General features: G+C 50.4%; 2 protein-coding genes across 11 annotated transcripts; one reads left to right on the forward strand and one right to left on the reverse strand.

The window, feature by feature from the left end:
• The first annotated feature begins 20131 nt into the window (after window positions 1-20131).
• Window positions 20132-37301, forward strand: TEX261 (testis expressed 261). 10 transcript variants are annotated; one of them, XM_050943462.1, is made up of 6 exons: window positions 20132-20299; window positions 27507-27586; window positions 29257-29410; window positions 33810-33877; window positions 34766-34868; window positions 35690-37301. In XM_050943462.1, exons 1-6 carry the CDS (start codon window positions 20230-20232, stop codon window positions 35803-35805), a joined length of 591 nt encoding a protein of 196 aa, XP_050799419.1. In that variant the 5' UTR covers window positions 20132-20229; the 3' UTR covers window positions 35806-37301. The 10 variants fall into 10 exon arrangements, with proteins under 10 accessions (XP_050799419.1, XP_050799420.1, XP_050799421.1 ...); XM_050943463.1 differs by lacking the exon at window positions 20132-20299 and adding an exon at window positions 21176-21181; XM_050943464.1 differs by lacking the exon at window positions 20132-20299 and adding an exon at window positions 21615-21620.
• A 474-nt stretch (window positions 37302-37775) lies between these two features.
• Window positions 37776-58113, reverse strand: ANKRD53 (ankyrin repeat domain 53). Its single transcript, XM_050945529.1, has 6 exons — window positions 58033-58113; window positions 53147-53346; window positions 51516-51680; window positions 46950-47090; window positions 46411-46426; window positions 37776-41192 (listed from the first exon to the last, which is right to left on the reverse strand). The coding sequence occupies exons 1-6, from the start codon at window positions 58111-58113 to the stop codon at window positions 40488-40490; spliced, it is 1308 nt and encodes a 435-aa protein (XP_050801486.1). The 3' UTR covers window positions 37776-40487.
• Window positions 58114-60948: the final 2835 nt, after the last annotated feature.

Below are 60948 nucleotides of genomic sequence, written 5' to 3' on the forward strand. Positions count from 1 at the left end.
TCAGGACACCGCGGAAAAGAAGGATCCTGCAATCAGCCGAGCCCACCAGGGGATGCAGAGTGCAGTTACCCAGACTGGAGCCTGAAAGTCCCTTGGTATCTTTAATAGCCCCAGGGCCTCAGTTCTGAGCCTCACCTATGAGTGTCTCCAGAAGCACAGCTACACCCACTAATAAAACAAAGTCCTTATATATAGCTCTGAAAGCACAGTACAGGGGGTTGGCGTCAATACCTGCATTCTCCAGCTGGGGAAACTGAGGCACAGAGCAGCTGAGTGACTTGCCCTGGGTCACCCAGGGAGTCAGTGCAGAGTTGAGATAGCAGTGGCCTCAGGACACGGATTCCCAGCCCCGTCCTATGCGCCGGGCACTGCCTAGGCCTCTCCCTTGCCAAGCTTAAGATACTGTTCAGTGCTGCCACACTGGAACAGCACCCCCTGCTGGATCACCGGCACCTCTTGCCATTAGGCACTCTAGCACAGTCCTGTCACTCAGCCTTGGGGTGTGGAGACACAGCTCATAGAAGAGAAGGGGCTTTGTCCTTGCTGTGACCCTGCCAGCCCCTGTGCGGTGTGCCAGGCAGTGCCACCCCATGCAGGGGTACAAGTGGGTGCCGGTAAAGTTAAGTGCTAGGAGGGACCCCCCCCCCCATCACCCTTAGTGTCAAGCTCCTTGCTTCCTTATAGGAGAGCGGTGTAATAAAGGGGCGGGGCATGGGTGGAGAGTGGGTGTGTCTCATTTGAACATGGTCCTCATCATGCTAAAGTAAGGAGGTGCTTAGTTCCCCATGTTGGCCTCCCTCCTGCTAGCTGGCAGCAGGTCTGGGTGGTAGGGTGATCAAACAGCAAGTATGAAAAATTGGGACAGAGTGTGGAGAGTAACAGGGGCCCATATAAGAAAAAGCCCCGAATATTGGGACTGTCCCTATAAAATCAAGACATCTGGTCACCGTACTGGGTGGTGCACAGCAATCTCGTTAACGCAGGATCAGGCCCCTCTGTGCACTCCTCTCTGCTCAGCCCAGTTCGTCTTGTCTCTATGTGCACAGGACCCAGCTCCAGTGCTAGTCAGGATCCAACCCCTTCTGGGCCTCGGTTTGAAAAGGTACCTTGCTGTGTGCACCTGCGAAGAGCTGGGAGGGAATTCGGGGGCGGGGGGCATGACTGGGAAACCAGCTACCTGAACAAGACCTACTGCTTTTCATAGACACCAAGGCCAGAAGGGACCATTCTGATCATCTAGTCCGACCTCCTGCACGGCCCACCAAGGGACCGGCCCTGAAATAATCCCTAGAAAACCAGCCCATCTTGATTGAAAACTAGCCATTGTGGGAGAATCCACCATGCCCCTGGGTAAGTCGTTCCAATGGTTAATTATCCCCTGTTGTTACAAATGTATCCTTATTTCCAGTCTGACTTTGTCTAGCTTCAACTTCCAGCCATTGGACTGTATCAGACCTTTCTCTGCTAGACTGAAGAGCCCATTGTTAAATATCTGTTCCTCATGTAGGTACTTACAGACTGTGATCAAGTCACCCCTTACCCTTCTCTTTGTTAAGCTACATAGACTGGGTTCCTTGAGTCTCTTACTACAGGGCAGTTTTCTGATCCTTTCATCATTCTCATGGCTCTTCTCTGAACCTTTCCAATTTATCCATCTTGTTTGAGAATTGTGGACAGCAGAACTGGACACAGGATTTCAGCAGCGGTCACACTAGTGCTGGATACAGACATCAAATAGCTTCTACCCCTACTTGAGATTCCCGATTATGCATTCCAGGATCGCATTAGCTGTTTTGGACACAGGGTTCATGTTTAGAGCCCTGCATGGATACAAAATTTGTATCCGCATCTGATCCAAGATCCGCAAATATGGTCTGCGGATATCAACAGATTTGCAGGGCACTACTCGTGTTCAGCTGATTCTCCACAACAACCCCCAAATCTTTTTCAGCATCTCTGCTTCCCAGGATAGAGCCTCCCATCCTCTAAGCATGGCCTGTATTCTTTGCTCCTAGATGTTTACTTTTAGCTGTATTAAAACCCATATTGTTTGCTTGCACCCAGTTTACCAAGCAATCCAGATCGCTCTGGGTCACTGACTGGTCCTCTTCACTATTTACCACTCCCTCAATTGTTGTATCCTCTGCAAACTTTACCAGAGATGATTTTTTAATTTCTTCCAGGTCACTGACACAAATGTTAAATAGTGCAGGGCTAAGAACTGATCCCTGTGGGACCCCGCTAGAAACAGCCCAGTTCGATGGGGGCTGGTATGGCCTTCAGGTCCCTTTGGATTTCACGTGGGCTCTGATTCTTCGGATAAGGGGCTGCGAAGGAGGCTTGGGGAGAGCTCTGTCCCAATGGCGGCAGTCCCTGTACTACCCTAGAGCGATGGGACGGGTGGAGATAGACAGACAGAGGGGTGCAGCTAGCTAGATAAGGAGGCAGCCAGGACAGATCGATGGGTGATCCTGCCTTGCTGGGCCTTTCACATGTGTGATGGTAACTATCAATAATTAATAACAGCCTCAGACAGCCGTGGCCTTACTCACAGGGAATTGCCGGAGGCTTTTGGGAGAAGAGAGGGGTCTGAAGGCTCAGACACTCCCTCTATTCTGGCGGCTTGTTTGGGGGGGGGACCCAGCTAGTTCCATTGCCTGGGGCCCCCCCAAATCATGAAGTTGTTCCAGGGCCGGCCGGGGGGAAGGGGGCAAGTGGGGCAATTTGTCCCAGGCCCCGCAGGGGCCCCGCGAGCCCTGGCCCGGCAGCGGTCTGGGTCTTCGGTGGCATTTCGGCAGTGAGGGGCCCTTCAGTTGCTCCATGTCTTCGGCAGCACTAAAGGGCCCCTCGGCATCGAAATGCCGCCGAAGACCCAGACCGCCACCAGGTGAGTACAAACGCCTTTGCTCCAGGCCCTCTGAATCCTCTGGGCAGCCCTGAGTTGTCCTGGGCCCCCAAGCTGCCCAGCAGTGATCATGGCTGGGGCTCTAGGATGAAGGCCTGGCTAGGGGCCGGCAGGCCAGGCAGGGGATGGAGTTGCACACCCTGCTGCACAAAGTGGGTCCAGGGGAATGGGCCGCACCAGACAGCCCCTGCCTGCGTGACTGGGGCTCTCACATGGTTTGACTTCAGGACTAGCACAGCAGCATTCCACTTGTTTAAACTCCCAGAAGCGATGGTATTGGGACTTCCCGGGGCACTGCTGAGCAGCAACCCTACAATAACAAACCAGCGTACACAGCCCTCTGCTCCTGAGCAACCCTACAGTAACAAACCAGCGTACGCAGCTCCGTGCTCACAAGCAGCCCTACAGTAACAAACCAGTGAGCACACCTCGGTCCAGGAGCAACCCCACAGTAACAAACTATTGTGCACAAAAGCACATCCTATTTTTTTGTCACCTCATCTCCCCTATGCCACTTCCCAACCTGTTTGTTTGTTTCATCCACCTCTTGCATCTTGTTTTTTTGAGTGTGCTGGGGCTGCATTCACGATGCTAGTGCCTCCTGCTGGTCATCGTAGGGATCGGCTGTTACAGACATGCAACCACTTCTGAGGTGGACCACAGACAGTATTTAACAGCGCATGGCAACAGCACTCAACAGTTTGGGACAGGAAGTAAAGAAAGATTCCAGATCCATTTGAAACCTTAGGGGACATCTGGGGAAGGTTTGAGGAAGCAGAATGGAACAACCCCACACTGGAATTTGCCCTGGATTAAATATAAATGGAGGGCGTGCTCACTTGGTGTCCAGGGCTTTACAGTCAGGACCGACTCAGAGGGGAGAAAGCCCCTGGCAGGAGACGGTACATCTGCAGCCCCTCTAGTGTACACTAGAGCGCGCTCTGCTGCATAGGGGACTGGAGCTCTCCTTTAGTGCTGCTTGCGGTTAGCTGGCGTTTCCTGTGTTTTCTTCCCACTTTGGAACTAAACTTTCTCCTTCTCCCTACTGATCTGTGCAATGCACAGGCACTTTCTGTCCAGGAGCATTAGCAAGAGCTGAGCAGTGCAGTACTCTGTTCAGATCAGACAGGGCCAATTTTAAAGCGGGGTCAGAGGAGGTCAGTGAATTGGGCAGGTGCCCTATTGCATTATCCTCTCCGACAGGAACAAGCCGAGTTTCAGTCAAAACCTTGTCATGCTCTTCAGCTCCCCCCTCCCTGCATTGGTGGTTATTACTGTCAAAGTTAGACTCAGGACTCACAGTTTGTCAGACCACTCTGTTTTATTAGCACAGCGCTCTGCTAATAACACCCAGATAGTGTGAGCACCATGCAAGACACAAACTATCTTATTTATACAGATAAAAGGGTGAGAACTTAACAAGATAACAAAGGAAGCAGAATCTGATAAGTTTACCTGAGCTAGGCATGCATATCTTATTTCCTTACTAACTATTACTGATCTTCTGTTAATGTTTCGCCATTAGCACCCTTGTTTATGCCTAATGTTTCTTTTCCTGGCACCTGTATTTCAGCATTTCTTATTTCTGCTTAAAGGTACATACAACATTTCTTTAATCCATTCTTATTTTTACAATATAATTCATTCTACTTTCACAATCCCTCCTTTTGGTCAAGCTCACGCCATGACCAACATTTTACTGGGTTCCACATATTAACCGTTCTTTATCTCTTTGTTCATCAGCAGTATTCAAAATCATCATATTAGCACTCTGTTTTGGGGCAGTCACCTGGGTGGCATGCCTTGCACAATTTTGGATACAACAGGAGACTAACTGAAAACATACAAAATTATTAAGATTCCAAACAGGATAGTCAGGGCTCCCTGAAACAACCAGTTTCCTATGCCAGAGAAATTGAACAGGTTACTTAGCCACTTCCATAAAGAACTCGGCTCTTCATGGGGAAGATATGAGATTTGTTCTAAGTGACTGCAGCGATCTATTACCTCATTGGTATCGTCAGGTATAAACACACAACATTGTTTTCCAGTGAGATCACAGGTCCCCTCTTTGGCCGCCAGCACTATGTCCAATGCCTGACGGTTTTGGAGGGCCACCTGTCGGATCGCCCCTGTTTCTTTGGCCAGGGCTCTTAAACTTTCTCCAGTTTTATTTGCCATTATTTTGACTACTGCTAGTAACCTCAGGAGCCTTTTTGCCTGGTGTATTAATCCCCCAAGTGGGATAAAGGAACCGCCAATAGCCTCTTCCCAGGTGTCATTACTGTTTCATATTGTGTTAAACGGACAAGGTCCTCCAGTGAGGTCTGGGGAATTGAGTGGGATAGCCAGGACAGGAACACCAGTTTGAGAGTGGGTTGGGATGTGGCTGCAGACCCAGCATTTAGAAATATTAGGGGTCTGAGCTATCCACACTTGCTGCTGGATAAAAGAATTGTCATTGTGGATTCCCCAGACCTTAAGACACCAGCAGCTGAGGAACAGGCACCACCAGAGGCGCATGTTGGAGGCAGGGCCCTTCTGGTTCTGACAACCTCAACTGAGGAAACTGCAGTCACGGTTTTATGTCCACCAGGCAGCAGGCGCTAGGCTCACTACTGCTTCTTCTTAGGCCTTGCTTTAGGTTGTCGTCTGCTTCTGGCAACCCTTATGAGAACGTAGATTGTAAGGTATTGCAGGCTGTTCCTCTACGTCTTCTTCTGGGGTCACAATTACTCTGCGTGGTCCTGAGGTGATGATTGGTTCGCTGGGGGTGGTGCATTCTTACACTGCGAAGCATGTATCCACTCTGAGATGCCAGACAGTTTAACAGCCGTCGGGGTAGTAAGCAGTGCCTGATGATTCTTTGATGTTCTTTAAGTCTCTTTACTACTTCTTCCTTGACTCTGGCTATAACAATGGCCTTCACACGTTATTTTTTCCTGATGTGTACATTCCTCATTCACACAAACAGATTGAGAATACAAACAGATTGAGAATACAAACAGTAGCATTGCAAATTAAACCTTTACAATTAATAACCAAAACAAATTACATTGAGACCCAGGCCTTCAATGTTTCTCAATTTACTTAACATAGACACAATAGAGAATCCTGTCTCTTACTACCTAAATCTTAAAACAAAGAGTTAAAGAGGACCCAATTTGTAATGCATATGGGAAAACAGAATCTTATAGTCTCAGAGGGTCATTTCCTTCTGCTATTTAAAAAGGGTAGCTGACAGGATGAAATCAAATCATACTTTAATTCTTATGGGACATTATAAAATCCTGCTTCTACATATCCCCCTTTTGACACTAAGATTATTAATCGCCAGTGTCACTTCTTATTTAGTCCACATAATAGAAAATATTGGGAGGTGATTTGGGCCTGTGGCTTTAGCTTTGCATACATTTGTTTTATCCACTAGCACATTTTAAACATTTCAATTAAACACATACAATTTTAAACCAAAAACAATTAGGGGTAGTAACATTAGCATGCCAGTAGTTGTGGGAGACCATTCAGAAAATATGTTATACCAATGGTAAGCTGTTATAATTTTCTGCAGTGGCAATTCTTAACATGTCCCCATTTGTGTGTATAATATGAATGGTTCTAAGTATCAGAGGGTAGCCGTGTTAGTCTGGATCTGTAAAAGCAGCAATGGTTCTGTTTCCTACATTGGTGTTTTTTTTCTAGGAACTATGTTATCTTTTTACCTTTTAACAGATGATTGGTAACTGTTTGCCATTCAATGCCAAGACTGATAGAGAACTCAGCTGAATCAGTGCTTACAGTAAACTGAGACTTTTTGTTGTTGTTGTGGCAAATAGTAAATGTGATTATTGGTAAACACAGTACTTACATTACATTTACATTTGTCTTCTGGTGGGTTACTAGCACTTTTAAAACACTTTTCCCCAAGAATTAACACATACACATAGCCCATTATACAGTACTTTGGTCTCATTATTAATTTTATTTCACATACAGGATTCTAGTGAGATGTCTTTACTACAGGGCGTTGGAGCAACACGCATGGATAAGCACACCCACTTTTGAGGAGTCCACTTGGTACAACCTCTGGTGTCCAATAGTTTCCCTTTCTCCGCAGCCCACTGGCTTGAGGTCCAGGGCAGTCAGAAAGATCCCAGGTGCAATCTGGGCAGTGGGCTAACCTTCCATATCTTTGCTTCCAAAGCCTGTTGGTGTGCGATTTTAACAACAATTTCTTCACTTAACAAATTTTGTCTCACCGTACTGGAGACATACTGCATTTATTTATATTGATAGGTATCAAACAAAGATTTTTCCTTTGCTTTAACAGATGCATCAAAACCTTAATATTTTCTGATATTACCCAAAACATCTTATGTTCTAAATATCTGCATTTCAGTACATTCCATAGCTATTGCAGTATGTTTTTTTTTTTACTTTCATTTGTTTTTGTAATAAGTTGTTCTGTAGCTGGTATTAGATTTTTCTGATTTTCTGAAAGACAAAAATAACATTTTTCTGCCCCTTTCTTTATCAGTTAGGTAATTTGCATCAACACAGGCTTGGCTTTTGGATTCAAAGCCATCAGCAGAGCTCAGAGACTCTGTCTTAAAAGGGAAACAATCAACAGGTCCAGAGACGCGCTACTAGGATGATCCGAGGAATGGAAAACCTGCCTTATGAAAGCAGACTCAAAGAGCTTGGCTTGTTTAGCCTGGCCAAAAGAAGGCTGCGGGGGGATATGCTTGCTCTATATAAATATATCAGGGGGGTTAACGTTAGGGAGGGAGAGGAATTATTTAAGTTTAGTACTAATGTAGGCACGAGGACGAATGGGTACAAACTGGATATAAGGAAGTTTAGACTTGAAATTAGACGAAGGTTTCTAACCATTAGGGGAGTGAAGTTCTGGAACAGCCTTCCGAGGGAAGTAGTGGGGGCAAAAGACATTTCTGGCTTTAAGACTAAGCTTGATAAGTATATGGAGGGGATGTTATGATAGGATAGTTTAATTTGGGCAATTGATCTTGGATTATCATCAGATAAGTCTGCTCAATGGTCTGCGGGGAGATGTTGGATGGGATGGGAACTGAGTTACTGCAGAGAATTCCTTCTTGGGTGCTGGCTGGTGAGTCTTGCCCACATGCTCAGGGTTTAGCTGATCGCCATATTTGGGGTCAGGAAGGAATTTTCCTCCAGGGCGGATTGGCAGGGGCCCTGGAGGTTTTTCGCCTTCCCCTGCAGCGTGGGGCATGGGTCGCTTGCTGGTGGATTCTCTGCAGCTTGAGGTCTTCAAACCAATTTTGAGGATTTCAATAACTCAGTCCTGGGTTAAGGGTTGTTACAAAAGTGGATGGATAGGGTTCTGTGGCCTGCGTTGTGCAGGAGGTCAGACTAGATGATCATATTGGTCCCTTCTGACCTATGAGTCTATGAGTCTATAACTTCCACCAGAGTTTTGATTTCTTTCCACTTTCAACTCCCACTTACAAAACACACAGAGATCTGAAAAAGAAAACACAGTCTACTGCGGCTCTTTTTGGAGCCCTAATAGGATTTTAATTCAGTAGCACGTTTCATTTGTATTTCTTTTACCCCCTTCTACAATATACACTGCACATGTCCTAGGGAAAATGCACATTCCTTCTATACTACAACTTTTTTTTAAACATTAGCCATATCAATTTTTACATAAGGTGTAACTGTTTCTTTTGTTCTTACAGAATTTTCATGTACCCTTACCAAAGAATTTTCATGTACCTCTGATTACACAGAGCCATTTTAAGGCTCAGTGTTTTAACGTTTGCTTCTTCTTGTTTTGTGCACCTCACCTCTGCTGTTGCTTCAGAGGGTCACTGTTAATTTCTTATTCTTTCACTACAGCTCTTATCTGCTATCGTTACCAAAAAAAACCCAAACAAACAAATAAAAAGACTTCAGAAGCTCTCCCTATTCTCCTGATTTTGACTGCCCTGTTGCAGCCATGACTTAGTCTTATTTAAAAACATTTTAAATTTTCTAAAGAATCAAGTTACCCCTTAAGGGTTAAATGCTAAATCCCAATGCCAAACAACACTAATTACCTGTGTCTTGCAAAAAGGTCAGTCAGTTTTGCAACTTTGAATTAAAGAGTCAAATGAATTTTTAGTGGCATTAAAAACAAAAACAAAACCAATTTATCTCACACCTAGAAAAACAGGAGTTTTACAAACCAGATGTGTTGGTTTAGATTCTTAGAACTTTACATATTTTCACAGACAAATAGATACATACACATTTTTTTTCCTTAACATTCCTTTACACTGCTTTGTGTTTACATAGCTGTATATTATTTGGATTATTTACAGGCACTCTTTTGGAAAAGGGCCCATTTTTCCTTCAGAATGGCTGCAAAGAAGCCAAGAATTCTCTCTCTTTAACATGGTCCCTTTTAACATTTTCACAAAGTTTAACTGCTTAATTCTCTCCAGCCTCTGTAGAGTTAACTTTTCACTCTCTTTCCTTAAATCACTTGTTTATCTCCCAAAATGACACCTTCATGAAACCAAATGTAACTATTTTAAGTATTGCTCCAGGGATTCATGACTGCGCTTACTGCTTTTCTAACTCCTGACACAATGCCCTTAGGGTTTCCAACCTGTTTTTCAGTTTTTTTTTGTTTTATCTGTTGCTTGCCTGCTTTCCTGGCCCCGATCCTGCTATTTCCAATGAACCGTTTATGAGTGATATTGTAGTCATTTCACAATTTTTTTGAAAGAAATGTTTAAGGAAAGGCACCAGGAAGGGTGGGGGCTAGTTGAGGAGCCCACCCTCCTTTCTGAATTGGTAGTTGAACACTGAAGAATTAGTTTTTGAGGCAGATAACAAAGGGGAACAGAACAAGGGGCTTTTTGTCCTTTTTACAATGAGATGGGAGTATTAAGGGGGTTGGATCGATCCAGGGTGGGTTTGTTTTTTTTTGAGAACAAGATAAAGGGGAGCGCTCAGTCTGGTGGTGGGAGAGGAGGCTTTTAATAAAGCTTTTAACTTATTATTTGAATATTTGAGAGAGGCGAGTTTTGATTCTGTCCACCTATGATTTGCCTCTTCCCACCACTGCATGAAACAATTAACCTCTCTTTTAGCCAATTTAGTTTTAGGTTGGCCGAGTTTGTCCTTTAAGATGTCCACTTGGTCTTTGTTCCAAGATTTTAACAGTGGCCACTGAGTTTTGGGATCCCCCTGAGTTAGCCTAGACCATTCTTCCAGAAATTTAAGGGAGTCTGGACCCTTTTTACAGGAGTCCAGACCCATCCTAAATACATAAAATGAGCCGGCGTTCATTTAGGAAACTGTCCCGACGTAGACGTCTGGTTACCCATACAGGAGGACTTCACACACCAATCACACAAGAAGGAAATTCGGGTTCGTCAGAGCGATGCCTGGTGCAGCACACAAAAGGAGGCTACTGCCTCAATTGCCCTTGCTTTCACATCAGGGGTTTTACCCAAAGTGTGGTGCGGCTGCGATTGTGCAGATTCCACTCACTCAGACCGCGGGGACAGGAACCCGTTGGTCGGCCGATCCCCGGACGGAGATGGCACCCAGACTCAAACACTCCACAAGAGGACGGATAGACACAGAGACAGGACAGTCCTCAGTCCGGACAAAACACAGAAATAATTACCTGACCAGATTCCTGATGTCAGATCCTGGGATCCCTACCAGAACAGAGTGGGAACCAACAGGTTCAATGGCGTAGACTTCACTGTGGCTGTGCGCCTTTCCGCTCTAGTGGAGGACCGCTCGGGCCAAATGCCCAGGTGCCGGCTGCCACGGTTGTCCTACAAAAACGGTCAGGAATCACACAGCCCTAGTGAAGACGGTTGCCATCTCGGTGGGACCTCCAAATTGTCAAAGTTAGACTCAGGACTCACAGTTTGTCAGACCACTCTGTTTTATTAGCACAGCGCTCTGCTAATAACACCCCGATAATGTGAGCACCATGCAAGACACAAACGATCTTATTTATACAGATAAAAGGACAAGTACTTAACAAGATAACAAAGGAAGCAGAATCTGATAAGTTTACCTGAGCTAGGCATGCATATCTTATTTCCTTACTAACTATTATCAATCTTCTGTTAATGTTTCACCATTAGCACCCTTGTTTATGCCTAATGTTTCTTTTCCTGGCACTTGTATTTCAACATTTCTTATTTCTGCTTAAAGGTACATACAACATTTCTTTAATCCATTCTTATTTTTACAATATAATTCATTCTACTTTCACATTACGTAAAATAAGCTCCAGGTGCAAAGCGTACAGTACCCTCTGGGAAGTGACTAACCATCTGGCTTGGCAGGATAGGAGCTCTGTGTGAGGGATTGCACCGGAAGAGAAACAGCAAGGGGAAAACAGGTAAATTAGACCCTATGCTGAACAGCTCTGCCAGGTGCAAGTAAATTGCAACTAAAGGGAAGGGCTAGGGAGTTCTGCTATTGGAAAAGTACTGCCCTGGCAGGCAGACAAGGGATAATAATGTTGTAATGAACTGACTCTGTGCGTGTGCATCACTGCTGTATAATGAATAGAGTCAGAGTGGCTCAGATGTGTGTCATAAGCCCTATACTGCTTTAATTGAAAGGAGAGTATCCTTTAGCTTAAGTAGCCTTGGCTTTATTGCAGCAGTAGGGTCTGAGTTCTAATCCTACTCTCACTGTGACACTGTAGGTCGGGGGTGGGCAAACCTTTTGGCCCGAGGGCCACATCTGGGTGGGGAAATTGCATGCAGGGCCATGAATGTAGGGCTAGGGCAGGGGGTTGGGGTGCGGGAGGGAGTGTGTGGTGTGGGAAGGGGCTCAGAGAAGGTGGTTGGGGTGCAGGAGGGAGTGTGGAGTGCGTGATGGGGCTCAGGGCAGGGGTGCAGGGAGGAGGCTTAGGGCAGAAGTGCAGGGAGGAGTGCAGGAAGGATGTGGCAGGGGGTTGGGGTGCAGGAAGGGTGCAGGGTGCAGCAGGGAGTTGGGATGCAGGAGGGATATGGCGGGGCTCAGGGCAGGGAGTTGAGGTGTGGGGTGCAGGAGGGGTTCAGGGTGCAGGCTCTGGCCAGGCACCGCGTACCTGGAGCAGCGCCGGGGTGGCAGCAGCGGGCACCAGGGCCAGGGCAGGTTCCCTGGCTGCCTGCCCTGGCCCCGTGCCGCTCCCAGAAGCAGCTGGCACCACGTCCCTGCAGCCCCTGGGGGATGAGGAGGACAAAGGGCTCCGCGCTCTGCCCTCGCCTGCAGGCACCTCCCCTGAAGCTCCCATTGGCCGCGGTTCCCCGTTCCCAGCCAATGGGAGCTGCGAGGGGAGGTGCCTGCAGGCGAGGGCAGTGTGTGGAGCCCTCTTTACTCCTCCTCCCCCGGGGGCCACAGGGACATGGTGCCGGCTGCTTCCAGGGGCGGTGTAAGGCCCGCGGTGCCACAGGGGTGGCAATCATAGAATCATAGACTATTAGGGTTGGAAGGGACCTCAGGAGGTCATCTAGTCCAACCCCCTGCTCCAAGCAGGACCAATCCCCAGATTTTTACCCCAGTTCCCTTAATGGCCCCCTCAAGGATTGAACTCACAACCCTGGGTTTAGTAGGCCAATGCGTAGTTTGCACACCCCTGCTCTAGGTGGTTGTGGTGTCCAGCAAAGTGACAAAAACCAGTGTTATTGTTTATTCCTTATATAGCACCAGAGCTGTGCAAGGAGCGTTACAAACAGGGCAAGATGGATTCCCTGCCTTGAGACGACAAACACGCGTGGTTGCCTGGGAAGCGGGTGTCTGTGCATTGCACGGGACCGGCTAACCTACCTACACCCAATTCCCCACGACGGGATGGGGTGTGTGTGTGTGTTCGCTGAGCCTCGGTGCTCTCTGCTGGGCAAGCGGAACTGTGTGCACGTGTGGGTGGGCATGTGCATGGCCACACGTGGGGGGGGTGTGCACATGAGTGTGTGCAGGTGTACGCCGCTGCCCTCTGCTGGCTGAGCTCCGTCCTGCTCTTGTGTGTGCATGGGCGGAGGTGTAGCTCAGTGGTTTGAGCAGTGGCCTGCTAAACCCAGGGTTGTGAGCTCAATCCTTGAGGGAGCCATTTAGGGATATGGGGCAAAAATCTGTCCGGGGATTGGCCCTGCTTTGAGCAGGAGGTTGAACTAGATGATCTCCTGAGGTCCCTTCCAACCCTGGTATTCTATGTGTCCCAATGTCCAAATGGATCACATTTCTCAGAAGCCCTAGTGCTGCTACAGCCCAAGGAGACTCCCTAGTTCTAGCAGACAAAGCATTTGCTTTTGGAGCACAAGGAACTGGGTGCTAACCCTGACTGTGTCTGGGATATCCTAGGTGGCCACGGGTCAATCTCAGGATGTCAGTGGGGTGGGAATTCCCAAATCAAAGGCCCTGGCAGAGAAGTCCCTTCGCTCTTGAGTTGCACTGGGATGCCAGTAGGTCTTGGCTAGCATCCCAAGTGGGAGGTAGCGCAGTATCTTCTGCTAAAAAGCCATATGAATTAGAGACACGTCCTACGACATCTCTTTTGTTCCCTTCCGGGCAGGGCTGCACCTCACCACAACAGCGGTGGCTGTAAAGTCAGCATGTACTGCAGCAACGTGGGACGCGAGAGACCCCAGTTATCTCCTCTCCTAGCTATCGGGATTATTGCAATGTCTCCGACCCTGCCGTGGGAGATTTGCACCATGCTGGGTGTGCAGATGCTCACACGAAAAGCACACTACCATTCACACGCCATAGAGCTTGGGACACTCCTGGAGGTCTGGTTCCTTAACAGTACCGATTGGTGACTTTGATTTGTTGTTTTCCCTCTAGATTTATCCTGCATGCCGGCCCCTCCTGCTATGGCAAAATAAAGATGCAACGAGAGCCCTGCTGGGACAGTGACTGCTCACCTAGCACCAGCTGCGATAGACGCCCCGCTCCCCAAATACTCCCCCAGGCCCTAGATCCCACTGTTCCCTCCTGCCATTTTCCGGAAAACCCCACCCCTTACAGTGCTCCAGCTTTGCAGCGGATCCAGCTCACTGACAAATCCGGCCTCTGGCAGAACAGGGCAGGGAGTCCTTAGAGGGAGGTGCTCAAAGGGGATTTTGGGCCCCTAACTAATTACTGAGACTTTATGCCTTTCTCCTCTCCAGCACTTCCCCTTGGAGGGTCTCTCAGCCCTCCTCAAACATTCATGCCCCTCTCCCCCACAATGTGGTGGGTGTTAGTATCCCATTTTCACAGCTGGAGAAACCGAGTCACAGAGATGAAATGACTCACACCAGTGCTGGGGATTAGGAGTTCCTGGTGCTCAGACTTGTGGTCAGCTCGAGACCTCAGCACTCAACACGTTAGCCGAGGCAGCTCAGCCACTCCCCCCCACTAGGCCGCAGCCCCGGTGAATGGGGCTATAGAAGCGTTGGGGCTTTGGCATTCTCCCTCTGGGGCCGCAGCCAGGCCGTTCAGACATGGCTGTGGGAGCCAGTGTGGGGTTAAGGCCCCTATGCAATCAGGGGTGTGCGCAGACATTTAACTTTGACCCCTTTTGGGAGGGCACGTTCTGTGCCTCCCCCCCGCCCAAGGAACTCGCTCTTCTCTCCCCTCCCCTGCTCCAGTAGGGGCTTGCTATTCCCTCCCGCCCTCCCCCCGCATGGCCTGGGGCCAGGAGGAGCTCGCTATCTGCTTCCACCGGCCCCGGGCTGGGGGCTGGAGGAGTTCGGTGTCCCTGACAATTACTGAGGGGGCGCTCCCTGCTTCCCCCCCTTCTGCACACATCTGTGTGCATGCAGAGGAGCGTACCTATCGAGCGGACGAACACTCACACGCCAGGCTCTAACTGGGTCCCTGGCTCAACTCTTGGCCTGCCACTGGGTAAAGCCCCCGGGATGGGAATGGCTCGGAGCAGAGCCTGGGAAGGCTTGACGCAGGCAGGATCCTGGGCACAGACGGGAAGAGCGATCGAACAGCAGTGAGCACAGGAGCGTTTCCAAGAGGAAGATAAACAAGGACAGGCCTGACATTTTGCCCGTTGCACGTAGCTCATTAAGCACATTTCATGCTCCCTTACCTTTCCTCAATGGCATTTCCTTGGGTTCTCTCGTGCTCTCGGCTCCGGCTCGCGTTTCCTGGAGGGCAGTGCACCAAGTGCCACAGTTCAGACGGGGGAGTTCATGTGGTTCACAGGACGAACCGCGGCTGCCTCGGGGACATTTCTAGAACACAGCCAAAGCCCACTGGCTGGGCTGCGCACTCTGCTGCCCAGCCGGGCGCCCTGGTACTCAGACAATGGGTCAGGCCGAGCGGAGAGACAGGCAGGGGGACTGATCGGCCCAGACTGACAGACAGATGGGTGGCTGGATTGATGGGCACAGCGTGACAGCCAGGCTGGACTGAAGTTCAGACTCCCTTTCCCTCCCACCGCCCTGCTCCCAGAAGCACCCACAAACCTTCCTGCTAGTTTCTGCCCTCAGCTGCAGCTGGGGCTTTTCACCGCTAGCCGTGGGGCTCTCCTGCCCCCTCCGTGTGATGTGGGGCGCTGGCAGGTGCCCTCTATTGTCAAGGCTTGGGGCGTCTTTGGGCAGCCCCCCTGGCTCTGCGAAAGCCCCTAACTCTGCCCATGGCTTCAGCAGCATGACTGGGACGGGGAGGGCTGCTTCTGAGGAGGGATGATGCTCCGGGTGGGTTTCCCTGTGGCTCAGAGGGGCATTTGGCCGTGCTCTGCCAGCTGCCCTGGGCGAGCCTGGGGCAGTTAACTCCATCACTGCAGGCACATTTTTCCCATCCCCCACCCTCTGCCTGGGCTTCTCGCCACCCCCTCTGGCTTTGCACGAGCTGTCGTGCTGGGGACAGACTCCCACCCACTTAAATACCAGGATCCTCTGCTTCCATCTCCCGCAAAGAGGTGGAATCCACTGCTCCCCACACACATGGCAGCCGCCGCTTGGAACGGCTCAGTGGGTTGCAGGGATTGACGCCGGGACCCCTGGATTGACAAGTTCTCCAGCGTCCAACAGCAGCAGCGGACTCATAAACCCGCAATGCATGGACTGGCCAGCAGAAGGGGGACAAAATGCTATGCTGTGTCAGTGTGCGTTACCCGCCAGGCTCCTTTTCCTAAGTGTGCCTGGCTGCCAGCCAGCCCTGGCCACCGGCTGGCCTGAGTAGCCCCTGGCCACCGGCTGGCCCCAGGTGATAGTTGGGGAGATGTGCTGAAGCAGGGCTGGTGGGGCTGGTTGATATATGTGTGTGTGTATGGGAGGAAGAGGGTGTCGGCTGGCTTGGTATGCAGATTGCAGGACATGATATGGGTGACTGCTTAAATTACTATTAACTCCTACCAACAACGTCTCTCTTCCGGTTCAGAGAACTAGGACCTTCCATGGCAAAAGCTGATGTTAACGCAGAATTAAGCTTGCTTGATGGCAGGTGTCCCCTTGCCCAATGTTGAGGTGAGCAAAACTCAACCGGCTGAAAACCAGCAAACGCACCATTAAGGCTGCCCATGCGCACCCCTTCAGTCGGAGCGAGGCACCCAAACACCTTCGGAATTGAAATCCAGAGGAGTTAGGCGCCTAAGCACCTTCGAGGATCTGGGCCTAAGAATCTCCAAGCACCTTTGAAACATTTCCTGCGAGGGATTAATCCTCACAACACCCTGGAGAAGGAGAGAAGCCTCATTATGTCCAGCAGACAGTGGCCCAGAGTGGGGGAGTCACTCCCCTATAGTAACAGTGGCAAGTTCAGAACAGACCCCAGGAATCCTAAAATACAGAGTCTTACATGGAGACTAGGAGCTACTGAAGCACTGATCACTTCTTTAAGCCATGTTTGTCTCCTTAGCCCAGCATCCAGAAATATGGAGCTCTGCGTATCCTTCGCTAGCAAAGATATTACCATTAAATATGATTTTAAGCTAACATAAATGGGCTCATTGACTGTTTTTTCCTGGTGGTGGGCCAAATTCATGCTTGCTGTAACTGCACAGAAATCAGAGGAAATGCCCCAGAGCTGAGTGGGGCCCAAGAAGCATCCTTAAACCTAAGGGGATGAGTTTAGGGACATGTCCCAGAAAATGGACCTTGGCAGGCCTAGAAGGTGCCTCACTCCCCATCTATCCCAGAGCACTGTCCAGAGGTGTATCATTTGCTCTGTTTCACAGCCAGGGTAGTGACGTGTCCACAGTCCCACTGCCACTCAGTGGCAGAGATAGAAAGAGAACCCAGCAGTCCTGAGTCCCAGTCCTGTGCCCCATCCACTGGGGCAATAGGAGCAAGTCATATAAGGTTTATTCAGGGGCTGTTGCAATCACTCTCTGGACCACCAGGTGGCATACTCTGCTCAGCGCTGTTAATAATGAGCAAGGATCCTAGTTTTCAGAGATAAAACTCCCAAAATTCTCTGATAAAAAAAAATTAAAGTCCATGTTTTTATGCAGTTAAAATGAAGCCCTGAATGTTAGTCTCCCTAGCCACAATACACATAAGTATCAATTGCACACAATGTTTTATTGGTATATCTACAAAAGCAAGTTTGACGTTTACCAATTGTTATAATAAAATACAATTAATAGAATTGCAGTTTGTATTTCTTACTTATACTAAATACTTCTATGCCTGTATTCTGGACAGTAAGACCCTGTTTATCTGAGCCTCCATTATCCAGCTCTTCGTATTAACCGAACCACCAGCCACCTGGGGCTGACCGTGGCTGGGCTCAGGTGCTCGGCTCTGGGTGACTGGGGCTCCAGTGGTCAGACCTTGCCACGCGGGGCTGACCACCCAAGTCTGGGCCCTCCATCTTAAAATAAGGGCTAGAAAGCTCTTTGCCAATTCCCCTGATTATCCCCATTTTTGACGATCTGACCTGGCCCTGGTTCCAAACAGATCCGATAAACGGTTTTCCACTGTCTGGTTTTATTTTTTCACAAAATGTAAAAAACAAAAGATTCTCTGTGAAAACACAAATTCTGCATTTTTCCGTGGCAAACGGATTTCTGGGATCCCTGATAATGAGCCAACTTCCAAAGCCCGTTCTCACTGTTTCCTAAATGCTTCATTTGGGCAAAACTCCTATTGAAATGCATGAACCAAAAAGACTAATATTCTGGAGTTTGTTAATAGGAGTGTTGTATGTAAAACAATGCAGGTAACTGTCCTGCTCCACTCGACGCTGGGGAGACCTCAGCTGGAGTATAGTATCCAGCTCTGTGTGCCACTCTTTATGAAAATTGTGGCCAAATTGGAGAGAGTCCAGAGAAGAGCAACCAAAATGAGAAAAGATTTAGAAAACCTCACCTGGGAGGAAAGGTTAAAAAAAACTGGATGTGTCGTCTTGAGAAAAGAAGACAGAGGGGGGACTAGATAAAAGTCTTCCAAGTCTTGAGAGCCGTTATAAAGAGGACGTTGATCAATTCCTCTCCATGTCCACGGAAGGCAGGACAAGAAGTCATGGGTGTGATCTGCAGCAAGGGAGATGTAGGTTAGATAGTAGGAAAAGCTTTGTAACTCTAGGGGTAGATGAGCTCTGGAACAAGCATCCAAAGGAGGTTGTGGAATCCCCATCAGGAGGTTTTTAAGGGTGGACAAACACCTGTCAGCGATGGTCAGGTTTACTTGCTCCTGCCTCAAGGCAGGGGCGTGGACTAGATTACCCCTGGAGGTCCCTTCCAGCCCGACATTTCTGCTTCTGTTATGTCAGTGCCTTCACCACCACAACATTCATCTTCTCTGGGAATGGCTGCTGGAGCCGGGGAGTCAGAATGGGAGGAGGGGCCTCTGAAAGCAGCAGCTGGAATTGAGGGTTGGGTGAGATGGCTGGAATTGGGCCATTGGCGTTGGGATGGGAGTGCCAGGTGGGAGATGGGTGGTTGGATGGGGAGGCCGGTTGGTGGCTGTATGGTGGAGAGTGGCATTGGCACCAGGAGCTGGGCAATTGCAGACTGAGGTGAGGTTTGAAGGAAGTGTGGTGGTGGCAGCAGGAACCCCCTGAGGAGAGGAGAGCCAGGCAGGGCTTGAGCAGGGCAGGGGCTGGGACAGGACAGTGCCAGCGACCCAGGAAAGGAGGAGCCCAGCGAGCAAATAGCAGCCAGAGATGGCACCAGAATGGGGGTGCTGCCCAGACTGCCTGGAAACCCAATCCCTGGCCCAGTCCCAGGGCTGCACCAGACACAGAGCCAGTGCCCTGGCCTGCAACGGGGAGCTCCCAAGGGTGGAGAACAAGCCTGGGTGCTCCCCAGAAAACCAGCCTGACAAGGGTCCCCAGCCCCACATCACTGACAAGGCAGGGGGCAGTAGGATCATCCTGTGCAGGGCCTGCCCCAGTTTGGGGGTTAGTGTGAGAGGACTCTGCCTCAGGAGATATTGGGGTGTTGGGGGGCCCTGCCCAGGGGTATCAGGGTGAGGGGCTGCACCCTGCCTGGGGGTCTCAGGGTGTTGAGGGGCTGGGCCCTGTCCAGGTAGGTATCTGGGTGTTGGGGGTGCCTGCCAAGGGGTATCAGGGTGGGGGGCTGTGCCCTGCCTGGGGGTATTGGGATGTTGGGGAACCCAGCTGTGGGGGATCAGGGTGGGGGCTGGACCCAGGGGGATCGAGGTGTTGGGGAGCCTGGCCATGGGGGGATCAGGGGCTGGGGGGAGCCCAGCAATGGGGGGGATCAGGGGTAGGCCGTGCCTGGGGGTATCGGGGTGTTGGGGGCCTGGCTGTAGGGATATCGGGGAGTGAGCGGGAGCCGAGCCTTGGGAGGTATCGAGGTGTTGGGGAGCCCAGCTGTGGGGGGTATCAGGGCGGGGGTCCCCACCCGGGGGTATAAGGCTGAGGGGCTGGGCCCTGGCCGGGGGTATTGGGGGCTGGGAGGAGCCCGGCCGTGGGGGGGATTGGGACGGAGGGACCCGGCAATGGGGGGAGCCTGACCAAGGGGGAAATCGGGGGGCAGCCCGGCCGTGGAGGTTTCAGGGAGGGGGGCAGCCAGGGCAAGGGGGGGGATCGGGGCGGGGGGGAGCCCGGCCGTGGGGGGGATCTGGGGGGAGCCCGGCCGTGGGGGTTTCGGGGCAGGGGGCAGCCGGGCCAAGGGGGGGATCAGGGCGGGGGCTGGGCCAAGGGGCGGGTCGGGGGGATCGGGGCGGGCGCCGGGCCGGGCCGCTCTCTCTCCTGCGCTGTCTCCCCCGGGCCTGCGGGGGCCGCTGTGGGCCGGGCCGGGCCGCTCCATCGCCGCGTTGGCCGCCCCGCCCCGCCCCTCCCCGCAGCGGCCGCCGGCGGACGGGAAGCGGCGGCCTGGGCCCGGGAGCGGCGGAGCGAGGGGCCTCGATCGCTGCCCGCCCGGCGCCATGTGGTTCATCTACGCGCTGAGCTGGTTCTCGCTGCTCATCCAGGTGGCGCTGGTCACCCTGGCCATCGGTGAGAGCCCGGCCCCCCCGAACCCCCCTGGGGCCCCCCCGCCACCGGTCCGCCCCCCCGAACCCCCCTGGGGCCCCCCCGCCACCGGTCCGCCCCCCCCGAACCCCCCCTGGGGCCCCCCCGCCACCGGTCCGCCCCCCCTAGAACCCCCCTGGCCATCGGTGAGAGCCCGGCCCCCCCGGAACCCCCCTGGGGCCCCCCCGCCACCGGTCCGCCCCCCCAGAACCCCGCTGGCCATCGGTGAGAGCCCGGCCCCCCCGAACCCCCCGGGGGCCCCCCGCCACCGGTCCGCCCCCCCCCCCGAACCCCCCTGGGGCCCCCCGCCACCGGTCCGCCCCCCCCAGAACCCCCCTGGCCGTCGGTGAGAGCCCGGCCCCCCCGAACCCCCCTGGGGCCCCCCCGCCACCGGTCCGCCCCCCCCCAGAACCCCCCTGGCCGTCGGTGAGAGCCCGGCCCCCCCAGGGCCCCCCCGCCACCGGTCCGCCCCCCCCCGGAACCCCCCTGGGGCCCCCCCGCCACCGGTCCGCCCCCCCCCGAACCCCCCTGGCCATCGGTGAGAGCCCGGCCCCCCCGGAACCCCCCTGGGGCCCCCCCCGCCACTAGTCCGCCCCCCCAGAACCCCGCTGGCCATCGGTGAGAGCCCGGCCCCCCGAACCCCCCTGGGGCCCCCCCGCCACCGGTCCGCCCCCCCCAGAACCCCCCTGGCCGTCGGTGAGAGCCCGGCCCCCCCGGAAACCCCCCTGGGGCCCCCCCGCCACCGGTCCGCCCCCCCCGAACCCCCCTGGGGCCCCCCCGCCACCGGTCCGCCCCCCCTAGAACCCCCCCTGGCCATCGGTGAGAGACTGAGCCCCCGGGGCCCCCCCAGCCCCTCCCTGGCCATCGGTGAGAGCCCGGCCCCCCCAGGGCCCCCCCGCCACCGGTCCGCCCCCCCCGGAACCCCCCTGGGGCCCCCCCCGCCACCGGTCCGCCCCCCCCGAACCCCCCTGGCCATCGGTGAGAGCCCGGCCCCCCCGGAACCCCCCTGGGGCCCCCCCGCCACTAGTCCGCCCCCCCAGAACCCCGCTGGCCATCGGTGAGAGCCCGGCCCCCCGAACCCCCCTGGGGCCCCCCCCGCCACCGGTCCGCCCCCCCAGAACCCCCCTGGCCGTCGGTGAGAGCCCGGCCCCCCCGGAACCCCCCCTGGGGCCCCCCCGCCACCGGTCCCGCCCCCCCCGAACCCCCCTGGGGCCCCCCCGCCACCGGTCCGCCCCCCCTAGAACCCCCCTGGCCATCGGTGAGAGACTGAGCCCCCGGGGCCCCCCCAGCCCCTCCCTGGCCATCGGTGAGAGCCCGGCCCCCCCAGGGCCCCCCCGCCACCGGTCCGCCCCCCCGGAACCCCCCTGGGGCCCCCCCGCCACCGGTCCGCCCCCCTCGAACCCCCCTGGCCATCGGTGAGAGCCCGGCCCCCCCGGAACCCCCCTGGGGCCCCCCCGCCACTAGTCCGCCCCCCCAGAACCCCGCTGGCCATCGGTGAGAGCCCGGCCCCCCGAACCCCCCCCCCGGGGCCCCCCCGCCACCGGTCCGCCCCCCCCGAACCCCCCCTGGCCATCGGTGAGAGCCCGGCCCCCCCGGAACCCCCCTGGGGCCCCCCCGCCACCGGTCCGCCCCCCCCAGAACCCCCCTGGCCATCGGTGAGAGCCCGGCCCCCCCGGAACCCCCCTGGGCCCCCCCCCGCCACCGGTCCGCCCCCCCCAGAACCCCCCTGGCCATCAGTGAGAGCCAGGCCCCCCCGGGCCCCCCCCCGCCACCGGTCCGCGCCCCCGAACCCCCCTGGCCATCGGTGAGAGCCCGGCCCCCCCGGAACCCCCCTGGGGCCCCCCCGCCACCGGTCCGCCCCCCCCCGGCCCCTCCCTGGCCATCGGTGAGAGCCCGCCCCCCGGAACCCCCTGGGGCCCCCCCGCCACCGGTCCGCCCCCCCCCAGAACCCCCCTGGCCATCGGTGAGAGCCCGGCCCCCTGGAACCCCCCTGGGGCCCCCCCGCCACCGGTCCGCCCCCCCCGGCCCCTCCTTGGCCATCGGTGAGAGCCCGCCCCCCCGGGGCCCCCCCGCCACCGGTCCGCCCCCCCAGAACCCCGCTGGCCATCGGTGAGAGCCCGGCCCCCCCGGAACCCCCCTGGGGCCCCCCCGCCACCGGTCCGCCCCCCCCGGCCCCTCCCTGGCCATCGGTGAGAGCCCGCCCCCCCGGAACCCCCCTGGGGCCCCCCCGCCACCGGTCCGCCCCCCCCAGAACCCCCCGGCCATCGGTGAGAGCCCGGCCCCCTGGAACCCCCCTGGGGCCCCCCCGCCACCGGTCCGCCCCCCCCAGAACCCCCCTGGCCATCGGTGAGAGCCCGGCCCCCCCCGGAACCCCCCTGGGCCCCCCCCCGCCACCAGTCCGCCCCCCCAGAACCCCCCTGGCCATCAGTGAGAGCCAGGCCCCCCCGGGCCCCCCCCGCCACCGGTCCGCCCCCCCGAACCCCCCTGGCCATCGGTGAGAGCCCGGCCCCCCCGGAACCCCCCTGGGGCCCCCCCGCCACCGGTCCGCCCCCCCCGGCCCCTCCCTGGCCATCGGTGAGAGCCCGCCCCCCCGGGGCCCCCCCGCCACCGGTCCGCCCCCCCAGAACTCCCCTGGCCATTGGTGAGAGCCCGGCCCCCCCGGAACCCCCCTGGGGACCCCCGCCACCGGTCCGCCCCCCCCGGCCCCTCCCTGGCCATCGGTGAGAGCCCGCCCCCCCGGAACCCCCCTGGGGCCCCCCCGCCACCGGTCCGCCCCCCCAGAACCCCCCTGGCCATCGGTGAGAGCCCGAGCCCCCCCCCCGCCACCGGTCCACCCCCCCAGAACCCCCCTGGCCATCGGTGAGAGCCCGGCCCCCCCGGGGCCCCCCTGGGCCCCCCCGCCACCAGTCCGCCCCCGCAGAACCCCCCTGGCCATCGGTGAGAGCCCGGCCCCCCCGGAACCCCCCTGGGGCCCCCCCGCCACCGGTCCGCCCCCCCAGAACCCCCCTGGCCATCGGTGAGAGCCCGGCCCCCCCCGCCACCGGTCCGCCCCCCCCAGAACCCCCTTGGCCATCGGTGAGATCCCGGCCCCCTGGAACCCCCCTGGGGCCCCCCCGCCACCGGTCCGCCCCCCCCAGAACCCCCCTGGCCATCGGTGAGAGCCCGGCCCCCTGGAACCCCCCTGGGGCCCCCCCGCCACCGGTCCGCCCCCCCCCCCGAACCCCCCTGGCCATCGGTGAGAGCCCGGCCCCCCTGGAACCCCCCTGGGCCCCCCCCCGCCACCGGTCCGCCCCCCCGGCCCCTCCCTGGCCATCGGTGAGAGCCCGCCCCCCCGGGGCCCCCCCGCCACCGGTCCGCCCCCCCAGAACTCCCCTGGCCATCGGTGAGAGCCCGGCCCCCCCGGAACCCCCCCTGGGGCCTCCCCGCCGCCGGTCCGCCCCCCCCAGAACCCCGCTGGCCATCGGTGAGAGCCCGACCCCCCCCCCGGAGCCCCCCCTGCCACCGGTCCGCCCCCCCCGGCCCCTCCCTGGCCATCTGAGAGAGCCCGGCCCCTCCCGGGCATCCCCCCGGTCCGTGCCCCCCCCCGGCCCTCCCTGGCAATTGGTAACAGCCCGACTCCCCCGCCCCCTCCCTGGCCATCGGTGACAGCCCGGCGCCCCCAGAACCCCCCTGGGGCCCCCCCGCCACCGGTCCGGGCCCCCCCCGACCCCTCCCTGGCTATCGATGAGGGCCCGGCCCCTGCCCGCCACTCTGATTCCTCTGCCCCAGAGTGACCCGCCCGCACCGCCTGATCGCCTGTGGGACCGGCCCGCCCCCCATCTTCCTCCTGTTCCCCCTGGCACCAGAGGACTTAACTGAGGACTCCCTGTGGGGCGGGGGGGGTGCGCTCTGGGGGGGGCTGTAGATGTCTCAGGCCTGGGGCTGCCTTTGTTCTGGGGGTGTGGTGTTAGGCCCCCGATACTGGGTTGGGGAGGATGGGGGACCAGGGTAGGTGCAGCTGGGGGTGGAGGGGGAATAGGGTGCCCAGCCTGTTCCCTGCAGGTGTCCGACCCGGTTCCAGGTCGCCTGCACTGTGCCCTGCCTTTGGGGTGATTGCTCCTGTTCCGTGAGGGCAGCTCCCCCATCATGACCCCCTGTGCCTCTGGCCGCACCTCTCCGAGCAGCCCCTTAATACTGCGGTGCAGAGTAAATGCCCTCTCGCCTGCCGGGTGGTTGCCCATGCCAGCCGCGCGGCAGGTTGGCAGCCAGTGCGATGGGGCACCTGCCCTGTGCTTGCTGTACCGGTACTGCAGCCACTCCTGTGTTCAGGGCTTGGTACCTTCACCCAACTCCAGTGAAACCCAAGGGGGCAACTCGGAGCGAATTCCAGGGAGCCACAGTGTTAGAACAGATGTTTCCCAAGGCCGCCCCGAGACGGGAACAATCTCACTTCCCGTCTCTGAGGGCCCCAGGATGCGCTTTTCTCCCAGCTGCTGCTTTGTCTGCAAACTGCTGCCTGGTTGAAAGGGGAGCTGAAAAATAGCAACAGGCCACAGGGTTGCTAAAGGAACCAGCAAAAATATAGGATGCAGAAGACTGGACAAAGCAACAGGAATTTTATTGTTGGGACCAGCCCTGCCCTGGTCAAGGTGGAACTGGCTGATACAAGGGGCTGTTTCCATCTCTTGTCTCTGTGATTATCTGATGTGTTGGCCCCAGTTTTGTGCCCCATAGAGTGTAAGCTCTCTGGAGCAGATACCTTTTCTGCTTGTGTTTGTCCTGTGCTTGCCGTAAGTGGGCCCCATTCGGATTGTGGCCCATGACTGCGACCACACTAAATCATGACACTAATGCTCTAGGACCTCTCATCTGAACGAGTTTAGGGATCATGCCAGGGTGGACTTGATTTAAATCACTAGTCAGGAAGACTCAATTTAAACACGGTTTTCTACATAGAAGTGCATTCTTGTTGCTTGTTACAACCTTAATACATATTCTTCACAACTCAGAGATCGATGTAGGTTTCATTTTTAGAAGGGACACACTATACATTTTTAAACAGTGATTTATTTTGAAAACTTTTCAGATTAGTTTTACAGCTATGTCGGAAAATGAATGATTGGTTATTTCTTTTACCAAAGGTAATTGAAGCAGATAGTTCTTCTCCCAATGACTTCATAAATATCTCCAATTCAATGGGTTAATCATTAATATTTGCAGGATTTTTTGCCATGTTTTATTAGGAGGAGAACATCACCAGACAGACATTTAAATTGATTTATTTAACTAAAACAACAACATTATGTAATCTGGATTTTCTTCATCAGCAAACATACAATATTTTAACAAAACAGGTTCATTCAAGTTCTTTAAAATCAGATTTGTTTTTGTTAAAATTGTTTTTAACTAAAATAGTTAAATTAAATATTTTAAAAAACAAAAATCAACTTTGTCAGCCAGTCAACATGAGAAACTTAAAATTACACAGTCGTCTTCACCTTCATTTTCCTGTTTGTTCATAATCTGGAAAAGAAAAACAAGCTTTCTGGCTTTTCCAGGTCCAAACAATTTCTCAATTTCTGGCAGAAGCAGCTACTGCCGTTAAAAGTGAGATTATCACTTCAGCAGTGTCTGAATCCAAGTGCTTAAGTGACTTCCTCCAGTTCGCTGGTGAGACTTTCTTTAAAACATCATCAGCAAATATATTTATTGAATGGTTCTTATTCCCAAATAGGGTGTCTTTTAAACCCTGCTGCCATTATAGGTTTTCCCTTCTAGTGAGAGGGTGGTATGGTAGATCTCAAATCAATGAGGGCTACACTCAGAAAGAGCTCAAGACTTCTTGAGTATGCTGCTCAAACAGTTTCACTTTTGTTTCTACTGCCTGTCCCTCCCTTCTCACATTTATCTCCAGACTTGTCCTTGTCCAGATATAGTCCGCCCCCAACAGTCTTCTATTCATTGGAGTTTTTGGAACTTTGCACTTTTAGGGAGAGGTAAGGGATTGACTCTGTGTACACAAATTTGCAGAGGGACAATAGGGTTGAGGTCTGCTATTTGTCACCTCTATATATTTATTTAAAACATTTTTGCTGGTAACAAGCATGTTATCTCTGGAGAAACAAATCCACAGTTTGAGAATGCAAAACTAAGCGTCTCTGTTGGTATCTTCTAGACTGAGCACTGAGTCCCATTGGATTGATAGAAAGATTAACCTCAATAATCTATACAGAAGCCCCTGGAACCCCATAAAATTGGGTCCCTAATCCATGAACCATTGGAACTCATTTACAAAACTTTTCTTAAACATTACATGAATATATTGTCTCATACTATAGAATTAGAATTTATAATCCCTGTTCCATGAGGAGATATCTTTGAGCTATAATGTATCTTAATTAAAACTATCTTTAGATAGGTTTTTCCTTCAAAAAGCATTTTATCAGAAAAATTCAATTTAAATCAAAAAATTTTTTTTTATTTTTTTAAAAAACATTGATTTTTATCCACCCTGGATCATGCCTCCCGCATCATTGAAATGCATCCACCTCTGGAGTGGAAGGCAGGCAGCTGTTTAACAGTGCCCAGTGACATCACCAAACAGTTTAGATGGGATCTGAAGAACCTCCATTTGAAACTGCAAGAGCAGCTGTAACTATGATCATTGGTGTTGATTGGCTGCAAATCGCAGGCACACCTAGTCTGTGCTTAAAATCCTATTTGGGTTGCTCTGCTTGTAAATTGTTTCACCCATCTGGTGCGTCTCGCCTTTAGGGTTGTAAGCTCTTAGGGCAGGGATTGTCATCTGTTCTGCATCTATACATCACCCCACAACGGGCTGATCGTTACCGACTTCAAGCCCATCCAGTCCAAGTTGCTTGGTGAGCCCTGCAGTAATGGTGGAACTGTTTTTCCTGGGTACGCAGATCCAGTTTTTCAAATGAAGTTAACTGCCCAGCCCCTGTGAAAACCAGGCCAGTGTTACTCAAGTTTGGCAGCCAAAACTGGAGGCCCCTCCAGTTAGACCCCGGCTCTGAAAGTCCAGGCCACAATGTCTTGGAAACGGCTACAAGGCTTCCGGTGCTTTTGGAGTTTGTGAATCTGTGGGGTCGAAATCCCCTTGAAATGACCAGTCTAGTTGGCATGAGCAGCTTCTGGCTGTGAGCTGCTGTGAGAGTCTGAGCCTGAAATAACCCCTCTGTTTCCCTTCTAGCCGCTGGCCTCTACTATCTGGCGGAGCTAATAGAAGAATACACTGTAGCTACTAGCAGAATTATCAAATACATGATCTGGGTAAGTCTCTGGCTGTTTGTGCTCATAACAGTCCTGCGGTGGCGGGGAGGTAGATTAGATTATCTTTGAGGGGCCACTTAGACATGGGCTAGCCCATGAACCTTTACTAGCCCAAGTCTCCTCTCAGTTAGCCTGTGAAGGGCAGGCAGTAAAATCAATGCAGAATGTTACAATTTTAGGGATCAACAGCCCAGTTAAAAGCACCAGCCCCAAATAATCTGGCAAAGAGCAAGGTCAATGGCTCTGGGAAGCATCAGCCCATGAAATGAAGAACTGTTCCCAGTCAGTGCCTAGAATGGGGAAGCAAAGCAGGGCTGCCCAGAGGGGGAGGCAAGTGGGGCCATTTGCCCCGGGCCCCGCAGGGGCCCCCACGAGACTGTAGTATTCTATAGTATTGCGACATTTTTTTTATGAAAGGGGCCCCCAAAATTGCTTTGCCCCAGGCCTCTTGAATCCTCTTGGCAACCCTGAAGCAAAGAGGATCATGAATGTGTAAAAACAAGGGGCTCTGGGCGATCAGGGATCTGCCTGCCACAATACAGAGGTTTGCAGAACAGCCAGCTGGGTACTGCAGCCAAACTCTCCAGGGAGAGAACTGCACAGCCCTGCCTTACTCCCTCCTCCTGGGGCTGCTGAGGTGGTTGGGAGGGAGGGGCCATGCTCCCTGCTTTCCAGGCTGCAATGGGAGGGAACAGAAACTTGGTCTGCATTAGGGGGGTTGTGGAAGCTCCTTCACTGGAGGTTTTCAAAAGGCTGCTGAATAGCCCTCTGTCTGGGATGGGTCAGACACTACAAATCCTGCATCTTGCCAGGGGGTTAGACTAGATGCCCCTTGCGGTCCCTTCTGACCCTGTGGTTCTGTGATTCTATGAAAAACAACACCGCTTACACAGCCCTTGTCATCCATAGATCTCAAAGCACTTTACAAAGGAGGTCAGTCATTAGTCCCATTTTACAGATGGGGAATCTGAGTCACAGAGAGGGCAAAGGACTTGCCTAAAGTCGCCTGTAGACCAGCAGCAGAGTCAGAACTAGAACACAGGTCTCCTGAGTTCCCAGTCCAGTGCTCTATCCAGTAGACCTCCCTGCTCAGCAGATACTGCCTTACAGATGAGTGGCAGAGGGCTGCTGCCTCCAGGGAAGGTGCTTCTGTGGCACTGTGCCCCTAGAGAAACTCCCTTTGCTTGGCTGGTCCCCTTGGGCAGCACTGAAAGGGACATCTGAGTCCATGCATCTTGACCTCTTGAATAGAGGAGCGGAGCCTGCATGTCAGAGGGGAGAGGGATGATTTAGAGAGCTGCTCCAAAAGGCCTTCAAGGTGGGGATCAGCGAGGGGTGGTAACATCAGCAGGTCCCCTTGGCAGCGTAAGATCACTGATACTTGCAGCAACTGAAACTTAGTGTGATCTGAAGTTGCCACAAGACGTCCTGGAGACAGATTCATAGTCCCATAAGAGTTTAAGGCCAGAATGGACCATTACCTCTGGCCAGATCTGTATGTAATAGGCCATCAAATGTCACCCAGATATCCACAGGCTTGTTGTAGAGCAATCACAGGTCACACAGCTGTCTCTGGGCCTGGCCTTGGATGAACTGAGCACTTGCAACTCCCCTGTGTACGTGATAGAGAGGCTGGATTAACTGTGAACTGGGGCGTTTCTCTGTTTCAGTTCTCTACAGCAGTGCTCGTAGGCCTGTACCTCTTTGAACACTTTCCTGGCTTCATGGTGGGTGTGGGCCTCTTCACCAACCTGGTCTATTTCGGCTTGCTGCAGACGTTCCCCTTCATCATGCTGACATCGCCAAACTTTATACTGTCGTGCGGTGAGTCTGGCTGCCTTTGGGGAGCAGGGGGATTGTGTGGCGCTGGGGTTTGCTGGCGAGGGGACAGGCATTTGAGAGCACGGAGACCACCTCAGGATCTTCTGCCACCTCCACCACAGGTTCAGCTGTGTCTCTGCACCAGCTAGTCCCAGACATTTGAGTCTTTTGCAACACATCCTGCGGCATTAGCAAGTGTTGTGCTAATGGAGTATGTTGAGCTTAGTTCAGCACCTTGCATCTGGGGATTATAAAGCACAGGCAGGGGTGGATAGCCCATGGCAAAGCCGGGAACAGAACCCAGATCTACTGGCTTTCAGTCCTGTCTCTTTCCCTCAAGTCCTGTCTCCTACCTGCAGTCAAAAAAGCGAACAGAATGCTGGGCATCATTAAGAAAGGGATAGATAATAAGACAGAAAATATCATGTTGCCTCTATATAAATCTATGGTACCCGCACATCTTGAATACTGCGTGCAGATGTGGTCGCCCCATCTCAAAAAAGATATATTGGAATTGGAAAAGGTCAGAAAAGGTCAACAAAAACTATTAGGGGTATGGAATGGCTTCCATATTAGGAGAGATTAAGAGGGGGGGATATAACTGAGGTCTATAATATCATCACTGGTGTGGAGAAAGTAAATAAGGAAGTGTTATTTACTCCTCATAATATAAGAATTAGGGGGTCACTAAGTGAAATGAATAGGCAGCAGGTTTAAAACAAACAAAAGGAAATATTTCTTCACACAACTCACAGTCAACCTGTGGAACTCCTTGCCAGAGGATGTTGTGAAGGCCAAGACTATAACAGGGTTCAAAAAAGAACTAGATAAATTCCTGGAGGACAGGTCCATCAATGGCTATTAGTCAGGATGGGCAGGGATGGTGTCCCTAGCCTCTGTTTGCAGAAGCTGGGAATGGGCGACAAGGGATGGATCACTTGATGATTCCCTGTTCTGTTCATTCCCTCTGGGGCACCTGGCGTTGGCCACTGTCGGAAGACAGGATAGTGGGCTAGATGGACCTTTGGTCTGACCCAGTCTGGCCGTTCTTATGTTCAGATCTGTTCTTCCTTCCTGGAGTAACTTGCCCAGAGTTACACAGCAATGACAGGTGGAACCAGAACTGAGGGTCTGCTCTACCCTAGACCATGCTATCAGCCTGTAAGTACTATACTTGTAGGAGATGCTGCTCTGTACTTAAGGATCAGAATTCCTGGTGCTCATCAGATGCTCTGTGGGAGATATATTTGATAAAAGACAAATACATTTTTTAAAGCAGACTGGAAAAGTTTTGGGAAAGGATGTGCACTGGGATAGTGCGTGTACTCTTACAGCAGTGCCAGGAGAGCTGTATAAACCCCATCACGCCGTAATTTTTCCTACTCGATGGAAAATACACCCCATGTGGTGCTTAGGGGCCGACGGTGCAGAGGAAAGGAGCTTAGGCCTGGGATCAGGAATTCACGTGGGAATTTGAGATCATTTGAGAGCATCGCCCAGGAAAAGAAGCGGCTCGCTGGGTTTAAATCAGTGGGTGTTAAGGTTTGGATTTCAGCATTCCTTCTGCTGTGGGTACCCCAGCTTTACAGCCTCCTGGGTTCTATTCCCAGCAGTGCTACAGACTTCCTGAGTGATCTTGGGCAAGTCCTTGGCCTCTGTTCCTCAGGCTCCCCGGCTGGGCATGGTAACATTTCTTTGTCCCCTGGGGGCTCCCCGAGATGCTCAGGTGGAAGATGCCGTTGATGGGCCAAGTTGTATGATTAATTAACAACTGTCCTGCCAGCCCCGGAGAAAGCAAAACTGAGCAGTTAGTTTCCTGTCCCATCTGAGTGAAGCACAAGGAAAGGGAAACAGTCACTGAGGAATGGTGAATTCAGATGGTTAAAATGATTTTAGTCTAATAATGTCTAGCTGTTAGTAATGCAGGTAAAGGATTTTTTGCTTGACCATGTTCTTGAACTGAAAAGAAAGTTGAACAAATTCTCATTATTTATTATTTGCATTAGTATAGTACCGAGGTGCAGACCGGCCTGGTGTGGGTCACAGCTGAGAATGCCAATTTCAGGACAGACTGATGATAAGGCAGACGCATCCCAAACTGGTGGCTATTCTAACATTAGATTCACCAAACCAGTAACAAAATGAGCTTCTGTATCACCACACTGGTTATCAAGAAGCTAAAACAGAGTCCCCTAGGCAATCCAGCCCTTATCCCCACCCAGACATCTGCTCTTTACAATGAGGTTACTGAGAACCGAATTCATTGTATGTAAAGTTCTTCCAATCGCAAAGGATCAGCCACTTCTCCAGGTCAATATCTATCTCAGTCTTACCCCAAAATCACACTGATGCCAGTCCTTTTGTAACTAAAAACTAAAGGTTTAATAACATAAAAAGAAAAGAAGAGAGTTGTTAAATAGTTAAGAGTCGTATACATTACAAGTGATTTCCAGAGTCTCTAACTCAGGACCATAGCAGTGATGTTCAGTTTGCTGGTAGAGGGTCATTCGGTCCTTTGTTCCAAGCTTCCTTAGAAAAATCACAGTCCAGAGATGAGAAACAGGAAGGAAAACAAAGCAGTGATAGCACAGCTTGCAATTTCCAACTTGGCTCTTGTGAATGGAAAGTTCCTGGCGAATATGGAACACAGGCTCACATGGGCATGGAAAGTCACTGTAAAAGATGGAGTCTTAGCTCACATGTCCTTACGTGCTTTGCTGAATCAGAAGGGTAGCCATCGGCTCCACACTGAGGCGTCCCCGGGAAAGGCTCTCTGAAGAGCTGATGCCTTTCTGTGGCTGACCGACCGGCGATGGCTAGTCTGAATGTAAATTGGGCTGGGGATTGTCACCCACGAACACAACACATGTCTGAGATATAAATATACCGCCAATATTCATAACGTCCGATGCAAAGATGTTACATGCATATAAACAGGATCATCGTACTTAGCAGATGGCAACTTTTCCTTTGATATCATACGTGACGTACTTTGTATCAGGGATATTGCAGTTGTGCAACGGTAGTGATACATTAGGTGATTGTAACAGTAGTGTGCCCCTGGTTATCGTTCTTTTGCTACACACCATCACACTAGGAACCCACAGTCATAGACCAGGGCCCCATTGTGCGTTGCTGTACAGACAATAAAAAGGCAGTCCATGTCCCAGGGAGCTCACAACAAACTATAAGAGACATTAGACAGAGATGGGACCACTGGGGGACAATGGGGCAGTACTGAGCTGTGGTCTTCCAACACCAGCACCCTAGTTGGACTCTTTACTTCATACACTGCAAGTATGAAGCTGCAGCTGTGATACTGCCTCGTTGTACTTGTCTGCTATGCTGGGACAAGCTTCATCTAAGTAAGACACTAGGCTAGCTGGACCATTGGTGTGTCAGCAGCTAGGTAGATTTAAATGATTTCAGTAGCAATGAATTATTTAAACGACTCCTGACGTGATCTCTCAGTGTTCCTGTGTATGTTCTAGAGAGCTCTGAGTGTATGATTTAAAAAAAAAAACCTTTAGTTCTAAATGTCTAATGTGAGTCTGTCTGCTTCCTGAAAAGGAGAGCAGCTCTCCACTGGCATGTCATCCAGAGCTTGGCATTCCAGGTGTCCTACAAGCCCAATCCCCTGGTGGTTTGATCCTCTGATTGCTGCATGTGTGCAGGATAGGGTCGGGTCTGTTCTTGCGTAGGAGATCTCCAAGGGACTGTAGGAGGTGGTGTTGGTGCTCCAGAAGGTAGAGTTGCTGCTCTGAGTCAGTTCTGGAGCAGTGCCCAGGCGTGGCGCTATGGCGCGCTGTGCTGTTGGCAATGCTCTCTTTTGAACGAGACATAAAACCAAGTTCTGACCCCTCCTGACTCTTAAAAAGCTGGTGACACTTCTTGCAAGAGCTAGAGGTGTTAAACCCTCTTTCCTGGCCACCTTCTAACTTGGCCTGCTATTCTGCCCCATTTAAAACTCCCCTTGTGCAGCAGTAGTGGGACATGACTGTCTTCAACTGTTGTGTGTCCTAGAGCCTTACGGATGCTAGACTCCTCCTCCTGGAATTCCCCAACAGAGAGGTGTGCCCGTTGTCTCACACAATCAGTGGCAAAGAACTCAGGTGTCCTAGTTCTCTGCTCTGGCAACTTGAACTGCACTTCCTTTTTTATCAGAGATGTTTGTGTTATGACGAGAGGGGTTATCCTGGTGGTAGTAAGATATTGACTTTGTGTTGGATCCATTGCTGGGAGCAAAGTAATGGTATGATTGTATCTCTGATGGCTTTTATACTACTGTTTTCCAGGGCCCTACGGTCAGGGAAGGTGCCTCACTTCAGTGAGCCTGCAACATGAGCAGGGTGATGGGTATTGCTTTAAATCTGGCAATTCACTCTCTCCTTTCCTTTGGCAGTGCTTGTTATATTGAACCACTACTTAGCGTTCCAGTACTTTGCTGATGAGTATTACCCGTTCTCAGAGGTAAGAGACGATTTGGGAGAAGCATCTCTTTAAGCCTTTGTAGACGTTTGAGCTGTGTGGAGTGGAGTGCTGGTGGGAGGCGAGGAGAAGAGAAGGGAGGTCAGAGGTGACCTGTCGCCAATCTCGGGGCTTCCCCTCCTTTGGCCCTTATTAAAGATGCCCTGACAGTGTTTTCTCTCAGGACTTCTCCAAGTATTTTTTTCTGCCTGTTTTTTCCATATCAGGAATGTCGAGTCTTCACTTTTGGGTTCTTTGGGGGATGGTTTTTGCCAGAGGATTCTCTGAAGGATCCAAAAATGTGGATTTCGTGCTTCCTCAGCCTAAATAAAGGCATGAAAGCTCCCGGTTCACCAGACAGCCTAGAGTATTCTAGGATAGACAAGACCTGAATTTAAGCTAGTGGTTTCTACACAGCTAAATAAAGATGTGTGCATGCTAGTTATGGCCAGAGGGTTATTGTGGAGATCTAGTGGAGAACCAGGCTTCACCTTGGAGACCTGTTATCTTCTAGTCTGGTCTTACTTCAGCTTTCTCCATATCTGCCTCCCATCCCCCAGCTCCCGGAGCATGGCAGGCTATCAGATGACACAGAAGCAGAGAAAGGTTCCTGTCTGAGCCCATGGGATGCAGCCTGTTTGGCACTCAGAGCATTTCTTCCCCCTTCCTTCCCACCCTCTAAAATGTCTGAAAGGCCATTTTTGCCATCCTTGGATTTGACTACCAAGACGGTGCTAGTTTGTGGGCTTCTGCCCCAGGAGAAATGTCCGTGTGGAAACCTAGCGGTTAGGCAACCCGACGTTTCTGGACTGTTTGCTGCAGCTGCTGCAGCGAGTCTGTTGTGATTTGATGGTAGTTGGTCTCTCACTGCCTCTCATGTTTCACCTGCAGGTTCTTGCCTACTTCACGTTCTGCTTGTGGTTAATTCCCTTTGCGTTTTTTGTGTCCTTGTCGGCTGGAGAGAACGTCCTACCTTCAACGGTGCAGCCTGGAGGTGCGTACGTTTGATGTTCTCGGAACCAGCTCGAGCAAATGCTCAGCTGTTACCCTCCCCTCGACCCAGAGGGTGTGACTTGTGGAGACCACATATCCCACTTGATCTGAAGGGCTGGATAGTGGGGCGGAAGGCATTTAAAACTGGGCAGGATATATACTTAGAAAATCTATTAAGGAGTGATCTGGCAGTGTCAGCAATCCTGCTGGGGCCTTGTGGTCTTTGTGAACTAGGCCCCTATGTCAAAGATGAGGAAGCTTTGCCCAGTGGTTAGGGCACTAGCCTAGGACTTGGGAACTGTGAGTTCAGTTGTGTGTTCACAAACTTCCCGTGTGACCTTGTCTAGTCACTTAGCTTCTCTTGTGGCTGGGTGCCCCAGCTGTAAAGTGGGGATATTTCGCTGCCTCAGGGGGGCGTTGTGAGGATAAATACACTAAAGACTGTGGGGCGCTTTGAGATCTGCTGATGAAGAGTTCTGTAAGAGCCAGGTATTGGTATTCCACCTTATGAAATGTAGCTGTACTAGATACCCCCGGGTAGCTAACAAGTAGCTGCTGTTGCTCCCACTTGGGCAAAACTTGGGCATCCAGCAGAAGCTATCTAAGTGCTCTATCTGTCAGGGCTCGATTTATCGTGTCTAGTGTAGACACGATAAATCGATCCCCAATCGCTCTGCCGTCGACTCCTGTACTCCACCACGGTGAGAGGTGGAAGCGGAGTGGGGACTCTTCTTTTCCCAAGACCGAATGATTCTTCAGACAGCTCGTGGTGCAATATTTGGTGGATTTGATCTTTTTGGCCTGCGCTCCCTGTCTCCACAGATGACGTGGTATCGAACTACTTCACCAAGGGGAAGAGGGGTAAGCGCTCCGGCATCCTCCTCATCTTCTCCTTCATCAAGGAGGCCATCCTGCCCAGTCGACAGAAGATGTATTGACCCGTGCCCCGCGGCCAGCATGAACTGTGAAGAAGCCGAAGGGAAGACCCCAGCTGGATGTGAACATCAGTGCTGTCCCTGGGTCAGCAGCGAACCCCCCACTCCTCCACTTCTCTCCGAGGGATTTTGTTAGGAACGTATAATCTGTGCAACAGCCAGAGGCAGCTGCCGTGTCAAACATGCGTGCTCGACGCCTCTGGTGGTGCAAATGCAGGAGCTTGCCTTTTTATACCTCTCCGATCATCCCCTGGGACTTGCTGACAAGGAGGTGGTTCTGCTCAAATTGAGTTTAAGGAGGGCGGCAGCCTCTGCGAACTATGCACTGTGTTCAGAGACCATGATGTGAGGCATTGCCATCTGTTCTTATTTAAAGCCAAAAGCCTTTGTAGGGCGTAGTTTGTCCGAGGGCAGGAGGAACACACGCAGTGTCTAACTGGGGTTTGCATACAGCCATGATTTAAAAAAATAACCAAACTCTTGATTTCCAAAACATTTCTGTCTGGAAGCTTGCCAGCGATGGAGAGAGCTGGTGACACGGCTCACTCGCTCGTTACAACATGCGTATCCGTGATCCAGACACAGAGGCCGAGACTACAGGGTGCCTGTGCACTGATGCACTCTGCTCCTGCGGCTCTTAAAGGTGACTTGCCAGGGATAAAAATGGGACATGTGCCTCTTTTGCCGCTTTATGATGATGATTAAAGATGGCCTAAAGGGAGTTTTTTATATAATTTTTTTTCTGCTTGTTTTAACCTAAGACATTTCAACTTTTGTCTTCCCTGGGTTTGCTAGAAGTCTTGTTGGAGGGCTCAGAAGTGGCTTGTAGGCGCCCTAAACTTTTCATTTAAGGATGTTGACTCTTCCGCAAAAAGAGCTCTTCTCCTTGCTGTGTTAGCCAGTTGAGCTAAATTGGTGTTGACAAAACCAGAGAGCCCAGCGTTCAGAGCTGTGAATAACAATCGCTTCCCTTCTCCATCAGGTTTCCAATGCCATACAGTTCTCCAGCCACCCGTAGAGTCTTCTTGGTGGGGAAGAGTTTGAGAAATCCTGAATGTTCAGTGAGAGCAGGGGGAAAAACTTGTAGGTGTTTTTTATATATAATAAAGAAGCAAAACCAGGGCCCAACCTCATTTTTGCCCCTTTGCTGGTCACCTTTAACCATTGTGCCGGGAATAAAGATGTTTTCATTAAGGTGGTGCCACACTTTTTGGAACTGGGAGTTTGGCCCCAGGCAGCGTCTACTCATTATTTTGAAAGGGTTTATGAAGATTCCATGAGGCATGAATCTCTTCTCTCGTGGGCCAGCTCTGAATGAGGGCCACTGAGAGCTGTTGAAATCTATCCTGTGTATTGAGAAGAGCCTGAAAACTGCAGGCTTTGACTGGGGGATCCTTTGACAATGTCTGTCATTCTCATGCTTAATTTAATGGCAGCGTGATTTCTGTTCAAGTACCAATTTTCTCTTTCAATAAAGGTTCTAGATGCAGTTTGCCTTATGATGAAAGGAGCTGAAATTTGCTGTCTCCCTCTCGACACTTCACCACAATCATAATTGTCAAGCCCTGAAGCAGTCCAATGGTCCTGTTTGTAAGAGGGCTACAGGTGAAGTATGTATGATTTGTATAGCACCAAATATGATCTGTACAGTACTTCGTTAACCCTGCGTCAAAGAGCTCAACGTATAAGGCCCAGACTCTGTAACACTTTTAAAAGCATGGTGAAGAACTGGAGGGGGTGCCAGGAAGAGCTACATGTGACTCGAGGGCTGGAGAGAATGCCTTATCATAAGAGATTTAAGGAACAGGTCTGTTGGATGTATCAAAAAGATTGAGGTGACTTGATTACAGTTATTTATTACCAGAGGGCCTAGGAGCTCTGACCACAGCCCAGGACCCTGCCATGTATAAGTACCTTCATGGGGAGAAAATACTGGGTACAAACAGGCTCGTTAATCTAGCAGAGAAAGACAGAACAAGAACCAATGCCTGGAAGTTAAAGCCTGACAAATTCCAATTGGAAGTAAGGTGCTAACTGGGGAAGGGAAAGTGATTAACCTTCAGTATAAAATCTCAAGGGAAGTGGTGGATTCTCCACCTCTTGATGTCTAAATCCAGCTTGCAGGCTTTCTGGAAGATGCTTCAGCCAAGCACGAGTTATTAGGAGGTCAGATTAGGTGATCTGATGGTTCCTTAAAATCTATTAATTGGATCCAAGCAGCTGAATTCGCATGGTGTGTAAAGGTCCATTGACTTCAGCTGGGCTCATGTGGGCACAGGGTCTGTCCACATGGATCCACCTGCAAAACCTGGCCCTAGACAGCTAAAATGCAGGAGGAGAGGGATGGAGGAGTGCAGGCTGAGGTTCTTAATTAAGACTGAGCTGTACAGCTCTTGGGCTGATTTAACTACTGGTTTAGAAACTGATTCAGTTTCATCAGCGCAAGCCCTTAGAGTGGATGGAGTTAGACCACTACAAAGTTGCTGATCTAATTACGAGAATCAGCTATACTGATAAACCCCTTTATTCTGCATCCGCACTTGGGAGTTGCATTGATTCAGTTGTTTCTGTCTCTTAACTTATATGGTTAAATCTGCACAATCGATGCATGAATCAGCCCTGTCACCCGAATGCAGACCTTAAACACTGAGGAGAAAATGAGGAAGCGCCTCTACAGGACCCGGCATGAACTCCCGGGTTCTGACTGACTCAGGGGGCTTGAGCAAGACATGTACTCCATGCCTCAGGTTACCCATCTCCAATTTGCCGACTATTTTTCATATTTATTCAATAACATCCATGTTTAATTTGGATGAAGCTGCTGTAGGGATCTTACTACAGAGGCTAGGTTCAGCTTGCAGGGAAGTACATGGTGGAGGAAAGATGGGACTCTTTGTCTAATTTTTTGATAAGCCAAGAACTGGCTAATGTGTTTGCCCAACTGTCCAGTCTACCCTTTGAAAAGTCCCCTGTGTGAGGACCTGATTATACCATCATAGTTACCAGGACAGTCATGAGCGTAGTTCTGTAGGATCTCCCTCTTTCCCCCTCCCTTCTGTGGGGCGGGGGCTGATATAACATATTTTGGGAGGTGCAGTGGTGCTTGAATTTTATTCACCTTGGCATCCTAGAATAAATTGCCGAGGGAGGTTGTGGAATCTCTGCCATTGCAGGTTTTATCAGCAGGTTAGATAAACACCTGTCAGGGATGAGCTACATCAGGGGTTGGTAGTCTCGGCCAGCAGGCTGCACCCAGCCCATCAGGGTAATTGCTGGTGGGCCGCAAGAAGTTTGTTTACATTGTTCATCCACAGGCATGGCCGCCCATAGCTCCCAGTGGCTGCGGTTTGCCGTTCCTGGCCAATGGGAGCTGCTGAAAGCGGAGGCCAGCATGTCCCTGCGGCCTATGCCACTTTCCACAGCTCCCATTGGCTGGGAACGGCAAACCGCGGCCACTGGGAGCTACGGATGGCCATGCCTGCGGACAGTCAATTTAAAACTTGCGGCTGCCAGCGGATTACTCTGGCAGGCCGCAGGTTGTCCACCACCGATCTACATAGTACTTAGTCCTGCCGTGACCCCTCGAGGTCCCTTCCACTCCTACAATCCTATGATTGTCCCCCTAATATCTGCCACTGTATTAAAAAAACCACCCTTGGATTAGGCACCTCAGTTGGATGTTTTTGCAATATGTTTAAGATTAACAATGCAGAGATGTGAGTGGTAGGTTTCAGAGTTAATACTGTGTGGAGACAAACGGTGCAGCTGCCAGCTCTGCTTCAAACTGTTTGCCACCTCTGGCGGGCAGTGCCGCATCAGCTCACAGCTGGCACCCAGAAGGGCTAGAGACTACGATTGAAAATGAAACCTGAGGTTGTGACACCAAAGAAATGCAGAGAAATAGGGGCCCAGGTCTGCGTGGGCTCTCTTTAATCCATGGGTACGATGGATACTCCGAAGGAAGGCAGCATAGGCTTTGCCTTCCATGTTTTCGGTTCAATCCAGCCTGATCTTTTACCCTTGCTGTGAACTGCGTCTGAGCATATCTTTTTATAGCAGGGAGGGAAAGTTTAGCCAGGGTCCATACCCCACTGCCAGCATGGTGCCAAGAAGCAGAGAGAGCATGTGGGTCTTGGGCTCTGTAGGAGAGCTCGGAATTTGTTGGGCAGAAAATCCTTGGCACTCTGTCCTCCCCATCAGGTTCTGTGCTGCTGTGGTGTCGTTACTGGTCTGGTGGAAGAAGCGAGGTTCTGGAGACATCAGCCCAGTAATCCCAAAACACCCGGAATTCGGTTGTATTGGTGAGCAAGGACACAAGGCTTTAGCACAGAAGAGCGGTAGGTTTAATGCATGTCCTAGTTTAAATGGCTGATATCTTTGAGCTAGTGTTTTCCTGGCTAGTTCTCTTACGATCATAAGGCACTTCAGGTGTTAGTGATACCGACTGCTTACCTGCTCCAGCTCAGGAAGTCACATAGCTGGGTTATGCCAGTCAAAGCCATTTTAAGCTGAATATTCAAAAGCCAAGAGTCAGAAAAAGGCAGCATGGAAGTGGGGGGAGGGTATCCGTATGAGGGCTGATCCATTGAGGCGCTGAGCACCCTCTGCTCTTCACTGAAATCAGTGGGAGTTGGAGTGGGCTCAGCGCCTCGCAGGATGAAGCCCTGGTTTTGCAGATGGAAGTTCTAGCTGCTGTGGTTGATTGCAGAGAGGTGAGCCTTTAGCGTAGCTCTGAATGCTGGGTCCAGGGTTTCCCGCAAACTCACAGCTATTTCGTCTGTCCACCGGTGCTCCAGGCTCGGGAGCCGCTTCCTTTTCACATCGAAGATGTGCGTGGGTTTAAATCCCTGCGGCATCGTTACTCTGATGGGCCGAGCATGGGGGAACAGGCTCCTCTCGATCACTTCATAGGGCAGGTTGGGGACGGGGGAGAGTCTGCCATTGTAAGCCATTTCGATCACTGGCTGGCCCTGCGAGTCCTTGGAGAGAAACAAGAAGGAGCCGAAGTCGTGATCCCCACAGGCCTCAGGGTTGGTGCCCAGCCGGACTGTTGTAGGTCGGAATATGTTTGTCACCAGAGGAGAGGATGGATTGACGCTGCCATTCCAAGCTCGCTGTGATTTCGTAGTGGGGGCTTGAGCAGTGGCAGATAAATTAGGTTCCCCTTTAACCTTAGCCCTACGCTTGGCCTGTACGCTGATTTTTTGTTCTCCAGGAGGTACTTTAGCCACTTCCTTCTTGGGGACAGCATCCAGCTTCGCTCTGTCCTCGGGAAAATGCATCCTTTTAGCAGAGCCAGGCAACTGCTGTTGCTGCTTCTCTCTAAGCCAGTTAGAAAATGCCACTGTATTCAACAATTCCTGCTCCCTCTGTAATAAACACACACAGAACTAAGTCAGTCCTGTGTCATTAGATAGAACATTTGTCATCCAGACCAGGCCATGTTAGGTTAAAACGTGTTAAGAAGCCAGAACGCCTGGCAGGTGTTTTCTAAACATGATTTGGTAGGGGGAGGTCTTTCCTCTGAATCAGTGCTGAATGACACACTACTAGAAGACACTGTAATGCTGCAGCTGCCTTTTTCCTTAGATGTAATGTTAATTCAGTGTCTTGGGTTCTGGCCACATTCCAGCTCATGTTAATATTTTGCCTACCTAAAAATTCCCCCTATGGTTTCCAAGGGGCATAGTGTTCAATTCCTGTCCTGAACTCTCGGGTCGTGTCAGCATGTGCTCGGAAGCAGCTGCTGCGTTCCACCCTAGGGGCGATACATTGCAGGGGGGCGAAATGAGTAGTGTGTCTAAAGGGTCAACTGCAGCCCAGGTGAAAGTAGGCAAATATCTCAGCAGGATCTGCTCCAAGGGCTTCCCTCTGGCTGCCTATGCAAATGAGGCTAGGACAACTCCTGATCTAGAGGATTTTAACATCAGGGGAGTCACACTCATGAACAGATCTGAGCAGTCCAAAGAAATCACTAGGGCAGCAGGTTGAAGTGCAGGGCTGGGCCGGGGCTTTGTGATTCACTGATTTGTATTTACATTTTCACAGGTTTTTAATGTCTCATCGCTAGGTTCAAAATGCCATGAGAAAAGGTACCCAATGCGACTCAAACCAAAGATCATGGCCTGGGTCTTTCTCCTGCCTGGTGGAAATACCATGAGGAGATGAGATCTTAGCATTGTTGTCAGGGCCGGCTTCAGGCACCAGCTCTGCAAGCAGGTGCTTGGGGCGGCCAAGGGGAAGGGGAGGCACATCAGGTTTTTCAGTGGCAATTTGGCAGCAGGTCCCTCGGTCCTTGGAGGGAAGGACCTGCCACTGATGCTGCCAAAGAAGAAAGCGGCGTGGTGGAGCTGCCGCTGATTGCCACCGTGGCTTTCCCCCACCCCCTGCCACTTGGGGCGGCAAAAACCCTGGAGCCGGCACTGATTGTTGTGGTCCTTCAAACAGCTTAAAGCATTAAAAAGCCATTGACAATATAAACATTACAACCCCTATTTCTTCTATAGATAAAAGCTCTTCATAATCTTGCAGTGGACATGGAGGACAATTGATCACCATCCACTTTATAATAGCCCTTAACATGAAGACTGTTACGAGGTTCCCCCCATTCCTTCCAATTGTCTTTTCTCAAGACTAAACATGCTCAGTTTTTTAAACCTTTCCTCATTAGTCAAGTTTTCTAAACCTTTTTTCATTTTTCTTGCTCTCTCTGGACTCTCTCCAATTTATCTTTTCTCAAGCGTGACACCCAGAACTGGACACAGTGCTCCAGCTGAGGCCTCACCAGTGCTGAGCAGAGCGGGACAATTACCTCCTGTGTCTCAAATAAAACATTCCTGTTAACATCCCCTAGAATGACATTAGCCTTTTTTGCAACTGCATCACACCGTTGGCTCATGTTCAATTTATGATCCTCTCTAACCCCCAGACTCTTTCCAGCAGTGCTACCACCTAGCCTCTTATTCCCCAGTTTGTAGTTGTGCGTTTGATTTTTCCTTCCTAAATGAAGTACTTTGCACGGTCTTTATTGGATTTCAGAATGTTGATTTCAGTCAAATTTTCTAATTTGTCAAGGTCTTTTTGAACTCTAATCTTGTCCTCCAAAGTGCTTGCAACCTTCCCATCTTGGGATCATCCACAAATTTTGTAAGCGTACTCTCCACTCCATTAACCGAGTCATTAATGAAATTATACCACTAAATATGCCTTCCTAGTGTGACAGCGAACCATTGATAACTTCTCTTTGAGTTGGTCTTTCAACCAGTTGTGCGTCCGCCTTACAGTAATTTCATCTAGCCCACAGTTCCCTTGTTTGCATATGAGACTATCGTGTGAAAAGCCTGACTAAAATCAAGCTGTATCACATCTACTGCTTCTCCCATCCACTAGGCCAGTGACCCCGTCAAAGGAGGAAATTAGGGTTGTTTAGCATGATTTGTTCTTGACAAATTCCTTTTGGCTATTCCTTATAACCCTATTATTCTCTAGGTGCTTACAGAATGACTGCTTAATCATTTGTTTAGCATTGCTTCAAGTATTGAAGTTAGACTGACTGGTCTACAGTCCCTCTGGGTCGTCTTTGTTCCCCCTTTAAATAAGTGCTGTGTTTGCCCTTGTCCAGTTCTCTGGGTCTTCATCTGTTCTCCAGGAGTTCTCAAAGATCATTGCTAATGACTCTGAGATTGCTTCAGTTAGTTCCTTAAGTACCCTAGGATGAACTTCTTCAGGCCCTGCTGACTTTCATGCATCTAATTTATCTAAATATTCTTTAATCTTTTCTTTCCCTATTTTGGCTTGAGTTCCTTCCCTCTTGGTAGTCAACACAGTTCATATTATCTGGTCACCATTTACCTTTTTAGTGAAGACTCAAGCAAAACAGGCATTAAACACCTCTGCCTTCTAGATGTCATCAACTAGATCTGCTGCCCCACTAAGGAGAAATCTAGGGCCAGCAGAGTTAAGGACAATAAGTACATTTTTGAAAAATACTAGGAACAAAAAGAATCCTGATCATGGAATTGGCCCATTACTAGGTGGACAGGGTAGAGTTATCAATAATAATGCAGAAAAGGCAGAAGCCATTCAATAAATATTTCTGTTCTGTATTTGGAAGAAAAACAGATTGTGTAGTCTCATCAGATGGTGATGTTAACATTCTTGCCACTCCATCTGGAGGATATTAAACAGAAGCTACTCAGGCTAGACATTTTTATATCAGCAGGTCCAGATAACTTGCATCCAAGGGTTTTAAAAGAGCTGGTTGATGAGCTTGCCGGACCGTTAATGTTGATTTTCAATAAGTATTGGAGCACAAGGGAAGACCGGAAGAAAATGAATGTTGTGCCAATTTTTAGAAAGAGTAAATGGGACGACTCAAGTATTTTTAGGCCTGTCAGCCTGACATCGATCCTGAGCAAGATAATGGAGTGGCTGATACAGGATTTGATTAATAAAGAATTCAAGGAGAGTAATGTAATTAATGCAAATCAGCATGGGTTTATAGAATACAGCTCCTATCTAACTAACTTGATTTTCTTTATGGGATTACAAGTTGGTTGATAAAAGTAACAGCGCTGATGTAATAGACTTCTGTAAAGCCCTTGACTTGACACTGCATGCCATTTTCCTTAAAAACCTATAATTCTATAAAATTAACATGGCACATATTACATGGATTAAAAACTGGCTAAGTGACTGATCTCAAAATGTAACTGTAGATGGGGAATTGTCACTGAGTGGATATGTATCCACTGAGGTCCCATGGGGATGGTTCTTGGCCCTAAGCTATTTAACATTATCATCAATGACTTGGAAGAAAACATAAAATCGTCATATTAATAAAGTTTGCAGATGATACAAATTGGGGGAGTGGTAAATAGAGAGGATAGATCACTGATTTAGTGCGATCTAGATAATTCAGTAAACTGGGCACAAGCAAACAATACACTTCTTCATACAGCTAAATATAAATGTATATATCTAGGACCAAAGTATGTTGGCCATATTTACAGGATAGGGGACCATTACCCGGGAAGCAGTGACACTGAAAAAGATTTGGGGGTTGCAGTGGATCCTCTATCACTGACGATGTTTAAATCAAGATGAGATGTTTTTCTAAAAAGCTCGGCTCAAGGAATTATTTTGAGGGAGTTCTCTGGCCTGTGTTACGCAGTAGTCTGACTAGGTCCGGCTACCACAGTGGTCCCTTCTGGCCTTGGAATCTATGATTCTATAACCAGAGGACCTATGGTTTGCGCTAGGTGTTGTACAGAGTAAACGACAGTCCTGAGAAGTGGCAGAAAAACTAGCCAGACCTCTGCAGCCATGGTGGAACAGACCTGTTAGCTAACTGAGTCCATCAGCTTCCTGACAGGCACAGCATCTCCTTGACAGAAGATCTCTCTGATATTAAGCTGACTGAACAGATTTAGACAGTATATTCCTATAACCAGGCTAGCCTGTAGTCAGCAAACAGCAGCTGCAGCTTTGCTCATGGGTTGTGGCCCTGGAGGCATGAGTCACTCATAACGCAATTAAGCCCATGACTAACTTTCATCCTCAAATCTGACTCTCAGCTAGGCCAGGTGACATCTCTATGCAAATTGATTTGCCATGGATTCTTACAGAGCAGGGGCAGCCAAAGTGCAGCTCTCCCCTGCATGCTATGTAGAGCTGACGGGGAATTGTTTGACTACATGTTTTTTTCATTGGAAAATGCCCATGGACAGAAACCAGATCTGTGTTTGGAAATAGCTGTTGGCTGTTCTAGGGTGGGTTTGGCTAGTGGCACACAGTGGCTCATCCCATTCTTGCATTATTGCTGATACCCTATGGGTCAAGGAGTGCTGGGCTAGTGGCTGGGACGGAGTCGGTGTGTGCTTCTGCTTAATGGGCACTGAGGCATCCTGGCTGAATGAAGCAAGCTACATCCTCCCTCCTGAGGCAGTGTGTGCCACCTGGTCTCAGGAGAACTCTACCCGCCAGGCGAGGGGTGTGAGCCCTGCTCATGTGCACACACTTCTGCTAGCTCTCATCAAGCTCGCATGAGTAAACAGCAGCGTGGCACGAGCAGCGGCAGTGGAAGTGCAGCTCAGCTGTGCTGAGTATGATCCCACCTGGGGGCACTGACCACAGCTAAGCTGTGCCTCCACTGCCACTACACACGCTCCGATGGCTACACTGGTATTCTACTAGTGCTAGCAGGGAGATGCAGCCTCAGCTACATATGAACACCGGGACAAGCATATCTACACAGCTCTCATGCTCCTTCTGGCCCTCGGGCATAAGATTCAGGGGGGAGCAGGCAATGCTGGTTTGTGAGTCTTTGGAGTGTGTAATGAAGAAGGGGGAAGAATTAGTCCAGTAGTGAATGGGTAAAATGAGGAGATCAGGAAAGGGTTCCAGACAACGAGATTTGTTAGGCAGCAGAAGGGCAGGAAGCACATTCAGAAATGGACATGGTAAAACAGGGAACCAGCCTACCCTGGTGGTGACCTAAGAAGTCTTTTCCAGCTTAGGCCTTGTCTACGCTACACTGTTAGGTCGACATACGGCAGCTTATACGTGGACCTAACTCTGGAAGCGACTACACTAAAATGTCGCTCCCACTGATTTAACTCGCTCACTACACCGCAAGAGGTGGAGCGCTTAGGTCAATGTGGTTATGTCAACGCAGTGTCAGTGTGGACACTGGGTTGCTCATGTCAACTACTGCTGCCTTTCGGAAGCCGTCCCACAATGCCCCACACTGAGTTCCATCGGTGCAGGTGCTTCTGGTGAGGATGCGCACTGTTGACACCAGGAGTGTAGCGTGGACGTGCAAAAGGAAATTAATTACTGTGGTGGCTGTACACTGACATAACTGAGAGGGATTCATTTTGTAGTGCAGACTTGCCCTCAGGTTCAGGGGGTTGGGGCACAGAGTGCCAAGGGGTAGCGCCCTCACAGTTGAGTGCTTTAACACCTGGAGCGCTGGAGAAGTTCTCACAGGGACCAGTGCTGCTGAGGGGCTGAACTAGCTGGGCATTAATAGTCTTTTCCGCCCCAACTACCTTTTAGGTTGCTAGCTGGCAGCAAGGCCAGCAAAAGACCTTTTATTTTAACTAGAAACCAAAAATGGTCAGGAGAGGCTCTGGCTCTGCCGGTACTAAAGCTGTGGTGATCTTACCTTCTCTAGCTTCCAGAAGTTTTGTTCAGAGCGCTGACATTTACTTTTGATTTGGTTCAGCTTCTGCATTTCACGTGCAAAATTGCACTTGTCTATTTTCCACATGGCATCACTCAGGTACCTGGAGAATTACAGACCGGTCAGCTTAACTTCAGAACCCAGACAGCTAATGGAGCAAATAATGAAGCAATCAGTTTGCAGATACCTAGAAGACAATAAGGTGATAAGAACAGGAGTACTTATTTGAGCATAAATTTGTTAGTCTCTAAGGTGCCACAAATACTCCTGTTTTTTTTTGTGGTTACAGACTAACACGGCTGCTACTCTAAAATAAGGTGATAAGTAACAGTCAGCATGGGTTTGTCAAGAATTAATCGTGTCAAACCAACCTGATAGCTTTCTTTGACAGGGTAACAAGCCTTGTGGATGGGGGAAAATGGTAGATGTGGTATATCTTCCCTTTAGTAAGGCTTTTGCTATTGTCTCACATGACCTTCTCATAAACAAACCAGAGAAATATAACATAGATGGAGCCACTATAAGTGGGTGCATAACTGATTGGAAAGCCCTTCACAGAGAGTAGTTATGAGTGATTCACAGTCATGGTGGAAGGGCATATCAAGTGGGGTCCCACAGGGATCAGTCCTGGATCCGGTTCTGTTCAATACCTTCATCAATGATTTAGATAATGGCATAGAGAGTACACTTGTAAAGTTGGCAGATGATATCAAGCTGGGAGGGGTTGCAAGTGCTTTGGAGGAGAGAATTAAAATTCAAAATGATCTAGACAAACTGGAGAAATGGTCTGAAGTAAACAGGATGAAATTCAATAAGGACAAATGCAAAGTCCTCCACTTAGGCAGGAACAATCAGTTGCACACATACAAACTGGGCAATGACTGCCTAGGAAGGAGTCCTGCGGAAAGGGATCTGGGGGTCATAGTGGATCACAAGCTAAATGTGAGTCAACAGTGTAACACTATTATAAAAAAAAAAGCAAACATAATTCTGGGCAGTATTAGCAGGAGTATTGTAAGCAAGACACAAGTAGAAATTCTTCCGCTCTGCTCCGCGCTGATGCGGCCTCAGCTGGAGTATTGTGTCCAGTTCTGAGTGCCACATTTCAGGAAAGCTATGGACAAATTGGAAAAAGTCCAGAGAAGAGCAGCAAAAATGCATAAAGATCTAGAAAACATGAGCTAGGAGGGAAGATTGAAAAAATTGGGTTTGTTTAGTCTGGAGAAGAGACAACTGAGAGAGGACATGATAACGGTTTTCAAGTATATAAAAGGTTGTTACATGGAGGAGGGTGAAAATTTGTTCTTGATAACCTCTGAGGAGAGGACAGGAAGCAATGGGCTTAAATTGCAGCAAGGAAGGTTTAGGTTGGACATTAGGAAAAACTTCCTAGCTGTCCGGGTGGTTAAGCACTGGAATAAATTGCCCAGGGAGGTTGTGGACTCTCCATCACTGGGCATTTTTAGGAGCAGGTTGGACAAACCCCTGTCAGGGATGACCTAGATCAGGATCTCAAACTCAAAACGACCACGAGGGCCACATGAGAACTAGTGCATTGGCCCGAGAGCCGTATCACAGACCACCCCACCCTGCTGCCCCGGCCCGTCCCCCACTCCACCCCTTCAGTGAGGCCTGCTTGGCGGCTGCAGGAAATAACTTGTGGGGGTGGAGGGGGTGCGGGAAGCTTGGTGGGCCACAGTAAATAACTCCACGGGCTGCGTGTTTGCCACCCGTGGTCTAGATAATCCATAGTCCTGCCATGAGTGCAGGCGACTGGAGTAGGTGACCTCTCGAAGTCCCCTCCAGTCCTATGATCCTATGACCAGCAATACAGTGCTGGATGAGAAAGGCTCAGTACTTGGAACTTAAGGCTTCGGGTGGTTTGTTTTGGTTTTTAAGTTATTTCATCTGTGGAGGTTTAATACCACAAACAAATCTAAACCCCTAAACCCCAAAGCTGTTAGAACAGGACCAGCCCTGCCTGCCCTACCCGAAGGCATAGTCCCACGGAAGTCATTGGAGCGTCTCCTTTGGGTAAAGCAAAGAAGATTTGCCCCTTGTCTGGTTTCAAAAAAGGATATTTCTCTCTCATGCATTTTCTTGTAGGGGGGCTTATATCAAATGCATTCGGTAGCATTTCCTAGTCCCGCTGGGACATTTGAGTACAGCAGTAACATTATCCTGAAGCCAGACTGCCCTTTAATCTAGTCGAAAATGTCATAATATGCTCAATGGCTGAAGCGAGATAGACAGACTGATTTTTAACAGCGAGGGTAAGAAACCATTGGAACAGTTTACCTAGGGACATAGTCCACTGTCCATTACTTGCTGTGTTTACATCAAGGCTGGTTTTATTTTGAAAAGATGTGCTATAGCTCCACCACAGTTTATGAGCTAGATGAAGGAACCACTGTGTGGCAGTCTCTAGCCTTCATTGTACAGGTCAGACTAGATGATCAGAATGATCCCTTCTGGCCTTAAAATCTCTTAGTCCAATACTACCCTATGGCACAAGGGTCTTGCAAGGCTTAATTACAAAGGAGCCTCTCCACCCTTATCAGGCAACCTCTTGTTTTTAGAGGCCGTAAGAATGGTCATAGTGGGTCAGACCAAAGGTTTATCTAGCCCAGTATCCTGTCTTCTGATAGTGGCTAGTGCCAGATGCATCATATGGAACGAACAGAACAGGGCGGTTATTGAGTGATCCATCTGTCCAGTCCCAGCGTCTGACAGTCAGAGGTTTAGGGACACTCAGGGCATGGGGTTGCATCCGTGACCATCTTGGCTAATAGACGTTGATGGACTATCCTCCATGAACTTATCTAATTTATATTTGAACCCAGTTATACTTTTGGCCTTCACAGCATCCCCTGGCAATGAGTTCCACAGGTTAATGGCACATTGTGTGAAGAAATAGTTCTTTCTGTTTGTCTTAATCCCGCTGCCTGTTAATTTCATTGGATGATCCCTAGTTCTCGTGCTACGTGAAGGGGTAAATAAAACTTTCCCCACACCATTCATGATTTTATAGACCTTTATCATATCCTCCTTTAATCATCTCTCTTCTAAAATGAACAGTCCCAGTCTTTTGAATCTCACCTCATACGGAAGCTGTTCCATACATCTAATCATTTTTGTTGCCCTTCTCTGTATAATTTAAATATATCTTTTTGGAGATGGAGCAATCAGAACTGCATGCAATATTCAAAGTACCATGGATTTACACAGTGGCATTATGATATTTTCGGTTTGATTATCTATCCCTTTCCGAATAGTGCCTAACATTCTGTTCATTTTTTTGACTGCTGCTGCACATTGGATGTTTCCAAGGAACTATCCACAGGGATTCCAAGATCTATTTCTTAAGTGGTAACAGCTAATTTAGACCCCATCATTTTGAAGGTACAGTTGGGGTTATTCTTTCCAATGTGTGTTACTTTGCACTTATCAACACTCAATTTTACTTGCCATTTTGTTGCCCAGTCACCTAGTTTAGTGAGATCCCTTTGTAGCCCTTCGCGGTCAGTCTTGGTTTAACTATCTTGAGTACATTTTTTAGGGTAGATGTGGCCTCGATGGGGCTGTAGCCAGTGTTTTTTCTCCACTGTCACCTCCCGCAGGTTCCCCCATGTTTAAAGTACGTACTACAAATGTGTTTATTTTCCCACTGTTGGTTATCAGTTCATGTCGTTACACCCACAGCTGGTTGTGCCTTAGCTGGTTTTTTAAGGCTTTTCAGGCCCACCTTGAGTGATTTAGTTGGACTGGTCTCCTCATCTCAAAAAAGATATACTGGCATTCGAAACGGTTCAGAGAAGGGCAACTAAAATGATTAGGGGTTTGGAACGGGTCCCATATGAGGAGAGATTAAAGAGGCTAGGACTCTTCAGCTTGGAAAAGAGACTAAGGGGGGATATGATAGAGGTCTATAAAATCATGAGTGATGTGGAGAAAGTGAATAAGGAAAAGTTATTTACTTATTCCCATAATACAAGAACTAGGGGTCACCAAATGAAATTAACAGGCAGCAGGTTTAAACAAATAAAAGGAAGTTCTTCTTCACACAGCGCACAGTCAACTTGTGGAACTCCTTGCCTGAGGAGGTTGTGAAGGCTGGGACTATAACACGGTTTAAAAGAGAACTGGATAAATTCATGGAGGTTAAGTCCATTAATGGCTATTAGCCAGGATGGGTAAGGAATGGTGCCCCTAGCCTCTGTTTGTCAGAGGGTGGTGATGGATGGCAGGAGAGAGATCACTTGATCATTGCCTGTTAGGTTCACTCCTCTGGGGCACCTGGCATTGGCCACTGTCGGTAGACAGATACTGGGCTAGATGGACCTTTGGTCTGACCCAGTCTGGCCATTCTTATGTTCTTATGTACGTTCTTATGGGGTTGGTCCTGCTTTGAGCACGGGGGTTGAACTAGATGACCTGAGGTCTCTTCCAACCCTGCTATTTCATGATTCTATTAACCAGTATTGTAGCTGGAAACTGAATCAGCCATCATTTGGTGTGCAGCGCTCACCTAGCACAGCTCCTGTGGGCCCATATCCTGCAGAGGTCAATGGGCTGCTGCCCCTCTGCGTCCTTGGCATGGACATCAGCTCCAGCCTTGACCAGTTCAATGATGCAGTTGAGGCGTCCTTCACTGGCTGCCTTGTGAAGTGGCGACGTTCCGCCCTGGTTCTGACTGAAAAACAGACGGTCATTCCGAATTCTAGTCCCAATTTCCAAGAGACTTCCCCTGAGTTCTTCAGAGAGTATCTCCTTTCATGTGGCATTACAGAACAAACCAGTTATGGTGGTCGGAGATGAAATATAACTACAGGTCCCCTCCAGTCCATCCCCTACCACTACAGGATTGTGTTCTACTGGTTTCTGGAGCTTTGTTTGGCCTAGATTTCAAGGTCCCCAGTAGTGGGCTTTATTTCAAGCCCTTTATTTTTTTTAACAGAGTTTGGATAGGGAGAATTTTGGCCAGGCCTGCAGGTGAATCTCTTCTAATTATAACCAAACTCTTTTCAAGTTGGTGGCTTCAAGTCTCAGCTCAGACCAGGTGGATGGCTGGCTCAGGACTTTGGTAATGAGGCAGAGTGCCTTTCACACAAAGGCTCTGGTTTTAATGCGGGTCACATTGCTAGTGACTGGAAATCACTTTTTGGGTGGCCTGCATGGGATGGGAAGTGACTGAATGTTCCTAGCTGATAGAAATCCCCATCCAAATAGGCCTCCTCAGTGGCAGATGCAGCAGAGAGAGCAAAGAAAGAATGAATGTGATACTGTTGCAAAAAAAGCAAACGTGATTCTGGGGATGCATTAACAGGTGTGTTGTAAACAAGACACGAGAAGTCATTCTTCCGCTTTACTCTGCACTGGTTAGGCCTCAACTGGAGTATTGTGTCCAGTTCTGGGCACCGCATTTCAAGAAAGATGTGGAGAAATTGGAGAGGGTCCAGAGAAGAGCAACAAGAATGATTAAAGGTCTTGAGAACATGACCTATGAAGGAAGGCTGAAGGAATTGGGTTTGTTTAGTTTGGAAAAGAGAAGACTGAGAGGGGACATGATAGCAGTTTTCAGGTATCTAAAAGGGTGTCATCAGGAGGAGGGAGAAAACTTGTTCACCTTAGCCTCCAATGATAGAACAAGAAGCAATGGGCTTAAACTGCAGCAAGGGAGATTTAGGTTGGACATTAGGAAAAAGTTCCTAACTGTCAGGGTAGTTAAACACTGGAATAGATTGCCTAGGGAGGTTGTGGAATCTCCATCTCTGGAGATATTTAAGAGTAGGTTAGATAAATGTCTTTTAGGGATGGTCTAGACAGTATTTGGTCCTGCCATGAGGGCAGGGGACTGGACTCGATGACCTCTCGAGGTCCCTTCCAGTCCTAGAGTCTATGAATCTATGAATCTATGAATTATGGAGACTCAACTTTTCGCTCCTCTCTTCAGGTCAGGATTGAGGTAGCTTATGATGGAGTGCTGGAAATGTACACTACAACTTCCTGTGCTGTACCTATTCTGAGAATCAACACAGGACTTCAGCCTCCAGGGCTGCCAAACCAGCATCTTTAAAGGGCATTAAAGCCACACAAATTAAAAGGGAAAACCCCATTCAGATGAGGTAAAAAGTTATGGAGTCTCAAGCCATCACTCACATATTGATGTCTGCCCCCTTTCCAATGAGGTACTGCAAACACTCCAGTGCCCTGGGGCCACTCTCCTTGTTCATCACCAGGTGAATGGGTGTCCATCCTGTCAGACTGGCCAAGTTCACATCAACCTCAAACTTTTCGACTACCAGTTTCAGACACTCCAGCCGGCCGTGTAGAGCTGCTAGATGGATGGCTGAGAAGCCCTAGCAGGGAGGAGGCGGCAAAGGACAATTCTAAATGTTTCTTGTCAGACTTGTACTCTAACTAATCCACTCTAACGGGGATGCTTTTCATACCAGAGAAGTGGGGGCTAGTGTTCTGAGCACAAAAGCTCCTCCTGGATTCTAATTTTGGCTCCGACAGTAACTCCTTCTGTGACGTTGGGAGGGTCACACTGTCTTTCTGTGCCTCAGTTTCTCCCTCTGTAAAATGGGGCTAATAATATTTTCCCACCTTCTTGGTGTGGTGGTGTATGTTTTTTATTTATTTATTTTGAGGACCAGTGGTTGGAAGTAATTGAGAATGGAGGGTTACAACAGAAACGGTATCTGAAATGTAACAAGTGTCTGTACCCCAATGTTTTATTGACATATTAGATGTGTGTGTGTGTGTGTGTGTGTGTGTGTGTCTTTATACTTTTCAGTGGCCACCGTCAACACTGACACACACATCTTTATCACCTGCATCCGACTGCTTCTAATTGTGAAGATGTAGAAGGTTATTATAATTACTCAGGACAACCGCTAGAGGGCGTGATGCTCACATGTACTAGGCCCACGTGTTACACAATGAAATGTATAGAGGCATTATTTCGTTACAGGTGTGACATTACATACAGGATATTAACCTTAGAAATCAGTAGCTTACAAAAATAGTCCTAAAAATACTCAAATTTCCTCTTGTTTTTGAAGCACTCAGAAATGTTGCCAAGTTTGGGGGGCAGGTGCATGGAGAAAACACACATTAAGAAGAGATGTCAGTTTACTAAAGGATTAAAGGTAGATACTCAACATGAAACTCTATATTATTTAAGATGTCTGTCTTTTCAGGTGTTAATTTTTAATACCTTAGCTTACTGAGCCAGAAAGAAAGACAAAATACAAATCCAGATTTACTTTTCATCTTTCTGTGCCAGTAAAAGTAGATCCATCAGTTCTACTTGTGTCCAGTCAATTTCACTTCACTGCCTATTCGTTTACTTGCAGGACACACTGCAGGGAAATGTTTAAATACCCCCTCACTATATTTTTTGTTTCCTGAAACATTTCTATCCTCCATAGGGATTTTAAACCCACCCACTCCCACTCATTTGTGTCACCACAAGCTAATGTCCCAATTTTGCAGCCAGGCCTGTGTCGAGGAGAACAGGACACTCACGCGGATCCCCACTTGGGCATCATACAGGTGCAGAGATCTGTCTGTGCGGATCCAGTTGCAGGATCGGGGACCGAAGGGTCTGATCCTGAGTGGAGCTGAGCCCTGCAATTCCCATTTATTTCAATGGGGATTACAGGTGCCTAGCATGTCTCAGGATCAGACCCTACCCTAACAGTGTCCTTTAAAAAGTTTTACATTCAGCCAGTTAGGCCAGGGAATGGTTATTGATTCTTGAGCATTATCATTAAGGGCGTGATCCTGATCTTCCAAAGTCAGTTGGAATCTTTCCAATATCTTCAGTGGAAACAGGGGCTACATCTGTCCTCTCACAGTAAGGCCCAATCCTGTATGGTGCTGAACACCTTTTGCCCAAGTCAAGGGAAGCTGAGGACACTCGGCATCTCACAGAAAGCACTTGGCAGGATCAGGCCCTTTCATGAAGCAGTCATATTGTTTTGTCTGGTTTCTGCTGACAAGCAAAGATCCCAAGAGCGAAGCTGAATTGTTTTATTTGTCACCAGATGCTCAGGACAAATACAGCCTTGGGCTGAGTGCAGTTGATTCCCGCGATAATGTCACCATTGCATCGGTGCGGTCAAAGCCCTAATTTTCACAGTGGGAACATTTGGTGGCAAAGGAGGAAGCACTTAATAGGACTGTGCTCTCAGCTAAATGACTGCATTTATTCTGCACGAGAGCGGATCAGAAAAGCTGCTAAGTCCCAGCTCCCGTTCAGCAGTGCTGTCGATGGGGCTCATTCGTAAGCAAGCCTGTGATCTGGAGATCAAGCTCCAAGCGTTTGGCTTCGAAGAGTCACACTCAGATACCATGTCTCTCAATGAAATTACATCACGCACTCGGGGCCTGTTCCAAAGCCCGCTGAAGTCAATGCAAAGCTTTCCAGTGACTTCAATGGGCTTTCGATCAGGCCCCGGCTAGACCCATTGCTAGATGTGCAGTGTCTGAATTGCACACTGCAATCAAGCCATGCATGAAACAAACCAGAGAATCTTTCTGGCTAATTCATTGTGACTGCCATGAAGACTAGAACTCCGTAGTTACGTTCTCCTTCGCAGGCAGGAGCACGGCGGGAAGAATGCTTCCCACGGCAAGGAGGTTCCTTTGTCCTGTGGGCAAAAAGACCACAGCACTTACATATGGAAAACCCCAGCTAGTAACTCCTATTGTCCATCTTGAGAGACAGTATCGTGCCATTGGTTTTCAAGCACAAATCCCACTGAAATCCATGTTAATCTCACTGCAACCTGGACAGTGCTGGATGGTTCCTTACGGTTTATTTGCTAGTATTTCTCATCTAATCTAGTGTCTAGAGCAGGGGTAGTTGACAGGTGGATCATGGCCAAATCCGGACCATCAGACACTTTTGAATGAACCCCAAAATCTTTTATTTACTTATTATTATCATTATTGTTAGTTTTAAAATATTATCTGCTCTGGAGTCTGGACCTTGACTACACCTTTTGACCATGAAATTTGAGCCTTGACAAAAAAATAATTGACAGTCTCTGGTTTATGTCTCAAGTGCTGGGGCTTCTCTTGGGAGATTTAATTCAATGGCTACAGGTTTGACTGTCAGGAAGTCCTCCCTGATGCGTGAATTTAGACCGACTTTCTCAGTGCCGTTCCATTTCTCCTATTTATAGCCCCTGTGTTACCCAAACAATTCCTCTGCCTCTTTGGCAATTATACCCTTCAAAGATAGACACACAGTTATGTTCCCCTCTGAGTTGTCTCTTAGCTATACAGAGTCAGTTATTTACATTTCCTCAATCCATATAGCCCCTTAATCACTTAGGTTGCTTTTTCTCTTAATTCCCTCCAATTTACATAACATTTTTTCCGGCAGTAAAGATCCTAGAGCTGAATGCAGCATTCTATGAGCTGGCCACCTCACTTCAACTGGATAGAAGAGTCTATTACTTCCCTACTCTGTGACATGCTGAATGTGTAAACATAGAAAAAAATTCATCTGCACATATAGGGAATTTCTGAGCAGGTATGGCAGGGTTCAGCTGGGGGAATACAATTTTCAAACTTGGGTGTCTACCACTGGAAACAGATTTTAAAAGTATTTAGGTGCCTTTCAGAGGTGCATGGTAGGATTTTCAAAAGCACCAAGACACTTAAGTCTCACTAAGAGAACAGGAGTACTTGCGGCACCTTAGAGACTAACAAATGTATTTGAGCAAATATATTTGTTAGTCTCTAAGGTGCCACAAGTACCCCTGTTCTTTTTGCAGATACAGAGTAACTCTGAAACTAAGTCTCACTGAGTCTCATGGGCGTGAGGCACCTAGGAGCTTTTGAAAATCCCATGCAGCACCCATCTCCATCTGGAGGTGCCTAAATATCTTTAAAAAGCTGGCCCTAAACAGCTAGCCTGATTTTTCAGAGGTGCTGAGTGCCCAGATGCCACAGAATAAATTCCCATTAGATAACAGTTCCTTGATGTAATTGGAAGCAGGGACTGAGGCCTGCATGGCTCACAGCGAGTGTCTTAAAGGACAGATCAAATCTTAACAGAGACTATCTTGGGAATACCGCCCCTCTCACTCATAGCTGTACAGACCACCTCCTCTCCTACTGGAGCCCATAACATCCTGGTGGCAGCCACAGAGCAGTTGTTCACCTGGAAGAACGAAGGATTTATGCATTTTTAGCTGTTTTAAAGAAAATTAGCCGCTGGAAGCAAGGGGTTTCAGTGGGAATGCTTTGCTAGATCAGAGCCCCAGTGAGCAGCCAACTCTCTGCAGAGCACAAGTGAAGAACCATTGATTCAAAGGATTAGTACACAGAACCTTTTGCCTCTAGGTTGCTAGTTCAAAGCTGAAAGCTCTCTTTTGAAGTGAGTGTGTCTGGTGGGCTTGTAAGAACAGTGAGGGAGCTTGCACACAGGCTGTGGAATCAGGTGACCTGGGTTCTCGTCCCAGCTCTGCTGCTGACTTACTGTACTCACTTGGGCAAGATACGTCACCTGATTGTGCCTCAGTTTCCCCATCTGTAATATGCGGATAATTATTCTACTCTTTATAAGGGGGGTTGAGATCACTGGATTATAAATACCTTTTTTAGTTATATCTTCAAGTACTGTGCAAACATTAATTGCGACAACTCTGTGGGGTAGGTAAGCATTATTCCAATTCTACAGATGGAGGAACTGAGAGACACAAAGAAGGCAAATGTTTGGCCCAGGATCACAAAGAGTATTAATGGGGAAATAGAACTCAGGAGTTTCTGGCTCCCCTTCCCCTGCTCAGTCCCCTGTGCCACACTGCAGTGAGTTTGGGTCTCAGAGCAGTTGCTAAGAGACAAGTGTCCAACTCACAAAACCAGCATCACAATTGTCCATCACAATGGGCCCCATGTTGTCACTCTTGGCGCAGAAACCAAGGACTGAATGGGCCAGAGGAGCCTGAACTCCCTTCTCCCCAGTTATCAAACAGGCTGGCATCTTTCACCAGCCTTACGTTCACTTAACAAATGGGATTTACATTGATATCGGCTTGGTTGGGCGACTCAGCTTTCTGCAGACATTCCTGGAGCCAGTGCAGGTTTCCCACGGTGGCTGCCATATGCTCATACTTTCCTCCATACAACTTCTTACAGACTCTGGCCGATTTGGGAGTGCCTCTAAACGAGAAGCCAGACACACAGACACATCACTCTGTCTGTCCCATCATCGTCTTCACTTCTGCGCAAGGTCTAGAATTGTGCTCACTGAGCTAAGCGGGGACGATGCTGCAGCCTGGTTTAATGAGTAGGGGCAGGTCAACATCCCTTATATGTTCCATGTTAATCTCCACACAAGCTGGTTTCAGCCCTCCAGTTCCTTTGGACAGCAAGGTCAGCTATCCTCCATATCAGATGCACACAAAGCAACAGAGGTTTTCTTCTAACCTCAAAGTGCCTGGCGTCAAGTTAAATTGAATTTAAAAAGGTGCCAAGTGACAAGGAATCAATAATTTTTAAAATTAACTAAGTGGAGGGGCACGTTATCTCCTCCCAAGTGAAAAACCATAGCTCTGGCTTCCAGCCATTCTCCAGTTACTTGGGATTCACCCTCTGATTGCCACAGCTTCCAGAGACCCTGGGGGGAAATGGCTTGGTGCTGAACAAGGAGCAAGGGTCTCAAGTTGCAGTGGGGGAGGTTTAGGTTGGAGGTTAGGAAACACTATTTCACTAGGAGGGTGGTGAAGCACTGGAATGGGTTCCCTAGGGAGGTGGTGGAATCTCCTTCCTTAGAGGTTTTTAAGGTCAGGCTTGGCAAAGCCCTGGCTGGGATGATTTAGTTGGGATTGGCCCTGCTTTGAGCAGGGGGTTGGATTAGATACCTCCTGAGGTCCCTTCCAACCCCGATCTTCTATGATTCCATGTATTAACTTTTTGGGACCTCTTCCAGGGGGCTAAAGGGGAGATGATGATGTGCTTTCACTTGGCCCCTTTCCCCTGAGAGGACCTTTTATCTGGAGAGGGTGGGGGAGGCAGTGGAAGGGGGAAATGCAGCCATCTCTGAAAGGCAGCAGCTGATCTAACAGTGCACAGCAACACTACACAATTTGGGACAGGAAGGGAAGACTATTGCATTGATTGGAAACCCCACATAGATATCTATAGGGCTCTGCATTGAGGTCTCTCCCTGCTGCACACCTGTGTGGTCTGAAGAGCGATGAAAGGTACATTGTTATCTCACACATCATGTACTGAATGGCTGAAGCTGCACAGGAGCTGGCTTTGCTGACCTGTCTTTTGAGTCTTGTCTTTTAGGTTTTAAGCTCCTTGGCGCAAAGCCTGTCGTTTGCTCGCTATACAGCACCTAGCGCAAAAGGGCCAGACACACTTGAGGTGTGAGCGCAATATAAATAATGACATGAGAAAATATGGTGGTTTGGTGTCTGCTGACCCCACAACACTTGAAGCACAAAGGGTGAAATATCTCACAGCAGGAATGGTTATCTTTGGGAAATGGGCAGAAGAGAAACTTTATTTGTGAGCTACGTGATATGTAAACACACAACCCCACGGACACACTTACACAATCACAGTCCCCAGACCCACCCACAGGCTAATCCGCATATCTCAGACCCAGAACTACCCCAGTGACTCATCAACTCCTACACACATCCATCCCCGACTCACTCAAATCTCCAGCTTCCTCATAGTGCCTGTTCCCCAGCACCTCAACAAACCCCCCCATCCACTGCCGTCCCAAACACAACCCCCAACCACTCCCATCCCCAGCTCATCCCCCCAAACCCACAGCCGCCCCCCAGCTCAGACCCCCAGCCACCCAATCCCCAGCCCACATCCCAAAACCCCCAGCCACCCCCAGCTCACTCCCCCAGCCACCCCATCCCCAACTCATCCCCCCAAACCCCCAGCCACCCCCAGCTCACACCCCATCTCATACCCCCAGCCACCCCATCCCCAACTCATCCCCCCAAACCCACAGCCGCCCCCCAGCTCACACCCTCAGCCACCCCATCCCCAACTCACCCCCCCAAACCCACAGCCGCCCCGCAGCTCAGACCCCCAGCCACTCAATCCCCAACTCACACCCAAAACCCCCAGCCACCCCCAGCTCACACCCCCAGCCACCCCATCCCCAACTCACACCCCCAAACCCCCAGCCACTACTCAACTCGCACCCCCAGGAACTGCCCCAGATCACACCCCAACCGCCCACATCTCCAGTGCGACCCAACCCCTCAGCCACCCCTATCCCCAACATACAATCCCTCAGTCACCTCATCCCCACATCACACCCATAAACACACAGCCACTACCCAACCCCCCCATCCCCATCCTCAACACACCCAGTCGCCCCCACCCCGACTCCCAGACCCACAACCCAAGCTGACTTTAACTCCCTACTCATGGCCCCCAAATCCCTCAGCCGCCTCCTGAACTCACACCCCCAATCCAGCAGCTACCCTGATGCCCAAACACACAAACCCCAACCCTCCAGCCACTCCATTTCCAACTCACACCCCCAAACACACACACCCCTAGCTGCCCTCAACCCCCTACTCTCGACCCCCCAGCCCCAAAGCCTCCCCCAATGCCCCACCCCAAGCCCACCGGTAGCCAGATGTCCGGTTTTCGACCGGAACGCCCCAAGGCTCCCTACCCAGCTCCGCGTGGCTCCCGGGAAGCTGCCGGCATGTCCCTCCGGCTCCTAGGTACAGGGGCAGCCATGGGGGCTCTACACACTGCCCCTGCCCCCAGCTCAGTCCGCTGCTCCCATTGGCCAGGAACCACAGCCAATGGCAGCTGAGGGGGCGGTGCCTGACGGCATGGGCGACATGCAGAGCCAGGTGGCTGTCCCTGTGCCTAGGAGCCGGGGGGAGATGCCCACACTCTTTCTGGTGCCCAACCCCCTCCCCCTGCCCCAGCCCCAGCCCCAGCCC

The sequence above is a fragment of the Gopherus flavomarginatus genome, chromosome 3 (genome assembly GCF_025201925.1).
Source record: "Gopherus flavomarginatus isolate rGopFla2 chromosome 3, rGopFla2.mat.asm, whole genome shotgun sequence".
Lineage (NCBI taxonomy): Eukaryota > Metazoa > Chordata > Testudines > Testudinidae > Gopherus > Gopherus flavomarginatus.

Excerpts from the sequence above, each read along its gene's own strand:
- TEX261 (XM_050943460.1), top strand. The coding sequence starts at position 26,142 with ATGCTGCTCAAACAGTTTCACTTTTGTTTCTACTGCCTGTCCCTCCCT. Across the intron at positions 29,411-33,809 it reads AAACTTTATACTGTCGTGCG|TGCTTGTTATATTGAACCAC; the intron begins GTGAGTCTGGCT and ends TTCCTTTGGCAG. Across the intron at positions 34,869-35,689 it reads TTCAACGGTGCAGCCTGGAG|ATGACGTGGTATCGAACTAC; the intron begins GTGCGTACGTTT and ends CTGTCTCCACAG.
- ANKRD53 (XM_050945529.1), bottom strand. The coding sequence starts at position 58,113 with ATGGCAGCCACCGTGGGAAACCTGCACTGGCTCCAGGAATGTCTGCAG. Across the intron at positions 53,347-58,032 it reads CCAACCAAGCCGATATCAAT|GGCTTCTCAGCCATCCATCT; the intron begins GTAAATCCCATT and ends CCTCCCTGCTAG. Across the intron at positions 51,681-53,146 it reads AAGGGGGCAGACATCAATAT|TCAGAACCAGGGCGGAACGT; the intron begins GTGAGTGATGGC and ends TCTGTTTTTCAG.